This window comes from Pithys albifrons, chromosome 5 (assembly GCF_047495875.1).
Source record: "Pithys albifrons albifrons isolate INPA30051 chromosome 5, PitAlb_v1, whole genome shotgun sequence".
In the NCBI taxonomy this organism is placed as follows: Eukaryota; Metazoa; Chordata; class Aves; order Passeriformes; family Thamnophilidae; genus Pithys; species Pithys albifrons.
Window position 1 is genome coordinate 31,473,105 of NC_092462.1, and position 72,089 is coordinate 31,545,193.

Here is a 72,089-nt window from a genome sequence, read left to right on the forward strand (position 1 = left end):
GAGATATGCAGTATGGAAAATAATGTTTTGCAGCAACCCTCAGCATCCTGCATGAATGAGATTTAGGACTTTCTTCTCAGTACCTGTGGGATTTGCCTATGACTTGTGGGAACTGATAAACATTTTAACCACAGCAGCTATGTCCAGCAGGGATGATACGTGAAGGTGTTCTGCCCCTGATGCTCATAGCCAAGCCGGTCAATAATGCAAGCTGAAATCAATGTGCCCTGGCATGAACAGTGCACATAACGTGCCAGATGCTCAATTGTCTTTGCTGTAGGAGAAATAACCTCTAGCAGAGAGAAAAGATGGGCAGCTGGGGATGATAACCTTTCAAATTGCTCTAACATGCATTTGGAAAGTCCATAAATCTGAGTCCCTAAATACAAATTCTCTGCCATGAAGAATAGCTGCAAGTGCATAACAGAAGGTTTTCACCGTATTGCAGACTGCCAAAGACAGACAGATCACAAGAGAGGCAAGCAAAGCTTTCGATCTGTGGCTCAATGCAGTGTTCTTTAAAAGAAACTGACAGTGGTCACTGTTAGGACTACTGAGTGTGATAATGGTTTAGGGACCGTAATGCTCTCTACAAGCAGCCATTCAGTGTGATGTGTCATGGACTAACAGGCACATACTTCTTTCAAGTCCACCAGCCCACAGCTGTCCTTTATCTCAGCTTCACTCTTTTGGGGAAGAGCAATTGAACTCTGGCTCTGCAGTCAGGTGAATGCCTTTTTGTTGCTCTGGCCAAGACAGAGGCCTGATTTTTGTCTAGATGGGGAATTCTGCTCCATAAAAATTTTCAGAACACGCATTAATTGAGGTTGAAGTAATTTAACCGCATTTTGAACTTCCAAAATCCGAGTTTTCATATCAGTTAGAAATTTTTTGCTCTCTGAATGTGCTCCATATATAGATGCACCTATATTTGTAAAAATGCATTGTGATGCCCTGACCTCATACTACTTAAAGTAGTTTAATATCTCTTACTGGGATGTAATGATCCTCTGAAAGCAGTGATCAGTGACACATCAAGTTGTGGCCTCTACTGATCCAGCCCTGCAATAAAAGGATTAACACTGTGCAGAATCTCTAAGAATTTTAATTTCCTTTGGGATAAGGCCCAAAGAAACAGTTATTTAATGTGCTCCACACAATCTACTACAATATCAAGACTTTAGGGCCAGCTCAATAAATCAGAAATACCAGTATTTCTAAGTTTGCTTCATAGCTATGAAGTGTTAAAACAAAGTGTGGATTTGAATGGTGAGTTGAAAAAACACACCTCTTCATAAAGAATAATCAAGATATTATTCAAGCAACAGTTCTATTACTTTTCAGCTACATCATGTTTTTATATCCAAGTGCACACAGAATAAACGCACAGTGTGATTTTGTATTTAACACACTCTTTTAGTTATATGGTTAGGAAATTTGGGTTCATTTATATTTTTTGCATTTCATTGTATTTATAATTAATTCTACTGTCAGACAAATGTCATTCTTAATTTCCCTTGAAATTTTTTGTTTCTTTTGGAGTTTTATCACAACTCCGTAAAATCTTGTTTTTGAAACGTCACCACTATTTCCTGACTTGTCTTTCCTGGTATATAAAGCATTTTTGTGATAAAAGATATGATAAATGAATTGTATGACAACGTTAAACCAGTGGGAATCCACTCTGGACATATAATACTAGGAAGGCAATTACAATCTTACTCTTACGAGTTATCATTTATTTGATTTTGGTTTCTCTTGTGTAAAAATCAACTGAGCTATTTTCGTGCCTCTGAGAGCAATTTTGATCTTGAGTCGTTCTTCACAGACACCATGAAGTGCAATAAACACTTCTGATATGTTGCCCAGTCTGGGGGAATTGTTTCTGTCTCCATTTTTATAGATGTTGATCACCTCCATATAACAGAGGTATAAAGTACTGCCAAATAATCCTGTTTATGAAGGGGATAAAAATCTCCTTGTTGACTCCGTAAGGGCAAGACTCCAATAAACATAATGTTTCCCAAAGGCTGGGAGGACAAGCACAAATACGAAAGTAAAAAATCATATTCCACATATCTCACTGCTGGTAGCTACAGGCATGGGTGTGAGCGTTTTTCAAATGCCTGTAGGCATTTCCTGAGGAGGGATGAGATGTCAGGGGCAGGTCTGTTACTGTAAATGAAGAGAACATCAGTATTTGTCTCAGTATATGTCTCCTTTAGTAGCCATCATTGCTGAAACAAAATACAATTACTACTGTCTTCAATAGGAAAGACTGCAACTGGGAGGATGACCCTTGTAAGGGAAGGGTTGTAAAACAGGGAATGAGGGGTAATTCAGCATCCAAGAATAAAATAGACTTCACCTTCACTGATAGCCTGAGGAGCAGACAGGAGTCCTTCTGCAAAGGAGGACTAGTGCACTGCATGTAAGTCTGTAGAACACTTATTTCACAGTTGATGCTAAGGGCAACCCGAAAGCAGAATCTGGGAAATAGCCCAACTGAATAGTTAATGCATCTCAAACTGTAGACAGGAGAACTCCTGCCCAGAAGGAGCTTTCCTGACATACTGGATAGGGGCCATTCCATGCTTATTCTTGCAAGGTAAATAACTTCTTTCAAGTTTTGTTCAGGTTGTAAACATAGAAGAGTCTTGAATAAGGATGGTAGCTAAATATAAAAGATTAAAGTAATTCTTAGTGCTTTCCTTTGTCCTAAGTAGTACATCCAACAGGTCTATTTTCTGTAACTGGATTAAGGCTGCGATGCACAGTATTGCCAATCCCATCTCCAAAATTCATGCAATTGGAAAAACATCAGAGTTGTTAAAAAGTCATAAGATTTTAAGTCTTGCATTTTTAATTTACTTGCTGTTTTATTCTTTAGGCTACATTTCTGAAGCAGCTTCAAACCTTTCCATGAGATCAGAAAGGCTCAAAATGTACTCAGAAATGAATATTCCTTTGCAATTTCTTGCTGCTAACATTTGAAACTTGAAGAGAAAGCATTAACAGTTGTGATACTTGCAATAGTATTACAAGAGTTGGCAAAGCTGCCTCTTCCTCTATCTAAATTTTAACTTCTATATTTCAAAATTTGCAGCCCGAAAGCAAAAATAACAAAAAAAAAGACATAATCATTTCACATATGTGGATGTGTGTAACCTATGTCATAGGGTTTTTTTCTGAACATTCTCAGCAACCACAGCTGGCTTGGCTATTGGTCCTTTTTTACCAGAACTATTTATTCCCCTCTACATATACACAAAAGCTATTTTAGATGTATCTTTTCTTTCTTTTTCCAAGATACATAGAGTATCTTACCTTACGAGGGAAGTAGATCAGTTGAAAAGAGGTAAATCATGTTATAGCACATGTGAAAAAAATACACTGTTTGAAAAAGCCTCTGCATTTCTTTGGTGATCTAAAGTTGAATGACAGAACACAGTTGCAGTAGAGGTGAAGACAAAAAGGAATCAAAGGAGAGAATATGAAGTTGACTGTACAATGGATATATATTGACAGACTGAGAAAATTTGGACTCAGGACTCATACAGAATAAAAATAAGGCCTAATAAAACTTATTGTAAGGATATTACAGTTTTACCAATTATTTCTGAAGATTCAAGCTTGGATAGCTGGCCTGGATTGTATCAAGATTAGATAGGGAACAGAGAGATTCGCTGATGTCCTGTTTGACATCAGCAAACAGGGTCTGTGAATAGTTGCATCCCAAGAGCCAGCCATTTCCCTAGTGTAGTGCATAGTGTTGTCAAGGATTTAAAAGTATATGCTCTTGACAGCTTCCTACGGGTCTCTGCCAATACTGCTGGAGATATAAAAGCTGGAGGAAGCTCAGAAAGTATGTGAGGGGGAGATACTCACCAACTGACTTCAGTAAGCTAAGTCAGATCTCTGCAATGATGGTTTAAGGTATGCAGCCAGTGCTATGGATACTGTCAGTCATACCTGAGAATGTGAAGATTAGTGAGCCTTCAAAGGTGATTCAAATCCTGGGATGCTACTGAATTTCTCCTGGAGAATACCAAAATGGGTCTTTTTCAGTGCTAATCCCAAGGGGATTTGTGAACAAAGAATGTGAGGGGTAAACATTTCAGCTTCTACAGCACTAAAGGTGCTGCTATTCTGCCTCTTGATTTGCTCCTGGGCAGCTTAATATGTTTCATGGCAATGCTGTGATTTATTTGGAATGTTGACAGAGGAAGATTTATGATTATATTTATGGAACATCCAGTGCAGAAGAGTAGAGTTGAGCTGTGCATCACAGCAGACTCAGTCAGTCCCTCTTGAAACTGAAAACACGGGGAACATCTGCAGTTGCTTCCGCTGAATTCACTGTGAGATGTAGGGAGTGCAGTGGGAGGGGAGAGAGGTGTTTACCCTGGTTTCAGAGAATACTGGCTTTCAAATTTTGATTCCTTATTTCATGCTGGGCAGTGATCCCTCTGTGCTAGCAGTAGGAAACGTCAAGCAACTGAGATCAATCAGGCATGATTAGAATTATGATTTGATTTTCTAGGGACAATGTCAGAAATATGTTATAAGAAAAATCAAACAAAAAAACAAAAAAAAGCCTATGCTTTAAGGGTCTGTTCCTCAACGTTTTCCAGCTCATGTGATCTCAGATTTCAACACTAACACATCCTAATATACCCTCTAGACACCCACTAAATTTCACAGTATTTGAAATAATGAGTGGGGTTTTAAGCACATTTAAACAGTAACTAATTCCCATCCTTAATTACAGCAAAGGATATGTTTTTTTCTCCTATGTGTGGTTACAATAGACTAAGTTAAGACTAATGCAAGCAACTGAAAATTAAACTTAAAAACAATAAGATAATAACTGATTTTGGTTCTTACTATTTTTTTTATAAACAGGGACATAAAGAATGTAAATTATATGCAGAACAAATTGTTATCCATTAATTCAAATGCCAGATAAACTAGTCTGTGAGATTTCCTCCCCGCCCTGGCCTCTGATTAGCTACTTGTTGTTCTATTCTCCAGGGGAAAAAAACCATATTAAAAAAATTTAAAATAGAGCCCCCCATTTCACCATTTTACTCAAATACAGCACATTTCCAGGGGACATGAATTGCCTTTCTTCTCTCAGCATTGTGACACAGCAAATGGATATTAAAACTGCAACTGATAAGTGTCTCAAGAGGTTGTGATACCTGATGAAAATAAACAGGTATTTATAACCATGCCTTGTGACGGTTAACAATATATAAAATAAATATTTTTTCAGTATTTTCTGCAACACAAAACCACCCTCTGGTGAGGGGGGGGGTGGAGAACTCTTCCACATTTTTAGTGTTTTCTCTGAGCTGGGAGAAGGAATGAAAAGAAATAGAGAAGAATGAAGAAACACTCTACTGTGCGGGATATTTGGAACGAGGTGGACAGGGAAAGACAAAAGGTGCAGCAGAAAAGGTTGAGGAAGGAGAAAGCACAGTGTTTGATACTTACGGAATCTTAAAAGTGAGAGGGGATCTCTGCCTAAAGGGACAATTTGGCAGAGGGGGTTATACAGTCTCCAGGACTTTTGGTCCTTCTTTACTTTTGTAGGCCCAGATTAATACCTTCATTAGAACAAAACCTCATTCCTGAGAAAAATTATTTGTTCACCATGCAAAGTACAACAGTCACACCAGCACAAAACGTGGTAACAATATTCAACTGTATAAATTGGAGTCTGATCCATAAATTTTAATGACTGTAGCAGAGCAAAGCCCTAAAAATATGTTCATTAAAAATAATTCTTTTTGTGCCTGCCTAATTCATTCTCTTCAATCAACATACTTCTTATTTGACTGAATTTAAATAATTTTGAAATTCTATAGATTTATACAAAAGTTCGATAGCTATGTAACAGTTTGTTCACCTCATTTAATTTTTGCAAAACCCTATAATTTCCCTAACCCTACTGAAAAAAACAACACCGTCAAAACTACAAGAAAAATGTCCCTGCCATTGATAATTACCACACAGTTCTTACAGTTGACAAATTCTGCACCATTGACTGCCTACTGAGATGCAATCAAAATTAAATGGGTGGAAATAACTCTGCAGTGGCAGCTTTAAGCTCTAGCAAAGGAGCACAGGGCCTTATTTTCACAACATAGAAAATTTGCCTTCTGGGTCAAACTAATAATCCATTTCATCTCCAACAGTGGCAACAGGAAATGTTTGGGGACAACTCATGACCCTGCATCTCTGCAGTCCATCCCCCTCATATTCTTCCACTACCTGCCACCACACCAAGGACACCAGCAAGTATGTTCCTATCTCTTCATTTTAGTATCTATTTATGGATCTGCTGCTGTGGAATTTGTCTTTTTTCTACTTTTGTTTCAACTTGCTGTTACTGTGGACCCCCACAGCCTCCTTGGACAGCAGATCTCAGAAGGCAGAGCAGGTAGTGGTATTTGTTTTTCAGGTTTTAAACTGCTCTCCAGCACTTTCAGTGAGTGCCCATAGGACATCACAGGACTTGGGAGACAACAGTTCTATATTTTCTTTACATACTGCCTCCATGATTTTATAAATCTTACCCATACCCTTCTCAGCCTGGGGGAGGAATAAGATCATAAAAAGTTCTAGCCCTCTAATTCCCTGTAAAGGCAGCTGCTCCATCCTTTAATCATCTTAGTTGCTTCTCTCCTTATTATCTCTAATTTCCCTATGTCCTTCTTAAAAAACGTAAATAGGATTGTACACAGTATTCAAGATGTGGGTGCACCAAGGTTTTATATTTTCTGGTTTGCTCTCACCATCCTTTATGAGAACAGCCAAAATTTTGTTTGCATTTTTGGCTGCTGTTGCATGTCAAGCAGATGAGTTCAGAGACCTGCAGGTTTCTTTCCTGAGCTTCAGCTGCCAGTTTTCTGTTCAGTACTGTGTAAGCACAGCTTAGATTATCCAAAAATGTATCTTTGATATATAGATAACTTGTAGAACTTCAGCAAGCTAGTGAAGCAGGATTTTCCTTTACAGGATTTTCCTTTACAGGACTTACATAGCGCAGTGAAGGCCACCACTTGTGTACAGAAATGGTATTTAAATCTTGCACTAATCCAAGTGTTGGCTGCCAGAAGCTGTTTCTGAGCAGCAAGAAGATGAGAGGGATGGCTTCTTTTAATATTGACTTGATCCTTTGAAAGTCTACGTAGGGTGGAAAAGCTTAGACCAAAAAAGCCGGAGGGAAGAGGTGCTACAAAATTTGCAATAAATCAAAACAGATCTGCTTTAGATAGACCAAAACAAAGTCTAGTGTCTGCATAAGCCTTCTCAGTGTGGAAGCCTTCTCCCCAACAGGCTCCAGGATAGCTAGCTAGGAAGGAGCTTCTATTTTAAAAAATAATGACAAGATCAATGCCAGAGTTTCCAAAATAGCAGGTAAGTTTGGAGTGGATAACTCCATCCTCTGACCCTGAATATCTAAAAAGCAGAAGGGGTAAAGGTTTTCCCTGGGATTGCAGAAATAGCTACAGAGGGGCCAGCCCAGAAGCTCTGCAGGGAAAGCCTTTAGGTCTTTGATTTGTGGAAGTCTTTATTTGAAGATGTACAGTTTAGTTTGACTATTAAGGAAATCTACAATAATTTTACTGGTCATTTTTTGACTGGTTTTCTGCAGAAGAAGAGGCCATACATGAAAAGCAGACAGCAAGGTAGCTGCAGGCTGTCATCAGGCCCAAAGGTGAGTCTGGATCTTGACACTTTTCCTCCAGACTTTTAAGCTGTGGGGCTTGCAGTGAAGTACTGCTGAACATTAAAATCAAGACCTCCTTCCTTAAAACAAATGTGGGTAGCAGAATCCAAGGCCTGATTTTAAATTGGCCTTTCTTACATCACCATTGCAGTATCTTCTGAACTACAACACATGCATACGGTATAAACTTTTGGGTAAAAAATGGGGATTAGATCTGGAATTGATTAATATTTTGTCAATGTAGCACTGGCAGATTCATTTGTACAGAATCAGAATTTTGTAGGCTAAGCTCACCCAGGATTAATAAAATAGTAATAAAGCAAATTCTGCTGTATAATCATACAAGCCTAATTTTTAAGTTTGCAATTCCTTTTTTCCCCTTCATTGAGCTTGGTATTATTTATTAATTTCATGATACATTAAATTATTACTTAGAGGAAACTTCTTCAGTATAAATAGATATCTTTCACAGAAAGGCAGATTATTTTCTATTTATATCTATAAATTGATAATTACATTTGATGTGGAAATTATTTTAAAATAATGTTTCATATTATAGTACCCTACATACCTGCAATCACATTTATAAATGTGTGATATAGCACTACTGCACCCTTCTACTGAGCTTACCCCAAAAAGTCAGAGAACTGAGTGTGTCATCAATATTATTTTTCTTAACTAGGAATGTTCTTTGTATTAGGGTGTGTAAAAGTTCACAAGGAAGCATAACCAAAGGGTAATACTTTTCGCTAGAAACTATTAGAACTTTATTACAATATTGTAGATTTCCTTAAGAGTGAAACTAAATTATACTCCTCCAAATAAAGATGGTACTGGAGGTGCCTATGGTGCATTTGGTAATGTGAGAGACGATGGTTTGTGGATTCTGGGAGCCACTGCTATAGCAAGAGGTTAACGCCTTAACTTACTTTGCCAAAGACTGTGGTGAAGCCCCTCTATCTTCAAGTTTATGAATTAACTGCCTTTTATTGCAAAACATTTCTGCAAAAAAGTGTTTGATACTCAGGTTTCTTTACAAAAATAACATGTTTCCAATGAGATAAAGGTAAAGGGGAGATATATAAGGGTATGTTTAAGCTCAGTGATTTCGAAGTTCCTACAAGGAACAGGTTCCAGGTTGGTAGCTCCTGAAGGCAGCCTAGACCAACTGGCTTCATCAGCTACAAGTCCTGTTCTGCTCTGTTCAAACCTGGTATCAATTTTACCTCTGATTTCAGTGGGAGCAGAGTAAAAACTTTCACTCACTTGTTCTTCTAAGGAGCTGAGGTTTGTTTATCAGCCTTTGACATTTCAAGGAGTAAATTATAGGGCTTATGCCTTCAGGCAGAAGATACTCATAGGGCTCCAAAAGAGCAAATAAATGGTTTGCCAAAGAGACTCAAGTTCTTTTACAGCAATGATTTTTATATCATTTTAGAGTATATGACCTCAGTCTGGCCTGAAAATATGGCACAGAAGTTCCCAATAGCAGCTCCCACTTATTCTTGCAGAGTTAAGGCAGATTCATGTTTATTTTTAACCTAGAAATATCGTTTTTGGAGGGAATAAGTTCTGCCTACTTCATAGTTTGAATTGTATTTGTAAAAATTGAGGGAATGAGATGAGCTATTGAAGTAAATCTGTTCTGAGGAATAACATCCCCTTGATGTACACAACTGGTTGGGTTTTTTTTTTTAATACAGGGATGCCTGTTCCGTTCAGTTGCTGAATGGTCAAAAATAATACTTACTTGAGAAACTAACAAGTGCAAACATCTGGCAGAGTAAAATGGTGAGGTTAGGATTTTCAGTGGTGGCTGAGGAGACAGATACACAATTCCTGTTAGGTTTAAAGCAAAGGTTTCCAGAAACCTGTTAGCAGGTTAGGGTGTAACACCCATGTTAATACTTAGCTGCATAGTATAAGATAAAATGTTATGGACTGTTTGGAGAAAAATTGTGTTATTTTGTTCATTGTGTCTGCCTTTTGTCTCTGACAAAGCAAATAATTTAAACCATTAACTTTTTCTTAGGTATGATTTTTTAAAATGACATAAGGTAGCAGAAAATCTAACAAAAGTTACACAAGAATTAATCGTAATTCCTGTTAATGATATTCAGTACTTTCCCACTATGTAGGCCAGATATATTTGCACTATGAAGAAGAGAACCATAACAGTAAAAACATGCAAACCTACATGGCAATTAATCTTTGCTGAGGAGAGAAATGAGGTAGTAAAGAAGCAATGTGCTAAATTTTGCTCTCAAATTTCGTAGTGGGGCAAAAGCAAAGACTCAGATAAAGAAGATCTCTCTTCTTCCACAACACAGACATTAACATAATTTTCTTCTTTTTTGATGGTAAACAAAATTTTCTATTAGAAGAGAGAAGAGTGCATCTGATATTCTCAGGAGAGGTTAATAGCAGCAACAGAAGCTTGTTCATGAGAGGATGTTGGGAGGAAGGTGATAGGGATGAAAGAAGACAGAAATGCATGGGAGTGTCCGGTGTCCTGACTTGCAGGAACCAATGCTGGAAGAAAGAGTCATGGGGAAGACTTCCGAATAAAGTGGAAGTGTGAATTGGTGAGAACCACAAGCTAGATCTTTTCTAAATCACAGAAAAGCCAGGGTAAGACACAATGTGTGGAGAACTTGACAAAACTCTGTGGCAGAATCTACAGAGGAATCTGCTTTTTCTGTATCTCCTTGCTGGAATCTGTGGATAGGAAGGTGTCGTATTAATTTTATGTAATGGCAGATTCATCTAAACTTGCCATCATCTACATTGTTAAGTAAAGAATTAGGATGTTATGCGAATGTGTAACATTGCCAATATGACAAAAACTTTCATAGATATTAGTGTGTGTTTACAGATGAGAACAACCTTCCCTCCTCTGCCCCCCCTGCCTCCCCTGCCCCTATTTTTGGTATTTTTGATCTTGTCGTATGGATATTTTGGCCTGGAACACAGTTAATGCTATTTAGGACAAATTCAGGAACTTCTCCAGGAGAGCTATTTTGGCAAGTTCTTACACACAGATCATGTCCCCAAGTCTTTGTGAACAACAAGGCGAATATCACACAGACATTTTATAAGGACAAATTCGATACAATCTGAAAAAGCATTAAGGCCCCAACAGTGTATGATTTGTGTACCTGGGATCAATGGAACTAGGTGTTTAAACGTCACTGAGGGTTTGGGGAACAACTACACACATACTGGATTACCATCCAGATACTGATGTTGAGAAAAGTTACTCACACATCCTCATGACACCGTTAAGGACACATGGAATTGCTTTCATTCAAGTTTAGGTATCCACAGTGTACAGAGAGCTAACTGCTGAGGTTCCTACTACTGTTCAAAAAGGTCTTGTTAACAGTTGATGGTGTTTAGGGTGCAATTCATCCAGCCAAACATAACTATCTGTTTTAGGAGGGGTTGAATCAAGTTTTAAAACCCACTGGTTAGACTAAGTAGCTCTCTCCTGACATCAAAGGAAGTCTGGGATAACTAGCTCAGATACAAACACCTCCACCACAGACAGCCACACACAGCCTTTTGAGATGTTTTCACATTTCTGCGGGGGATCGGATATCTCTTACCATTCCCCAGGCCCCTGGGATGATCATTCTGCAGCTTGCAGAGCAGAGAGGTGACACTGAAGAGCAGATGAATCTTCCCAGCTCCAACCTGCGAAAACAGTGCTGCAGAGAGAGCTTCTTGCTGAAAGAAGGCTGTGGCAGTCAAATGTCCTGGGTAAAGGGAATAGATTTTCAGAGAATGGGTGCAAAATTTCACTGGAGCATGAGGGAGGCTTTCAGATGATCTGGAAAAGTGGGAGCCAACACATTCCTTTGTGCCGAAACTGGGTGGGATGGATAAGCTGCTTGCACAGATGGTGCTCTGGCTGCTGGTCTAGCTGTGTGCAGTCACAGAACAGCTAGCCTTCCAACATGCTAAACCCCTACCCACTTTTTTCCCAAGCCTCTTCCTAATCCCTCTCCTCCATCCTAAAATACCCCTGGCAATTAAAATGCCATAACTCTTTACAAAATGTGGGTGTGAATCGCAGGTAGCTAACAAAGGAAAACCAAGAGTGCATTTAGAACCCTGCTGGTTCAGTTCTGAGTGGGAGGCAGACTCTTTGCAATCAGAGCATTTTTCCAACCCTGTAAAGCTAGGCTGACAAGCTTAACTTGCTCACAACAGTGCCATCAGTCAAAAATGAGACAGTAAAGTTTCACTGTACCAGTAGATGTGACACCTGTAATGGAAAGTATTCTGTCGGTGTATCAGCAAGGAGGAAGATGAAGCAGTTGAAACCTCTCAGCATTTCTGTGTATTAGTGTTTTAGTCATATGATTATATATATGAGAAGGGGGCCATACAGGTTTGTTTCATTTAGCCTAAAATTTAGTCCTTCAGAAGTTCCAAAACTGTGCCAGAGTGCACAAATGAGACAGTAACTATGTCACTTTTTCAAATGAGTGATAACAGGTAAGGAAAGTGCTCTTTTCCAACTTCTTCAAGAATTAAGGTAATTTCTTAAGGACAAAAAAAAATGCATAAAAAGGAAATCCATTTATTTAATGCCATGTATTATTCCCAAATGACATTATTCCATAAAATGCCACACAGAAATACAGAATGGCATTGGATGAAGCCAGTGAGCACATCAGCACAGTTTGCAAATGTGTAAATGTGGAAAAATGAACTGAAAGAATGTGCTGAAAATTTATGAGAATTAATTCTCTTTTAACAACATGTGATACTTGGACCTTAGCAATTTTGTCACTGACCCATGAACTGCAAGTGAGAAAACATTTCTTTATGTCAGATGACACAGTTTCATAAATCCCCAGAAACTGTTTTTAATTGCATCTTATTCTATGCTTACAACAAAGATACTGTGTTTTACTTGGCATTACATGTCAGACAGCTTTGTAACAAGGCTTGTCTTCATTCATCAATGCCATTATTCATCAAAATAATTAAATTTCTGATAGGTTACTCTATCCACATTGATTCTCCCAAGCACCTCTTCAGGACCTATGCGCCAACCATACCAATAAACTTCTGCATCTTAATGTAGGCTGGCTGAGCAAGGGTCAGAAGATGACCCATTTCCTTGAGCTTAAGAGCAACATGAGAAGGTTTTCTCATGAAAAGAATATCATATTGTGACAAAAAACCCCTCAAACCAAAACAAAATATATGGATATTTTTGAAACATAAGTTCATTAAAATATATTTCTGGGTAATTTATAGTCAACTGCTTGCTCTACATGCAGTCAATACACTCTCTACAAAGAAGAAAAGTATGTATATAAACTTTGAGATCAGTTTTCTGTATTCTAAAAAACGTAGTTTGGAACACATATTTTTCATCTTTCCAGCTTAGTTCTGTTTTTCCCAAAGACTATTCATCAAACACTGCACAAATTTCATCAGCAAGTCAAAAACTGAGCTTGAAGAACATCCAATCAGTTTTAAAAACATACATATCACTTAAAAATAGTTACAAGAATAATTTTTAGGCAAAGCAAAGGGTAAGTGGCATTGCTGCTTTTAACAGTCAAGGATTTCTATAATTAGAACTAACTGACATACATGCAAGCATACAGCAAGCAGATATAGTTGACTCACTTTTGGAAAATGTTTAGAGACACATTGCTTTTCCAGCTACCAGAAACTGAGGACTGAAGTGTGTGCAATATTGAAGTTGTAAGCTATATCTGAGAATCTATTATCTATGATGAATGCTTGAGAATAACCAGAGTGTGCTTGCCTTGAGAACATCTAGACATTCTTTAGAAATCGTAACAACTAGTTGTATGCTAAGCTTTCAATACCTTAATGAAGTGTTACCTTCCATGTTAAATTTTGGAGTTTACAGTAGAATTAAGGAAAAATAGGATTTTATGAATCTGAAGGGAAAACTGTCAAAAATGCAAGTAACAAAACAAAAGAGTAAAAATGGTTTATTCCTTTTATTTTTCAATCCAATTAACTATTTTGTCAGGCTCTTTGAATTCAGATGACAGAAAGTAGATCTTAATAAAGGTTAAGTATTTCTGGTTGAAGTCATGAAAATAACATAGAAAACCCTGTGAAGAAATGACAATTTCTATATTCTTTGCAGAGAAAAGATAGCATGTTGGTAAAGAGAAGGAATAAGATGGCAAAATATATACTGAGAACAAAAAGAAATACCAAGAATGTGCTCATGGCATAAGAATTGCCCGTTTGGAATACATAATGAAGCAGTGGACCTTAGAGGAAAAGAATGTGTTGAGTTACTTACAGACTGTATTATAGGTGTGTAACTACAAATAGCTGTGTTGATGTTAAATGGACAACTCTAGCCCTGTCATTTCTTAGATTAACTACTTAGTCTTACAGTGTTAACTTTCCTTGAATGAAACTAGTGTATACAATACAACAGATGTTTTGGGAAGACTGTTTGAAACACAGCCTTCACCTCTGCCTTATGTGGAAACACTGCCTATGTCAGTCACCACCATCTAAGAGCAAGGAGGCAATTGAACTGAGCCTTTGGAGTAATAGTTTTTGAATTAGATGCACTAAACTGATTGTTTAACCATCAGTGGCTGCAAAGCACTGCTGTTAGTGACTCGAAGTTGGTACTTATACACACCTACCAATTTCTCTCATTGCCTGCTGATATGTATTTCATCATTCAAGGCAGACTGATTACACTTTTTTATGTGTACAGCTATTTCTTATTACTGCTTTTGAAAAAGAGACAGAAGAGGAATTGAACCTGTGCGAATGAAACTAAACTGAAGGGGAATGAGAACAAACAACAGTTTATAAATTTATTTCAAAATGTTCATAGGTCTATATAACTAGAAACTTCACTCTTTAGCTACTTAAACACATTTGCTCTGGCCTTTTAAGCCTATTAAGTTTACAGCATATGATCTCCATGTGGGTACCATATAACAGATTCATGACAGATTCTTTCTGAAGGTCATGTTTCCTTTTTTCTTTCCATTTTATTTTTAAGAGTTTGTCCATGCTATGTAGAAAACTTAATTCCCTGAAATCTGACTCACTCCAGGAAAATCTACATGATTAAGGACTGGCAGAATTTGGGTCAAGTGAGTGGCATGCAGCACAGCACTGCTTTTAAAGGTCAGTGCTCAGGGGCCACTGGTTTCTTTTAAATTCAAACCTTATAGTAAATGAAATAAGGAAATTTTGTCTGGGGACAGGGAATAGGAAGAACTGCTGCCTTTTCTGTCTTGTTGATATTCATCAAGCCTTATTTGACACTTCAGCAAATCTGATGTTGGACCACGTAATGGACAAGGACTGGCAACTCTTTCCTAGTTCTAAGACTGAAACAGAAGTCATTACTACTTCAAATCTGGGTACTACATGCAGACCTTTATTTTGCTCCTGAGAACTGGTAAACCTATGAGGAGCTGACAGAAATGCTTACTGCCCCCTCTGAAAAAAACCCTCTATGTTGAACAGAATTTGACAGGAACATTGTCTAACAGTAAAGAGTTGAACAGATACTGCTGGAGGCAAACTATGTATATCGAGTATCTTACACCCTGTCACAAATCCCTACATGTGATTTACAGCAGAAACAACATAAATCTAACAGGCATTTTTTTTCAAGCTGTTAAACTAGATTATCAGATGTCAGCTCAGTACATACACATACTCACAGCCAAAACTCATTTATAGGCTTGCCTTAAATAGAAAGCTGAGATTTAAAGTTCACAAAGCTCATTTATTTAGTGCAAGTCAACTTACACAACCTAATTTGCAGTCTGTAACAATACACATCAAGAATTTAGCCAACAGGTTGAGAAGTAACTATTCTCCTTTATTCATCAGTTGTGAGACTGTATTTGTGGCCACAACAGTTCAGTTTGGGACTCAGTGCTAAAAAGACATTTGCAGACTGAAATAAGTAAGTCCAACAAAGGGCCACCAAGATGACTGAGGCTGGGCCACATAACATTCAAAGTGGGGTTGAAGGAACTTGAGTTTGTTCAACCTTGAGAACATCAAAGCTAAAGAAAAATCTTACTACTGTTCACAACTGGGAAGAGCATAGGACTAGGACAAGAGATATTTGGTACAAGCTGGAACACAGGAAAGTCTGACAACACAAAAAAATTTGTCTTACTGTGAGAGTTGTCATATCCTGGGATGATCTGCCCAGTGAGGGCAGTATCTCTCACTTTAGAGATACTTGAAACTCTCCTAGAGTTGTCTGGGACAACCTGCTGCATCTAGATCTGCTTTGAGCATAAGACTGGACATGAAGCTCTCTGGAAGTTCCACCCTACTCATATGGTTCTGTGATTTGATGACTCATGGCTTGTCATGGTTTATGGGATAGAAATTCAAGTGTGCACAAAGCAAAATATCCACAGTTGCTTTGCAGGTGGTCACTTAGCAGCACATTTCATACTAAGCAGCCCATTTGCTATTTGACTCCTTCTGCCCTTGATGAGTTTTCATGGGCTTTTGGTTCAAGGCAGTGTTTCATGGCGTCATTAAATTCCACTCTTTTATAAGCAGTAAACACTGATGATGTTTATTAGAAATGCACTTCCATTAAGCATTTCAGTTGTGCTTGAATATAGAATTGCCTTGTAACAGGGCATAGCACCTTCTTTCCCTTGCATGGAAAGCCAGTCCTTACTCGCTTAACAGCTTCTAGGAACTTACACTTCCTGACTTCCTCCAGGAATCTGGAAGAGTAAGTAAGAAACAGCCTTCCCTTAGCTATGGGATCCTGAGCTGGATAGATTGTAAAGATTTGTAGCTACTTTCACTACACTCTCCAAGACATTAGGAGCAGTAAAAATTTGTTAAGTTAGAAAGAGTGTGCAGAGTAGGGCATAAAAGCAATACTTCTGAGATTAGTGGAATGCCACTGTTGACTATTTGTAAGAGAAGGAAAGAGAAGAACCGGAGGCTGTTACAGCCATGTATTACACAAGTGCTCTTAATTACTAAAACTCATGGCATGCATTTATATCTGTTGATACATCAAAAAATAATTCCTACAGTTAGATTGACATGGGAAATGCAATAAACAGGGATAGGAGAATTGAAACTCCTGGCTCTTTATTTAGTCATCAAAGAAATCTATTTTGCAATAACCTAGGGGCATTCCATTAACAGTCTCAGAAATGCTGAAGGACTAAGAGCAAGGCCCTTCCTGAAGAGATATCCTGAATTAGTAAAGATCCAAGGGGCTTCTCAAGATGTGTTTTGAATTTCAAAACCAACTCTAAATCACTGAAGTTATTCCTTTATGCCCCATTTACACTCTCTGCTTTTGATAAGGGCATAATATTAAGCTAGAATGAAAGCAAGGAGCATTACCTTTGACCAAGAAAGAGCTTTTGCACAGTTTCCTTTGGAAAAAAAAAAAGGAGGACAGAAAAGGGAAGATTTTGTTGGTGATCCTTGAAACTATCTTAAACATGAATGCAAATTTACCTAAATGACAGGAAATAAAAGAGCATTCCTATCCTGGAGAGAAGCTTGTGTAAGGTTTGGAAAGAGAACTGCTAAAGTGTCAGCAAGGCACAGAGAAAGCAAAGCCTCCCAGTTCCTATTCTTGTGAGCTGAAGCCCTGAACCAGGGCTGAAGCATTATTTGGGGAATTTCTCGAATACCAGAAATTATACCTAGAGAGAGGCATCAGACATGCAGCAAAATACTAAGCAGATCCTATTGATGATTTAACGAAGCTGGTGGACCCTACAGAAGGGCAGCAATGCTGGCTGGAGCTAGTCTCAGTCAATCTGACTGGCAACAGACCTTTGCTGAAAGGTTATTAAAATAGAACTAAATAAAAGCAGCAGCTATTGTCTTTACCTTTCCAGCCTTGTAAATAAATATGAGGTATTTTATTTTGCTCTTGACAGAATATGTATTATTAATCCTTACACCTGCTCTGGCAACAGCCACATCTTCTGAGGAACAGCAAATCTGTGTACGTTGGGGTGCTAGGAACCGAGGATTTATTTGGAGCAAAAGGATCCCCTTTATGCTGCCCCAGAAGGCATCTTGGGGACTGGGAAAACTAGGAAGCGGGCTCGGACGTGTGGTGCCTATACCAGCTCGAATCTGGCACGATCCCCCAATCCCTCCAGATTCCCATTTTCAGGGCGGCAGCGCTGCAGCTGTTGCCTGCCGACTGAGAGGCTGCCCGGACATCCCGGCAGCGCTGTCCCTGGCAGCGCTGTCCGCATCCCCTTTCCCCGCGCCCGGCGCCCGGCGGGCGGAGCCGGCGCCGCGCCCCGCCCGGCCCTGCCCCGCCCGCCCGGCGTGCGGGGGCCGCCGCCGCCGCCGCCGCCTCCAAACTTTCGACGGGTCGAGCCGCGCTGCTGCCCCATCCAGCGCCCGGGAGGAGAGAGCCGCCCCGGTGAGTGTGCGAGGGGAGGGCGGCGGCGGGACCGTGCCGTGGGAGGCGGGAGCAGCCGCCGCTCTGCGGAGTGAGTGGGCTCCGCTCCGCGCCCTGCCCTGCCCTGCCCTGCGGGACCGGCTCCCGTGGCAGCAGCCGGCCGTGGCCACGCTCCTCTCCCCGGGGCAGGAGGAAGGTGAGAACAGGAATGGGGGGACCGAGGAGCGCGGGCGGCGCGGGGCGTCGGCGGGACGCCCGCAATGCCAGGGCACGGGTGTCTCCCGCCGGGCACGGGTGTCTTTCCTCAGGGACGGCGCCGGGGGGAGGACAGCGGCGCCGCACCCCAGAGGCATGTGTGCTCGCACCTTCGCCTCCAGCAGCCCCAGACCCTTTACCAGCGCAGGCACTGCGGTCCTGGTGGGAATGCTGCTTGCTAATGTAATCACGTATTCTGCCCTTTCTGCTTACTTGTTCTGAGAACCGATGTAAATTCTCTCTGGGCCTTCCTCTGCTGAAAGTTAGATGCTATTTGATGCCTGCCCATGAGGATCTGGTTGCCGAGGGGAAAAGAAATTGGACAAAACCCCCAGAGTGGTGCAGTATGCAAGGTGTGCCCATAAATGCACACATGGAGAGTTTATATTAAAACAGAACAGAAAGGGTCCTTTCAAACACTGCATTGAGTCTCAAATGCCACTTGGGTTTTATCCACATTCTTTTAAAGCAGCTGGTACTTTGCCCACATAACTGTCCCACTGACAATGTCAAACTTGTCCAATTTATTTCATCGCTTGCGGCCATGCCAGTTCATCTCTGCTTGAAACCATGGCTGTCCCTTTTCTCTCCCTGAGCGTTCTGTTATTGACAAGACCAAAGCGTCTTTCATCAACCCGAGCAGGGTAGTAACAAATAAAAGTGTCAGAACAAAAGAAGGCTTTGCTGAAAGGAAAGAGTTGGAAGTGGGAATCAACAGAAAGCCAGGGAGTAGAGAAATGTGTGAAAATACTTTTGGGAAAGAAAGGATGCTATGTTACTTGGCTAAGCTGCATCCCTCTGCCTGGATTATGGCAAAGAAGGGAAAAGAAAAGTGAAATCTCCTATCTCTCTCATCCTTCTTCTTCGATGTGTAAATATGACCTGCTCTTACTTTGCACCAAAGAAATTACAAGATTCTGGTGCATCTATCAGTCCTGGGACTTCACCAAATCTCTACTCTAGTAATATCTGCAAGCATAATTCCTGTGTGTACATACACGGGTTGAAGGAAAACTCTCAGCAAAGTTCTGAACCTCTGCATAGCCTGGGCTGTGCAAATTGTGGTGGATCTCTTACATTTTTAACCTGGTGAACTAAAGGTGTATTGATGAGGAATCCCTTCCTGCCACCCGTGCTTAGTCTTGTAGTTGAAAACGGATTATGTTACTGAAATCAGCAGAGTACACTGGTATGAACAGCTGGCACATCTCAGCTATGTATGTTTCACATCTCAGGCTTACACTATTAATTGTCAAGTAAATGTAGACTAAACAGTGTGGCATAATTCTCACCTGTTTAGCTGGGGGAAAAATACCTTTCAGGTCATGTGGTCGATCTGTTGGTTTTGCAAAAAAAGAGCTTGCACCAAGAAATTCTTTGGGATATTTTGTGAGCTGGAAGCAAGCACAGAGGGCTCAGTCACCTGCTGGTAGTCAATCCTACTTTCTCAGTGTGGAAACTGCACCACAGATGTCGCTCATAGTTACTGGAAACAGAGGTGGGTACCTCTGTTCCTCTGAAACATTCCTCTGCAAATGGAGGGAAATTACTTGATCTGATTAAAAAAAAAGTGCAAGAATTTAAACAAAACCTATATGAATCCAAACATATTAATAGTTAGACTGTTTCTTTAGATGCATGAGAATTTAAGATGGGTTAAACTGTGTGTAACACCTAATGTCCAGAAAAGAACAATTCATCTCTACTCTTGCATTCCTTAGGGGGTGTATCAACAGGGAAGTAGAGTGAGTAACTCAGGTTTGGCTTTCTCCTCAGTGGCAAACAGTGGTGTTTTCTTTGTGAGCCTGCTTGGCCCTGGCAATTTCTTCCTATTTTCCCAGGTCAAGGCAAGTAGTCCCCAGGTGCATGGTTCTTGCTTAACTGGTGCTCTTGGCAGTTTCCACGGGGACATGCATGTTTTGCATAGGACTGAAGTCCAAGTCAGCAATGAATTGTAAACCATCCATGTATTGTGCCTACTGAGGTCTTATGGTAACATAGAATTTGTGTCAGCCTGTGTAAAGAAGGAAACAAAGTGTAATTTTGATGCCAGTGGTGAAATTCTTACTGACATCAGCAGGGGAGTTCTTTGCTCTTCTTTAGGACTGCAGTCAGAAATGAATGCCTGATTGGCAGCCTCCAAGGAGCTGTGTTTTCTCAAACATTACACAGAAAAAGAATATTAGGTATAACTGTGTTTTAATTGTTTCTGGAGTTGATTTCAGCATGAATGTTACACAGTAATTTCAGAGAAATTATATTATTTCAGTTCTGTTACAGTGGTATTTTTACTTACCTTGTAGAACAAACTGTTCTAAAAGAAAGTTTCTTAAGGAAAGATCCCAGTAACTAGCTCACTGGTATTAAGGAGGGGCATAAACCTGTAAGTATTTAGTAACTATTTAAAGGAAAACACTTTTCGTTAAGGAAAAACTGGAAGATTATTGTGCTAATAACAGTCTGGATGATGCTGTTCCATGTAGAATTCTCATAGATATTAATGGAAGTTTTGTGCTAGATCAGCAGTAGTTTTAGGTAGTGGATTGTAAAAAATTATATGGTGCCCAGCAGGATCTTAATCCTTCTGCATTTACTTACGCAAACTTTGTCTTTAAAATGCTTTTGAAATCTGTCCCTATTTTCAGCAGGAATCATGCCTGAATAATATTCCGGGATTGGCCTTCAAATGTAAGGGCAGCAGAATTTAAATATATTAAGACAGATCTTCTCTTAATCCTGCGATGTAACACATGGGTTACGAAAGAGCTGTAGGTTCAGCTTGTTGCTTCTTGTCTTAGCCATTTTGGACTGATTTTTCCACTTGTTCTTGTACTTTTTTGTTTTCAGGGGCAGCTCTTTGGCTCAAACCAGGCTGCTGCAAGGATGGGGCCCCTAGAAGCACTAGGTGAAGAAAACCAGACAGGTGAAGTGAAAATGGAGCTGTTCACTAAGCTGCACTTGCCAAGATACACCACTCCACTCAATGAATTGGCTCTGGACCCTAAACCAGAACTGAAGGACAGCACAACACTAGTTGAAGTGCAGATAATTCTCATCTTTGCTTACTGCTCCATCATCCTGCTGGGGGTGATTGGAAACTCCCTCGTGATCCATGTGATCCTCAAGTTCAAAAGCATGCGCACAGTGACTAACTTTTTCATTGCCAACCTGGCTGTGGCTGACTTGCTGGTGAATACACTGTGTCTACCCTTCACTTTGGTTTATACGCTGTTGGGCGAATGGAAACTGGGCCCAGTCTTGTGCCACCTGGTGCCTTATGCCCAGGCACTTGCTGTTCATGTGTCTACTGTTACTTTGACTGTGATCGCTCTAGATCGTCATCGCTGCATCGTCTACCACTTGGAAAGCAAAATCTCTAAGCGGATCAGTTTCCTGATCATTGGAATTGCCTGGGCAGTCAGTGCCCTGTTGGCAAGTCCTCTGGCCATCTTCCGTGAGTACTCGTTGATTGAGATCATTCCTGACTTCAAGATTGTGGTCTGTTCTGAGAAATGGCCAGGGGAGGGGCAGCTCAACTATGGCACCATCTACAGCATCTCCATGCTCCTGATCCAGTATGTGCTGCCTCTGGCAGTGATCTCTTATGCCTACACGCGTATTTGGACCAAACTCAAGAACCATGTTAGTCCTGGGGCAGGGAGTGACCACTACCACCACCGGCGTCGGAAAACCACCAAGATGCTGGTGTGTGTGGTTGTGGTGTTTGCTGTCAGCTGGTTGCCGTTTCATACCTTCCAGCTAGTCAGTGACATTGACAGTCAGGTTTTAGACCTGAAAGAGTACAAACTGATCTACACAGTGTTTCATGTCATTGCCATGTGCTCAACGTTTGCTAACCCCCTTCTCTATGGCTGGATGAATAACAACTACAGGACGGCCTTCCTCACAGCCTTCCAGTGCGAACAGCGGCTGGACTCCATTCACCCTGAAGTATCAGCAGCTTTCAAATCCAGGAAGAAACTAGAAGCAAAAAGGATTCAGTTCCCTGGGGACTCTTTCACACAGCCCACCAATGTCTAAGATGTCTGACTTTAAAGAAGAAATTAATATGTTGTGGACAAAGAGATAAATCCATTTTGATGCATGCATTTTTAATGCATATTTTATTCAAAAATGGTGAAAGAAAAGTAGCAGGAAAGTCAAGACAGGTATTATGATTTGAGGGGAATTGACTGGTATCAAGAGTGTGTAACTATATAACTGCAAGGAAATTAAAGGTAGAGGGCTTGTTTATGGCTGTTGGTAGGAGGGTAAGAGACCCTTCGATCCCTCCCATATCTTTTTGACAAGTCTAAATGACAAGGGCAGAGTGGGCTGGTTTTGCTAGAGGAAGGCAAGTGGCTGATTTGTAGCACAGGAATATTAATGGTGGGAGCAGGTATTTTTTATACTGGATGTGGAGATCAGGGAAAGCAGAAGTCTGGCAGGAGAAAGAAGTATGTCTTGGGGGGAATGGGCCCTCCTGGTTAAAGCTCAAACATTTTGGGTCACTTCTCTTCCACAGGCATCTTTTACAAAGACAAGGGAATTAAGAAGAGGAATGTATAATTTTTTTTTGTTTGTACTAAAGTAGTTCAAACCAGAGCATTTGAAATACATTAGGGGGTAAAAAAAGGAAAAAGAAAAAATGTACCAAACCCACCCAAGCAACAGATTCAGTGTGAGGAAAGGTCAAGTTTCTACATAAGATGAATTGTGGGGTTTGGTCAATCAAAGGGAGTGAAAAGTTATTCCTTAAAAATTGGCTGTTGTTATGCTGGTGAAAAAATCACGAGCCTGTGACTTGATCAGTCATTCCCTGCAGATTCCTTCCTTTCATTCTGCACAGGGAAGAGCTCACAAATGCAGTGCTTTAAAGTGGCATTTGAGGGCAGGGAATGCAGGCTCAGGTCTTTGGTGAGCACTTCATAACCTGCCAATATTTTCATTTTCAGGACCTGCTTAAATGTCTAATGTGTTATTAACTCCACAGGCTTTGAATTGTTGCTGCTTTCTGCCTGGATAATAAAACAGCAGATAATTTTGATCCTCTGGAAAGGCTGCTGGATGGTAAAGTGCTTTTCCTTATTGTGGTTTTATGTCACATACTCATCTCGTCTTGGAGCTTTTTCCATCTTTAGTCTTTGTAAAAGTTAAGAACATTTGAATGACTATAACTTAATAACAGTATGCTATGTTTATGTGATAACAGTTATTCTGCATGCTGTAGTTAATAGTTAAATTCTTTTTTTTGCTCAGGTATAAAATTTTAATCTGTTTACTGTGTTGTACACAGCAATGTTCAACTCTTTTATGTCTTTGTTCAGCCTCTTTGAACTCATTAAAGAGATGAAGAAAATTTCAATCCATGTTTATTCCAAGCTGCTCTGTTGCTTATCTAGAATAAAAACAAGTACAATACTTTCATTTGGAGTCTATTTTGACAGCTACATTTCAGTTGCCTCATTTTTTTCTCTCATTTTTTTGTTGTTCCTAAATTCATTGTGTTCTCTCTTACAAATTTAAAACCGAGACTACTGAAATGTTTGCAATGTAATAAATAGTATGAGATCTTTATCAAGTGGAGAAATTTATCTTTGTGTATTCAGTATTTGGCACCATCCTTTAAATATCCATGAAATCACTTGGACTTGACTTTTCGTGAGCAGAAAAGGGAGGTCTAGAGAATTAGCTAGTGTTTACTCAAGCAGGAAAAAGTATCCATCATTCTTAAACAGTTTTACAAAAATAGATTAATTCTCCATCATGTTCAGAAGATGTTATTGTCCACAAGTTATTTTTGTCTAAATAATACCCAAAATGTAAGCTCAAAACTCTTATGAGTGAGGAAGGATTATAGAAGTGTGCAATTATTATGGACATCAATCATATGTATCAGTTGACTCTGAACCCTTCATCAAAAGTATTATTACTACAAATAGCCTCCTTTATTTAAAAAGCAAATGGTTTAAAAGTCCCGTTTCAACTCCTTTAAGCCTGTTACAGTATGGTATATAGACAGTTTGAAAGTAACCATGACAGTGTGTGCTAAAGCTACAATTGCTGGGCTAATTCTCTGTAATTTTAAATCTGCTTTACATCATCTTGCCTAAAAGTGATTAATTACAAATTATCTTTTAATTTATTTCATGGTATCTTTATTTTACAGTTTCTAAGCTTTCTCTGCAGCCATCATGTTGAGCCAGAGTTGATACACTGATTTATTGCATTGCTTTCCTCTCTTCCTTGTGGACTGTTGCCTGCTTTAGAGTTAACAAACCCCTGCACAGTGTCTTACTGTAGGGTGTGGATTGTCCCTTGGACACTTGGATGGGATGCAGAAGAGCCAGCACAGATGCCTGTGGCATGGCTTAGTCACTCCTGAGGCTTGGCTCCTGTGCAAGCACAGCTAAGCACTTCAGTAGCCTGTTACATTGTAAGAAAATTAGGTGTTTTATCATGAAAAGCAATGCTATACCAACATTGCTTTGGGGTTGCCCCAAATCCCAGATGTGAGAAGGATGTGGAACCTCAGGGTTCATCCCCATTTTCCCCTAGGGGAAAGTAAACCAATAAGCAGTATCTAACCAGTGGAATGAGGAGTCTTCAGGGGACTCTCAGTTTTGCCTGAAATAGGAACTGGGATCCAGGTCTCCCCATTCCCCTATTAGTGCTTTATTAATTTATTTATTTTCAAAGCCATATATTCTTTTCCTGTTGCTTATGTACACATTTTATACAAAGCCAAAGAAAATTACTGGCAACTTCCATTGAAGAATTTTCTAGTAGGTGGCAGGGTACCCAAAATAAAATGTCATCACTGATTCAAGGCAAGGATTTGGACCAATGTACCTCAGTTCTCAGCAGTGTGATCTACCCTGCACACTACAGCCTCTCCTAAGGCAGCAACGTATGTCTTCTTAGAGCTGTTCTATTGTAAATAAAATAATTAAACATTGAATATCATGATTTTATTGGCAGGTGGTTATGACCTTTGCATGGCACTCGGGTTCAGGGACAAGGATATCAAAACAGATAGAGACAGAATTCAAGCTAGGCCTTCTCCTCTATTCTTCATGAGTGCATCTGCTGTAATGATATTGCCATTCAGGCAGGATGAGTGCACTGAGTAGTGACATGCTAATCTCTGGATGGGTCTTGCTTTGGACTCTCATTTGGGGTCAACTTATCAAAATGAAACCTCTCTACCACATAGATGCCATCAGATGTGATCTAGGATCTGAGCTGGTCAGCACTTAGCTCTGGGCCTCCCTGGAAGAACATGTTTAGATGCCTTGCAAATTTTAATGGCAGAAGCACATCTCCAGGCTTAGGCATCAGCACAGTGCTGAGGGGTACATAATTAGTTAGGTACAGCTGCATCTGCATCTGCATGGTCTCCCAGCACGGGCTGGGCACAAGGCACCTCAAGCCTGGAGGCAGAATAGCTGCACTCATGGACTCTCCTGAGGCTGTCACGCTTTTTGCCTCTAGGAGGACATAGCGCCGTGCTGCTTCCAGATGAGTGTTAAAGTCATGTTGCCTGTTAAAGGCTGCAGCCATTGGACTACAAGTGGAGAAGCAATCCTGAGTGAGTTTGCTCAGGTTTTATGGGAGGCCAGTGAAGATGTTTTTTTTGTATGTGGGGACAGTGCTGAACCCTCTCACCTAGCCCTTTGAGTAAGCAGCCTTCACTGGGAATTGAGATCTCCCTGTAGAGCAGCAGATGATGACTGAACGTTGTTAGTCCGAGGAAAAAAACAGATTTGAGGGCATAAGAAATTAAAATAGAAGGACTAAGCCTGGACAACATATGGGTTTAGCATTTATATCTATTTATATATAAATTGTATGTCAGAGCTGTGCAAAAGTTATTTTGTAGAGTTAAGTGTGTTGAAAATAATTGTCTGCTGGTATAACCCTGTCTTGTATAAAAATGTGTAATGGACAAACATACATTGCCAACATATTAATAACTTTAGTTAGAAAACACTGAGTAATAACTGAATGGAATGGAAAATATTATCTGCATTTGATCTGTCAGACCACAAAAGTTTCACTGAATTTACAGATTAGTATAATCCATTTCCTTGCTTCATAATTCCTAAACTCTCTTGGGGATTTTCTTATATTAATCCAGATAATGACCTTAAGGGATGAATTTTGTCTTTGGGTCGCTGAGTTATTTACCTACTACTGTCATTATAAACGTTATTTCACAATAGAGGAGCTACTTTGTGCCAAATTACAGGTTCTTTGCCCTAAAAATGCTATGAGATGTATGTAAATTCATGCAAGATTAGTTTTGCTGAAGAGACATATTTTTAATACTGAAGGACAAATGCTTGTTTATGCAATCAATAGTGATTTTAATTCCTCATATTCATTTAAAAATTGATTTGGTTGTCACTTTAAAAGGATATTAATACAAGTGTAGTGAGGAACTCTGAAGCTGGTAAAACTGGGTAAATAAGAAAGTCACGGGATGAGAGGCTACTTCAAGAAGGGAGAAAGCAACAATGAGGCTAGTGAAGATGTCATTGATTTATAGACTTTCCTTCCTTTAGTCTGAGCAGTGAGAGAAACATGTTGAAATTAAACCAGGCCAAATGAAGACGTATGTATGAAGAACAGTGTTGCCCAGGGAAATTGAGAAACTTTGAGGAGAAATTCCCCTGATCATTTGAGCCTTAAAATTCACATTATATTCTCAAGCAAGTAACCTGTATATGTACATTATTTCACCTTAATGCAGCTCTGTACTGGTAAGGTATCAGAAGAAATGGATGTATTATTAATTCTGTCAAGTATATGGAATGAATAATGTAAACAAGTTCCTAATAAGCTCCTTTCAGATGGGATATATGAAAAAATGGCGCTTGCATTAAAATCTTTTCCCTCTCACACTTCACTGACTTGTGGACGGAAGAGCTTCAAGCTATAAAAATTTAAGACTGTGGAATTACATAACTGGTGATGGAGGCACAATTGAGCTTGAAAACATTATTTTAATTTTTGTTTTGCTGATACTGCCCTAAGAGAAGCAGGCTGTAGTTTCTCTCTTGGACCTAGAGCTGAGTATGTATAACTGCAGTTTATATGAAACAGACTTTTAATTGTACACTTCATAACCCTCATAATGTACTAACTCTGCTATACAGGATATCTTCAGCAGTGGAATCCATGCTTACACATCTGCAGGGCCAAACTGTTTCGAACCCTTCAAGTTTGTGTAGAAAAACAGAAGTTTAGGCCAATTCTCTTATTTACTGAAAACCTCCAAAATTAGGCCTATTGGTATTGGATTTTAAAGTTTGTTGGCAACACTATGACTCACTAATTTGCTTAAGGTAGCCAAGCTGATGAAATAGGTAACTTTGCTCTGGTGCACTCAGGCTTGGTCAAGCCCCTCTCAGCAGAGCATGGCTAGTTACTCAGAATTCCTCCCCAAACCAAAGCTGAAGGTAGAAGCTGACACTCTTCCCCAGGGCATTCTGAGGACTGCTTCCAGCAGCTGGGCTGGGGAAAAGTGTTTTTCAGTGCTTTGAATCTCAGTTTATGCTGCTGTGAGGACAACACATGTTGCATTTGGCTGTGCTTCATCCCTGTTAGGATGACTCTACAGAGCATCAATGTGCAAGTGCTGCATGCCTGCTGGCTCTCAAGTCCAGTATAGTCTAGCTTCTGAAGCTCAAAGACAGCAGACAGCAAGTGCTCACAGACACCCTTGTACTGAGCACATGGAAGCTGCTTACTGTCAGGGAGAGCTGTAGGTCAGTGGGTCTGGGCTGATGACACTGTGGCTGTGGCACTTCCTCTCAGGGTGGGTTAGCCTTAGTCCTAGTTAAGGCTTGATCTGGCACCTCCCACTCTTTCTAGCACTGATGCGGCCTGAGACACCAAAAGCTGATGACCATCTCATATTTATATGTGAAGCCAGTGGTGGTAGACTGTCACTTCAGCAGTGCATTTCTTCACTATGTTTCCATCAGCTGTACTGCTTATACCAGAATCGAACTGACAGGGAGATCGATGGGGAAAAGAATTTCACAGATAAGAAGTGTAATGTTCTTATACTGACAAAAACACTGGCTGACAGGTGATTATGCAAAATATAAATACTTCAAAGACAGAGCTAGGTGCAACCGTGGTGGGATGGGAGCTGCAAATCTCACCTCTTCACTGCAGAATGAGGTGGGTCCTGCTTTAGGCATTGCTGATCAGACAGTTCAGAACAAATGTTCTTTCCCGGGAGAGCTGCTTTGATTTAAAATGGGATATTCCATGGTCCAATTTGTCACATGAGGTAGAAACTCCTTGCCAGAAGGAGGAGATTTAATCTGCTCTCACAGTCACTGGGACATCTAGATCGATTCCTTGTGTTTTCATAAAAATCCCATCCTACTAAAAATATACATAAAATAAGAAATTTTACACTTTTCCACCTAATCATTATTATCTCAAATGGAGGAGATAATGACTTCCATATAGGGGGTTGCCTGAAATGGTGAAGGACTAGGGAAAAATGGAGAAGCATTTCCTGATCATGGACATGTACTTCTGCTTGCACAAAACCACACAGAACTTGTGCTAGTCAGTATGATATGAAGGGATCAAGAAACCCCTGCCAGATAACATTAATTCCTGCTTCTCTAGGTGACTGCTGAAATTTTAGTGATAGGGCGGCACAATTTATGGTCTCTAATATTGAGATTCCTCATGAGTTGTAATAAGTCAGAGAGATGATTGCCAAGGACAAGCAGAACTAGAAATGAGGAAAGAGTTAAGCTATAATAAAGGCAGTCTCACTATGTACAGCAAATTTGTTTCTTTCAAAGTTGAATATCTAGTTCAGATAACTGGAGTTGAAGGTAGGAAAAGGAAAGAAAGAGAAAACTCATTACATTTAGGATCCTTATTTATTTGCTTGCTTTCTTCTAATGGGGCAACAAAAGGGCTCCTATCCAACTCTGTAAAATTGATTACGAGGACATAAATTGAAATGAAAAATCATGCCCTCCATAATAGCTATTCAAAAGCTTAAGCTTGAAATATACCCCAAAAGGATGCTTTCAGGTTTATCAATCCCATGAATCATCCCTTCCCTTTTAGTCCTTGTGCCAATGCTATGAATGCTGATTTTAAACATAAGAGGAAGCTGACTTTCTAACTCTTAAGTTAGATGGAAACCTCAATGGTGTATTTGCTTCTTTTTGATAAACTACTATCTACTGTCTCTCATGATCTCTTCTGCTATCTTGGGCTATGAGATCAGGCAGTAACTTTCTTTAACCTTACTTTGCATTTATTATTTAGCTATTCATGACAAACTCTTAGAACACTTCGTCTTCTCATATGTCTCCGTTGCATATGTATGGTACAGATAATCTCTGGCTTCTCTGATTTTCCTATGGTAGCATATAGCTGTTACAATACATTAAAAAAATAAAATCCAATCCATCATTTTTATATCTTAGTTTACTACTTCTCTGAGACATAATACTGATGATGCCATAAAATGTTTCTGTCTTTGTGAGATTATATACATGGTACTGCTATAAAGGAGATTAGAGTATTTGACTGCATAATGCTTAAATCTTAATTTCTGTAGAATTCTCCAGGTCTACAACTTCAACAACTACTCCCAATCACTATGCAAACCCCAGCAATTTAGCATAAATAAAGCAGCAGAAAGAGCTGTATATGCTTGAGAGGACAAAATGGCAGGATGAGGCAGTCATGTGACTTGAAAAATACTGAACTTTGGCTCAAGAAGGTGTTTTGCTTATTTTGTACTGTTGCATAGAAAGTTTCTTGTCCCTTCTGCTTCAAACAGGTGTTCATATAGTGTGGGCTCTGCTGCTGAAAGGGTACGTTCCTGGGGAACAAAATACACAGGCCTTTGTGTGTGATGCTGGCAGCACTATAGTGTCCTTGAATACTCCTCCCTCCTTTTGTCTTTTGATGCCCACCTTCCCACCCAGTTTGCTACAAGAAGAGATTTTCCTCTTGGGATCTCCAAGTGACAATCCTTCATGGTCTGTTTACAGCCTTATGTCTCTGCAAATCCCAAACGACTGACATTTAAACAGTGGGGAAGAGCCAAGAGTGCAAACAGAACTGTAACTCTATCACAGCAAACCTTCCTGTTTAAAGAAAATGAAATGCTGACTAGTCAAAGAAAAACAGGTAGAATGGGGAAGGTGAGAGCAATGGTGCCTCTTTTTGTTCCTATGTTCATAATTTCAGATTAGAAACTGCTTTAATGTTTTTCTAATAAAGCTACACCTAACCAGTACCACAGTTGCTGAGACAAAAAAACCAGATTAAAGAGGTAAACTATTAGGACTGCTTTTCCCAGCACAGCCTGAATTGGACTTCTAATCTTTGTACCAGTGCATGTGTGGTTCCTGGTGTCTATAGCTGAGCTCCTGCAAGCTGATGTGCTTACTGCTGAACTTTAATGGATGGCTACCAGCTTCTGTTACCAAAAGAGCTAAGAGACAGAGAAAGGTAAATTTTGGTGAAACAATAATTTGAATTTATGCTTCCAAATCTATTTATTCTTTTGGAAATCTCCCCATAAGCAATTCCATGTCATTACATGTGTGTACACCTAAATCACATAACCTGCTCTCTCTCCTTCAGTTGCATGGGAGCAACAACAGCATCTGACCAAATAGTCATCAGACCTACCGTACCACTCCGACTGAAGGTGGCTAAGTAGTGGGCCTTCATATTACCTGGATAATTTGCAGCTCTAATTAACCATACACTCTCTCAGACACAGGATGGAACACTCTCAGGATGGAAAGCTTAGTAGACACTTTACTGGTTTTGGTAAAGTTCTAGTTCACCCATGAGGAAGCAGCAAGTGTGCATGATCAGGCCCTCGAGAGCCCAATCCATCATCAGGTCTCCCTAAGGCTAACACCCAGCAAGGTAAATGGAAAGCACACACTTTACATAGTTTGACACACTTCCTATCTAACAGTGGAGCTTACACCTTAGTATGTCAAAGAAGAGTGCCTTTTAGCAGTATTATTTGAAAAAAAAAAGGGTATTCTTTTCTATATTTCCACTGGTATTTTAGAGGCCATGTCTTTGTAGCACCTATTCAGAATCTCACTGCAATAACCCTCCTGAAAAGAATGACAAGTGGGAAAGTCCTTCTTGTGGCCAGGTTTTTAGCTCTGTCTCATTTCCTGGGGCACTTCACCCATCACTCCTGGATACTTCCCTCCTGGTTGTCAAGAGGTCAGGCTTTAAAATTCAGAAATTTGGTGCCTTGAGTCTGTAATCAAGACTATTCTCCTCCTTTCTCCCTGCCTCCTCCCCTAAAAGGATGCTGCTGACTCTCATTTCCAAACAATCCTTCTTGATATCATGGATAAAAAAGAAGGAACTAGTTTCTTCAAAACACCATAAAATTTCTTTTGCAATTAAAAAAACCCCAAACAAACCAGCCCAGAAAATGTAGCATTTGAAATAGGGCCTTATGAATTATTTTTTTAATGTCTGAAAGTCAGAAGTCATATACAGCCACATTTAAAGTGTGATCTTCTCACAGAATGCTGAGAGTCTTTGTCTGATGCAGATTTCAGTTTCTCACTAGACACATTTCAGGACGAAAAAGCTGAAAGCCAAGCCTAAACCCAAACAAATAGCCTGTTTTTTTCATTCAACCTTAGAGAAGGACAAAATCTACACAGAGAGAATTGCCTATTGAAGTTCCACAATTCATTGGATTTTCATTTTTTATTAACACGCAGAGCTTAATGGATTTTTAATACAGCTCATTTTAAAAATATGATCCCAGGCAGTGTTCCTAGTATGTTTTCTTTATGTGAATGCAGGACTTGTAAAAGGCTATTAAGGCACAGATATGTTCCCATTGTTTATAATCTTGGAAACACTTAATGTAGACCCTGCTAGATCTGAACCCTGTGGCACCTAGCAACTCAGGAGTACTTCAGACTTAATGTACATTGGCAGGTATTTTATTTAGATGAACAGCATGCCACTTGAGGTCATGATTGGTTTGTAAATCCATGCTGAAGAGCTCTACCGAACTCTGTAAAGTTATACCGACCAAAATATTCTTTTTACATGGAAAAAACCTAAAGGCAAGCCAGATTTATTATTTTATTTAACCATCAGTTATTGTATTATGTTTAATACAAAATTATTAGTTGCCTAAGACAGAGGATTTTCTCTGAGAGATGATTGATTTGAGTGGAATGTTATAAGAAAAAGGAGAGAAAGGAGTCAGACATTGGCAAGTTTATCTGGAAATGATGGAGTGAACCACTGAGAAAAAAATAAAAAATGTTTTTCATGTAGAAATTTATGTAATAAACTCTGTTGCTATCAAAAAGCGTAGCTAAGCGCTTCCACTGGTGCTTTCCAAAGCAAACCAAAACCAGAAAACTAGGCATGTAAGCTGATGACCAGATTCTCAGCTTCCAGAAACTAGATCAGTGTCGCTCCACTGCACATAGTAATACTGACTCCATTTATATCCCATTGGGGCACCAGTTTGAAGAACTTTCCCTTTCACATGCTCAATTTCAGGTAGAGGAAATAAAAAGAAATGCACTATAGCACTTTTCATATGCTCTATTTTTCTCTCTTTGGAGCTTTGTTTGGAGGATTATTGGCAAATGCAACTTCTGTCACAGAACATTCTGAGTTGGAACGGACCTGCAAGGATCATCAAATCCAATTTACAGGTAAATGGCTTCTACAGAGTTCAAACCCACTATGCTGGCATTATTGGCACTGTGCTCTAACCAACTGAGCTAATCTCAGCCTCCTTAGACCTCCCAAATTTGAAATCTAGGAAGTCTTACATAATGGACACTATGTTCCACTTTTAATCATCTGTAGAATTTCTAGCCAAATCTCTCCTAAAGTGCTATCAGGCTATTTCAATAAAATCTCAAAGAAAAACTGATTTTGAGAACATTAAATTTTCCAAATGAACTGAAGTTGAATGTACGGAAAAACAAAGAGACCAATTTCCTTTTAGAGCAAAGTTTCAGCCCAGAATTTGAGTGAGGCTGTCTCTCATTATAGCTATATGTCCATCTAAGCCTCTTGTCTGAAATCTCTCATGGGGCAGCAGGAAGAATAGAGGGGAAGGGGGCTCTGTAAGCCAGAGCAGTCAGGGCTGCAGTCACAGCAGTTGCCAGCAGCAATGGCCACAAGGGAAGAAAGGCTGGTGAGTAACTGATGGCTGGGGGCTCTTGGGTAGGAGGTTGAATGGAGATGCCTGAGAATGGGATAATGAGAAGATAAGGAATTTTTTCGCAAGAAAGCTCAAAGGTACACATTATAGGGATAGAATGGAGAAGTAGAGGTCTTAGACCCAGAAGGTTAAACTTTATAAAAGAGCTGTGTGATGTGTTAATAGAGTCAGGAATTTGAGCTATGGTTAGGGGAGGTGGGGATAATAAAAAGAGCTTTTTGCCAGGCCTGTTAACCCCATATCTATTAGGTGCCCTTTTCACTCAACTGAGTGTTTTAGTATATGATGATGGCAATATCTACTGGTCTCTATATTTTGTATTGTGAAAATTGAAAAGAAGTCCTATGGGGCACTCAGTTACCTAAGCAGGGAGGTTACTGTGTTCATCTTAGTAAAAAAAAATATTTGATTTTGTCATGGCAGTCACAAGATTTCAGGAGATCTCAGGGAAAAATGTGTTCATTGCTTTTAAATCTGATGCAGTTCCCTGTTTCTCCTCACTGCAAGATGAAAACATTTCAAATTTAGCAACCCAGTGGACAATCCAAAAGGAGCCTGAAGCTCCTCAACATCAGCCACTTGCCTTGCCTGGAGTTTCAGGAATCCACCTGATGGCTGGCAGTTGCTTCTTCATCTGCTTTTGTTCCCATAGAAACAGATAAAATAGTCAAACTTAAGTAAAGCTTTTTTCTTGTTTTTTTTTTTCTATTCCTTTTCTGACAGAAACAACAACAGCAAAGATGTTCATGAAGTGCTTCTTGTTTCCTGTGACCTCGGGCTCTTTGTCATTGGAATGGGCAGAAAGTAAGCAGCCAGCTACAGAATCATATGATCCTGTGGAAACTACAAGAGGCACAGGCTCAAGAGGAATAGAGAGATTGAGATATTTCCTCAGGAAAGCATACAGACAATGAGTCAACAGCAGTAAAAGATCAGTAGGAGTTTATCAGGTAAAAAAGTAAACAGAAAAAGCATGAAAAAAACCCACTTGTAGGTGTGAGTTCCTGTCTTTGTAATTTAATGGTATTCATTGGCCCTTGTGAGTAAGAAGTAGAATATATTATTTGGGTTTCTTTCATTATTCTAAGTACAGACACGATCAACATATTTGTTGAAATGGAATTCTTCCTTTTGTTAGAACCATTTTCTGTAAAGCTGCTACAGTCTTGTTGATTTTCAAGTGCTTGTGCTTACACATCTTTTGGGCAATATATTGCTTTCACTTATTCCTACTGAATTTATTCTGGTATTCTAATGGTGCAAAGGAGCACCATTAAGGTGTAAAGGAAGACAAATGCACTTGGCATTTAAATGTGGCATAACCAAAAATAAAGTATCTTTCCCAGGATGGGCGCCCTCCTGCCTCAAAATTGGTGTATTTTACGACTACAGTGAGGGCTGTGCAGGCCTTCAGAAAGACCTTGACAGTCTGGAGAGACAGGAAGAGAAGAACCATCTGAAATTCAACTAAGGCAAATGCAGGGATCTGCAGCTGGGGAAGAATAACCCCATACAACACAGTACAGGTTGGGGATTGACCTGCTGGAAAGCAGCTCTGCAGAGAAGGACCTGGGGATCCTGATGGACAAGCTGTGCATGAGCCAGCAGTGTCCATCTGGCCAAGAAGGCCAATGGTGTCCTGGCCTGCATTAGGAAGAGCATTGCTAGCAGGGCAAGAGAGGTGATCCTGCCTCTCAGGATACAGCCTGCATACAGCCCTGTTTAGGCAACATGTGGAGTGCTCTGTCCAGTTCTGGGCTCCTCAGTACAAGACAGACATGGAGTTTCTGGAGCAGGTCCAGCAGATGGCAACAACAATGAGATAGGGACTGGAGCGTCCCTTGTACAAGGAAAGGTTGAGGGAGCTGGGCCTTTTCAGCCTCAAGAAGAGATGACTGAGAGGGGACCTCATCAATGTCAATAGTATCGGCAAGGAGGGTGTCAAAGGGATGGATCCAGACTCTTGGTAGTGTTAAGCAATAGGATGAGAGGTGATAAGCAGAAACTGGTGCACAGGAAGATCCATGTGAATATGAGGAAGAACTTCTTTACTGTGCAGGTAACCACACTCTGGAACAGATTGGCCAAAGAGGTTGTGAAGATATTTAAGAACTCTCTAGACACAATTCTGTGCCATGTGCTCTGGGACGACCCTCCTTGAGCAGGGAGGTTGGACCAGATGACCCACTGTGGTCCCTTCCAAACTGACCCATTCTGTGATTCTGTGGTCTTCCAGACAGATATACCACAAATGAATGACAGTGCTTCATCTGGAGTCAGAGTAATCGCAGAATTGTCACCCCACATCCGTCATCCTGAAAGGATAATACTTATTGGTTCTCTCAATGAGACAGCAGGTGGACGTTCATTTAAAACCAATCTCCAGATAGATTTGTTAACAACCTGGAAAGGCATCCATCCCAAAAGTTACTGTAATGAAAAGCACCATTCTGGAAGCTAGTTTCCGTATCATGACATGATTTCACAAGATTTTTTTGTGAGTTTTCATGATAATTTACAATCTCATATATGGAGACACTAATTCGTGTGGTCTTCAATCCTCAGCAGTCTTGACCACAGATGCTTGTCCACTGCAGCAGATGAGAGAGCTAACTGAGCTGGTGATTGTCAAGAGTAATAAAATGGCTAAGGAAAACCAAAATGTCTTGTCTGTTCATATGAGAAACATTTATTTCCAATAACACTTTCACATTTTAAGGCAGCTAGAAGTGATTTCTTGATGGTTTTCATAAGTAAGGAGCATTTTAGAATTTTACTAGATTTTGCTAACAGTAGCACTTGCTTTCCTTCCATTATTTTCGTGCTTGCAGTAAAAGGAAGTAATTTTACATGTTATGAGAAGTCAAATAATGGTGAATCTTGTCTCTTAAAATCTGGCAGAGAGAAGTCTGCAACTTCGGTTTGGAACAGCTATGAGAGTTTAAAAAATGAGATGGTATAATTTATTTTTAGGAGATAGACAAACCTAGATTCTCTGCTTTACTAGTCTTTACTTCTTGGTGCACCATACATCAATTCATTTTGAAATTTGAATTCTCTACTGAACATGGACTTGATGTAATTTATTTTTATTCTTGAGACTCAAGCAAGACAATACACACTCTAACTTCATCAATTATCTCACTTATATTGAAGACTACACCTTTTATGTACTTTTGAAGAAATGTAAGAGTTCAATTTTTTAGAGCATCACAATGGATAGACAAAGTTGACTCAAAGGTCTGTCTAACCCTAAAAGGCCAGAAGAGATGCATATGTGATGGGGAGAGAATAATGACAGAGCAGGCATATAATAACAACTCCCCCCCATACGTTCAGTTTTCTGGAGAGCTACACATGCTGTGTATAGGTGATCTATAATAAATAAATAAATCCTTGAATGCTACAAAATTGTTAGACTTCAATTCCACAAACTTGTCCAAGCAAATATGCTTTGCTTTTTAGGCTTATTCAAGCACTTAATACTCCCTGGCCAAAGATTTCAAGGTATAAATATGTGTTTCATGGAGGACTAATGCTTCTTTAGTTTCTTTGCATCTGAATCATTGCCATTTTTTGTTGATGTCTCCCCCAACAAATGAAGCCTGGGAGCTTCACCATAAGGTCTGGAATACCATTGCCTTGTGTCTGTTGATAAAAAGATCTGCTAACCATTTGCTTACCTAAAACTGCACTGTAAGAGAAATATGGACTTAAACTTCAGCAAATCCTATTTAAACTAGAGATTGAACTGCCTCCACCAAGAAATGATGATTTGGGTGAAGATAAAACAACTACTGGAAAATCAATATTTCATTATTATCCAAGGATACAGGCTGGTTTTATGTCTTTTCATATGAAATTGCATAGCAATACATTCAGCATTTTGCTGCTTGGCTTTTCATCAACATATAATTTCTTATAAATGCAAGCAGTAGGCCAGCTATCAGCAAAAGGCAGGCATCAAGCATCTCATTATTTGAAACATGAGAATCTAACAGCAAAATACTGCTGCTGCTTCCAAATCTTTCCTCTGCTGTCTGTATTTAATAGTGTTGCTGTGAATATGCTTGTGGTACTTTTGAAGGGTGATGTGGTGGCATCAGCAGATGGCTGAAAATGGGACTTGTCTTCTGCAGTCCCAGGACCAGGAAGAGCATTGGCAGTCTGACACACACCAGTCAGACTGGTGTTATGTGCTACTGATTATATGCCATTTCTCATACTCCAGGTTTCTCTGTGTTCTTCAGTAAGGCTTTTGTTTGCAGAATTGCAGGCTTAGGATGTGTGCATATCTGCTCAAACCTGGGAGACCTATATCTAGGAGTCAGATGGCAGGTTTGAAGTAGGTGGTTGAAGCAGGACAAGATTTATTCTCTTGGATGTCTGGTCTTCTGAATTGTGGATTGTTGATCATTCTGAGCTAAGACCTTTTCTTAATGTGTTTTATGAAAGGTTAGCACTCTCCTTATAAGGATGGAAGAGGCCCTAGTGATCTATACAACATGCATAGGGTTAAGGCACTGTCACCTACTTCATGACATTTAACCATGTTTAACACAAGGGAGTCACATGAAGCTGTGTCAGGGAGGTTTAGGTTGGATATTAGAAAAAGGTGCTTCACCCAGAGGGTGGTTGGGCACTGGATCAGGCTCCCCAGTGAAGTGGTCACAGCACCAACCCTGCCAGAGTTCAAGAAGCATTTGGAAAATGCTCTCCGGTACATGGTGTGATTGTTGGGGCTGTCCTGTGAAAGGTCAGAAGTTGGATTTTCACGAGCCTTGTGGATCCCTTCCAACTCAGAATATTTTTGTGACAAGGCTAAAGGCTTGTCTTTAAAGTTGCTGCCTATCCAAATTCACTGGTGATTGTTCAAAAATATTTTGGACAATTGCACTGCATAAACATAACTATTACAGCATTTGAGGAGTACAGACAAATTCACAGAACCTGTCTTACTATAACTTAGAGAAAACCTCTAAATGTGACTGTTCAGTGTACAGCCAGAGCTGACTCAGAATTTCTCTGCAGCACAGGTAAAATTCAGGTTTCAGATGTGAAATGGTAAAATTCCCTTTTGCCTTGTTCTTACAGGTGTTACCCTTCTTCCCACAAAGCACTGGGGAAGTCTTGTAGAAAACGAATGTGAAACAGTGCTGTGCCCCATCTCCCTGTACTCTCCTACCTGGTGCTGAGTGGGTTCTCTGGGAAGGAATAAAGCAAACACTCCTGGTCAGAGTGGGGGCATAGAGAGCAGGAGTCACCATGCCTCAAGGGCTTCTAAGTGAGCACAGAAGCCCTGCATCTGTCTGTCACTTCTGATTTCTCCCTACAGAGTGCACCAGGGAATTTGCTGTGCAGTGGTGGTGGGAAGATCATGAAGATTAAGGCTCCCTCTTCCTTCCGCAGTGCTGGGGCTTTATACCATGAGATGGTCTCTTTTAGTATTTCACATCTCTTTTGGGAGTGTATTCATTTTCCATGTGCATCAAAACAGCTTAGCTAGCCAGCTCGTTAATGTACTGCTGTGCTGTGGCTGGATCCTGAAGCTCTCATTCAGGCAATGAGTCTACTGCATTGCCTCAGAGCAGCAGCATAAGCAGCAGCTGCTTGGCTCAAACCACGTCATGAAACTTGTAGGCATAAAATGATTAACATAATTTCTAAAATCTTAAAAAAATTTAGCAATGGCTAATTATCCCCAGGCACTCTAGAAATACCTTTGTCTTCTTCAAGATGTATATAGGTCAGTCAAGTTTTATCAGTAACTAGCATTTAATGAGAAAGCTAATACTTTCACTGCTTCAGTCATCAGTTTTTCTAAAGCTGACTCTATTTTCAGAAATCTGGGTTGATTTTCTTATATATATATATATATATATATATATATATATATATATATATATATATATATATAAACACACAAACAAGCAGTATAATCTACGGTACAGATGAGTTACCTCCCTCATATATCATCAGGAGCCTCTCTCACTTCTCCTATAGGTAGCAATTTTTCTCCCATATATTAATTCTTTGAGGACTGACCTGTCATTTTACAGTTTATCATCATTCAAGAGCAGAGCACAGCCAAGCTATTTCAAAAGCACACTTGAAAGCATTTTTATTTTGTACCCCAGGCCCTCTGATCCTACTTTGATAGTGTGTATTGAACCAGACAAGGAAAATGGTTTGAAATATTATCTTCTCGCATATATTCTGAGCAAGAGCAGGGCAGAACATGACAACTGTGTAGGGGGAGAGAGCTACTCTTTCCTAAGCGCTCACTAAAGTGCACTGACACCTTAATCAGTGTGGGGGTGGTCTGGCTTCATGATATGGACATAGTTCATACTGAATGTACAACTTCTCTGCCTAGTGTCTGGAAGATCTGTTACTTGTGATAAAGATCCCAGTACTGATAGCTCGGAAGTTGCACTTGGCCCCCTACCTACCTGCAGTAAGGAGGAAAAAAATCCCATGGATTGCATTAGAGATTTTTTCTTCTGTTAAATGCGTAGCAAAAATCTTCTGTATAAAGATGAAAACAGTGACCACCTTCTGCAGCAGCAGCAGCATCCAAGGCCATAAAAGGAAAAATCAATTCAAGTTACACAGTGAGCAGTGTGGCTGCCCACAGACTTTCTGTTCTCAGCATTTCCTAACCCTTGAAGTGACCAGTCAGCAACAGCAACTAGACAATGAAACAAACACCTCTTGAAAGGACTTAATAAACAGTACTACAGTACTGTCACATCATATGATCATGGTCTCTTCTAATCTACTTTATTATCCTATTGTTCACTATGTGCATATGTTTGATTCAATGTGATGTGGGACTCTTTTTTTTAAGGTTTTGTGGAGTAAATAAGTAAATATCTGACTACAGATAAGGGGAAAAATCAAGACACTGAGCAAGTTCAATGATGAAAAAAAACCAGAGCTGGAATGAATCCCAAGTGATTTTCATTTATTCACTGACTCAAAACAATTTCCTTGTGACAGTACAGACTCAGTACACAATGCTGCTCAAGAATGACACTGGCATGCTATATTTATAGTGAGCTAGGAAGTACTATGAAAGAGAAATTAGACACATTCTCTTCAAAGCTTGACAAAAGCTAAATATAATACGGTCTCTTGACAAATAAATTTAAAAAATGTATGCAACTTATGGGGAAAAAGAAAAACTATTAAGGTAAACATTGCTGTTTATTTCCTGCCACACACTGGCTCCACTTCTCCAAGGTGGTAAGCAACATGTTTTTCTTTGAAAAAAATCTCAAGTGTTGCAGATTTAGAAAAAAAACAGTATTACTTTACATTTATTTTTAATTTGAATTTTCTGCAAAATTTAATTTTAAATTTTATTTAATTTAATATATGAGACCACACAGTTTCAAAATGCTATCCTAGGAGTTTCTAGAATTGTCCAAAGTGATGTCGAAGTAACACATTTTTAACAGCAATAACAGCATTTTTCAGTCTCAGATCATAATAGCAAAATACAATGACAAAAAAAATGGACTGAAATATCAAATTTACCAATACCTATAATTGAAACTAGAGTAAAGGCATATAACCTCTAGGAAGAACTGATTAAAATGGCAAACTGTAAATTGATTGAAAGATGAATTCTGTGCACGGAGGTGTGCCTGTAGTTGCAGAAAGACCAAAGGACACAGACAGGCCCTGTGACATGCACATGTGGATACAGGAACATGCTGCAATCTCCTGTTCCATAGATGTCTGCAAACAGCCAGACTGGCAGTGCCAGGGCTGTGACTGAGCTGAAAGTGGCAATGACCAAAGAAAACCTCTGAGGAAATTGGAAAAACTTTCTTAACAAATACTTATGAAGACTTTCCAAGTTCTCAAAAGCCAATGGTAAAGCTTTCTAAAACATCTAAAATGACTTCGTTAAATTAAAAATTAGTACCTAGCTCTCTGTAGCATTTTGTTTTTTCATTGTTCCAAGAGTATGTAATGGTAGTCTCCTAATCTTATTTCAATATAGGAAAAATATACATCTACCAGAATGTGGAATAACTGGAAAAGTTTATTGGTTTTGCTTTGAAAAGCCATGGGAAGACTTTCCATTTTCCTCAAAAAATCAGATGAGAGCAAAGCAAATGGATGAGAAGAGCTGGCTACAGTAGAAATGCAGAACTAGGTCAAATTGTGTGAAGAGTACATGCTTTATAAGGGAAAGCCCAATAGTAAAGAAAGTGTGGAAAGGGATTCATTGCTTATCAAGCTTGAAGGAAGACAAAATGTGAAAACAATTAAATTTCTGAAAGATTACAGTGTTATCAATATTAAGAATGTGTATGAAAAAGATTAGCATAATTGACAATGATTTCATATTGTGCAAATTTAAAGTGGAAGGAACTGCAAGAAGCTAGAAATGTTCAACTAATATAGCCTATGTTTACTTTTCAAATATGTTACATCATGACTTTTCAAGGAAATACTAAGATTTTTATTAAAACCATTTCTATAGTCTGTGCCTGTTTTCCATTAAAAAAAAATCAAATTTTCACTGAAAACTATCTTAGGCTTTCATATTTACAATGAAAATTGTAGAGGCTTTTCAGAAAAAGAGCCATTTTCTGATGCAGATACCTTTGGATACCCCACAAAGAGGCCTGGAAGGGCATTCATGCTGAAATAGCAGACAGGAATGGAGAGAAATTAAAGCAGCTTTGGAAAGGACGTTTCTGGAAACAAAGACAAATGAGTGTTTTAAAAATTATTTATGCTAGGCTGATTCAAATAATATTGGGAGGCTTGTGAATCATGGAAAGCAAGAAAACATTCGGACCAAGGAAAGAACTGCCCTGGGAGATGGATACTCATACTCTCCACCACTCTCCTCAGAGTGATGACCCTCAGGATACTGGGCAACCAGTTGAGGATGAGTCATCCCCCAGCAAAAGACAAACTGATTAGTCCTACAAAACTGTTGTAAAACAGAACAGGTGATTAATGAAGGGAATCACATGGACACGAGCTTCCGATTTGCTCCCTCTATTCACCATAATAAGCAAGCAGTTAGGTCTCACTGCTCCATGTACCCAACCACATGAGCTGTAAAGACAGTACTGAGCAAAAGAGATTTGCAATTAAACTGCTTGAACAGACCAAACACAGAAGGAACATTTTAAATTAGCTGGATTCAAATGTCAGCTCACTTCAAAAATTAGAATTAATCTGATCTATCAATGTCTTGCACTTCTGCCAGCATCAGAAAATCACTAACTGGCAAGAAAACAAAACTGGTGTCTGTTCTAGATCAGGACAGCAGAGCTATGAGATTTAAGGAAAGTCTTTACTTCTATTATGAAGAAAAAATTAGGGTAGAAAAAGGAACTTAGCTTTAAAAGAGAAAACTCCTCTACCCCAATGGTAAGAAAGAAAACTCAAATAACATATGTTATTAATAAAGATAACAGAAACAATATTGTTAAGTAGAATAGTAATTATTTACATCAAATAATTGCATTCTTTTGACTGCTGCTTGTGAATTAACTTCTGTAAATACATACACAGAATTACTCATTTTTACTCCATGTACTCATTGCTATGTTCATGCTTTGTTTTGGTCCCAATCTAAATTTGCCTCATGAACATGATCCTTTGTAGGCATGGGCCAGGGTAAGAAGAGCCAAGGTGCTGAGCTCCAGTGCGGAATGCAGGAAAAGTGGTTTATTCCCACACTGTGTCAGACTGAGGGCACACATCTCAAGAGCAGCCAGAGGTATGGCATCATGAGAATCATGCTGTTTTTTCCTCCTGTTGCGGTCTAGGATGTGAGCTCTCCTCCTGGCCTGTGAAGTGAGGCCATGTCAAAGATTGCCATATCAGCCCCAGGTAATTTCTTGTCTCTTTCCCAAATCCAGCTGTGAGCCCAACAAGAAGCCTTCAAATGTTCTTCTCCTTTATCTAGCAAAGAGGAATCACACAGAAAATGAGGCTGGTGTGTGCTGGGATGGCAGCAGGCTAGCTGGGGAATGACATGCTGGCAGCAGTCAGTCAGCAGCATGGTCAGTCTGAACACACGCAAGAGATTATTTCTTTCCTTCATTTATCTGAAGCTAACTTGTTGTTTAGCCCTGAATTGCTCAGTGGAGAAAAGGCATGTAAGCTTCTGTTCTACTTTCAACATAAGTAGATCCTGTGAGGTCTAGGCAGATGATAAGGAAACAGGAGTGCCTGCTGGCCTGGATCCTCTTGGTTGTTTTGGTCAGGGTACAGAGAGTGATGCTGAAAGGGAGTAAACATGTCTAGTCCATGTTAAATGGCAAAGAGTCATATTATAGTTGGACTTAATGATCTTAAAGGTCTTTTCCAACCTAAATGACCTATATACCTGCCTTGGAGTAGCAGCAATCCCCTTCCCTTGTCTTTATGTAACATTTTTCTAACACTGCATTCACTCCTCCTCAAGAAGCTAATGCTGAGGTCCCTCTGACCAGAGATGTGAGACTCAGAGGAGCAGGGTCCATCTGACCTGAGAAGTGTGGAACCAGCACAGACTGATCCAGCCCTAGTTTTTGTACAAAAACAACACATTGAATTTATTCTCCTATCCTGCCCATCTGCAGTATGTACTTAGGAGTCAGAGAGAGTAATCAATGAAAGAACAGTGGCTCCAATTACAGCCTGTTTCCTGACTTGCTCCAGGATAATACTAAGACTGAAACAAATGGCAAAGTTGTAGCTTACCCACAGTCTTCAAAGAATCCATGTCATGACATTTAGACTAAATGTAAACTGTGATTTGGGGCAATTTGGTGCTGGCAACTAATTGTCTGGCTTTAAAGTCTACAATGTGACTTTTAGCCACTGTATTGTATTATTATTATTTTGCATCTTGTTGGAGGAGACCAGCAGGAGGAGGAATTTATCAAGTGGCAACAATATTAAAAACGTTGGGTGGATGAAACGTTGGGTGCATAGGGAACCTATGCAGCAGTTGAATCGGGACTATGGGGGTTTTAGAAGCTATATAGATATGTCCCCAGTTTGAATGTTACCTTCCTAATATGGCTGCCTTGATCATTTTCCCTTAGTCATCCCTATGCAAGTTTCTTCATCCCACAAACCCCTAGGGCATATTCCTGCCAACCCATTCCTGATTGGCCCCAGTTTGGTGCAGTGCACCAGTTTCCCTATATGGTTATGTTTGAACCCTGTTCCCCTATTGGTTCTTTCTTCGCTCCTCCCCTTAATTTGCATAACACTTAATGAGGTGCATCGCTCCTCCCTGTCTCCTCCCATTACCCCGCCCAAGTTCTAGAAAGTCCCATGCTACCCTATATAAGTCCGGGCATGCCAATAAAGTTGCTCTGCCCCGTCTCCGCCCTGTCTCCGCCCCTCTTCCCCACCTACATCCGGGGAATTTCCATGCTCTCCTTATAAGCTAGCACGCGGCATTAAACTTGGCTTTCCCTCGTGGACCGCCGGCTGGTGTGGACTTATTCCGTTTGGGGTGGTCGCCGGGCCGGGGGTGAGAAGAGCCTACCTCACTTCTAAGGGGCTTGATCCTAGGGAGCCTCGCTGGCCGCTTTCCTAGCCTTGCTCCTGGAAGCAGAAACCTCTCCACCATATCAGTGGGTTATTTACAATCCGCTGATAATTGACGCCCAACGCGGTGGTGGTATCCACTACGCCGAAGCAGCATAAGCCGAGGGACAGGTGAGTCCCTCGGTCATCAGTGGACCTTGGAGGAAGTGATCGGGCAGAGCACCTTGGCATTTCTTTAGCTCTCGGCTGGCAATCCCTCGTTGTTTTGACGTGGGACCGAAGGACTGACCCTCAGCCTACCTTTACCCTGGGCAGGGAGCCCTCCGAGCAGACCCTGCTCCCTATCACCCTTATTTCATTTATTAAAAACGGGGAAAATTCTCTCTAAGTGAGAAGAGACTTACCGCCGCCTGAAGTCCCTTCTAACTCACGCGAACTGTAAAGTGGACAAGGCAGCAATAAGATCGTTAATGAAATACATGGCTAAAGAGAACTACTCCCTGCCTTTTCATGTTACTACAACGGAGTGGGACCGTTTTGGACGAAAATTAAGGGCGGCGGCTAACAGAAACGGTGAACACACCTTGCATGCATTAGTAGCATGGACACTGATGAACTCAATCCTAGAAGCAGACCAGGCCGCAGGGATCCAGGGGGCCCCAGGACAGAGAAGCGCAGGGAGTTGTGGTCGAAGCGCGGTACCTGTGTCGCGATTTCAGGGGCCCCCCTCCATTGATCCACCTGTGAACCCTGGAATTATTGCTAGCACGGTAATGGCTACCGTTGGGGACTCTCCACGTGCACGTGTTGGTTGCCCACAAGATGGCGACGGAGAGCGTGGTGAAGGGCCACCACAAAATGGAGGCTGGGGGAAGGGGGAGGAGGCAGCTGATGCCCACCCCCTGGGTGTGGAGTCAAAAGGGGAGGGGCCGATCTCTGTGGTATGCAGTCCCTGTGAGCCCTTACGCCACACCCAACTTCCTCTTTCCCACGGTGGCCCCATCCCCTCCCTTTGTCAACATCCGGCCCAAGATGGCTGCACCCATGGACCAGGAGTACCTGGATTACCAGAAATGTTGTTACCAACGTAGATTGTCTCCATCAAAACACCAAAAAAGCCATCATACAAAGGAGAAGGACAATGATCTTGCTTAAATCCTGTTTGGAATGCACAAGTATTCTGTTGAGAATTTTCTTCTGTATATGTTCATATTGTAACTGTCTTTTATTATGTTTTGCAGATCTTTGAACAACGTATACTCATTTGCATGGACCAGAAATGGGTGTACTAGGAATGCATTTAGGTCTGTGAGTGTGATTGCTTGAATGTGGTGGCCACCAGTGTGAATGAGATAGTTAGGGTGAAGTATAGATGTATCCCTACACTTATACTTATCATCCCTGTGTGAATGTTATGGTTTTCCTAGAGGTGCTCTCTGATGGCCACATGCATTTCACTGAACTTTACCCATCTAAATTCAATTAGTAATTCTACATTTTCTTTATTATCAACACTTCTTGAACATAATTTACCCTTGCCTAAATCAAGTATTTATATCTCATTTTAATTGTGCTAACATTTACTTTACATGCATTTGACTTCTTTTTATTGACAGCCTTTTGGTTGGAGTAAAGATTTAATAAAATAAAGTGTTAGCAGGTCAGAAGACAGTCTGTGAAAGGGTAGAAGAAAGTTTGTTTGTGTAGGGTAAGATAAGGATGGCCAGTGCAAGTATAGGTTGGAGAGAGGAGCAGGAGAAAGAATCTGTGAGGTAAAAAGAGAAAGGAGAAAAAAGAAAAAGAAGGGATACAGGTTTGATGAAAATGTTAATGATAAGAAGTGTTAAAAGGTAGTGAAGAGAAGGACACATGTGAAGAGTGATAGCTATCATTCGAATTTCATTTACATGTATTGCCTTTTATTGGGAATCTAAGTCGGAACCTGCAGTGTTTCTTTACATATTGTTAATTTTCTTAATGTATAAGTTAATGCCTCATGTAATTTTATTTTAAACTGATTACTTTTTCATGTCTACAATGATTTGTAAACCCAGTTTCTGCCCCAGTTTATTCCAGTTAAGGACATTGCTTAATCGTTGCTGTATTTTTCCTTGAATGTTTAAGTCTTTTCAAAGTTTTTAAAGCTTTTCAGGCTCCTCATGCCTACCTGACATTAAAAGATAAAAAAGGAGGAGATGTCGGAGTAGACCTGGGGTTTATACAGTGGCAAAAACACTACAAGAGATGGATAGACGAGGATGCCGAAGTCCAGGAACCTGACTCCCCGAATATGGAAGCCCTGCGAGAGATTTATAAGGACTTTAATAAGTTCACACCCTATATCGATGTTTCCCCAGTTTAAATGTTATACCCTTAATGTGGCTACCCTGGTTATTTTTCCCTTAGTCGTTCCTTATCCAAGTTTCCTCTTCCCACAAAACCCTCCGGGTCGCAGCCTCCTGTCCTGGCGTGACCCAGCCATGGGGGCGGTTGCCGGCGGGGCTGCCCACGAGGCGCCGCTGGAGCCCGGGCAGGGGCTGTCCCTGCCTCGGAGTGCCAGAAGCCCTATGGTAGAATTTCCCCGCCCACCTCATTCTCCTATTGGTCCTTTTGCCGCTCCTCCCCTCCCTCCTTCCATTCGTTTGCGTGCACCCAATGAAGTGCGTTACTCCGCCCCGTCTCTGCCCCTCTTCCCCGCCTATGTCCGGGGAATTCCCATGCTCTCCTTATAAGCTAGAGCGCGGCATTAAACTTGGCTTTTCCTCGTGGACCGCCGGCTGGTGTGGACTTACTCCGTTCGGGGTGGTCTCTGGGCCAGGGGCGGGAAGAGCCAACCTCGCTTCTAAGGGGCTTGATCCTAGGGAGCACCGCTTGCCGCTTTCCTAGCCTTGCTCCTGGAAGCAGAAACCTCTCCACCGTATCGGTGGGTTATTTACAATCCGCTGATAATCCTTAGCATTTAGAGAGAGAAGAAGATATGTACAGCAGAAAGCAAGGAAAAATACATCCCTACATTAGGCATGTACATGAAGAAGAGACGAAAGGTCAGCAGCTCCGCAGTGTATATTTAAGATCCAGTGGGGGCTGATGTGAGTTGGCACACCCATAAAACCTCATGCAGTACGATGCGAAAGTCACAGTTTCTGGAAGGACAAAGGTAATTCACCACAGACCCTTACTAGTTGATTGTGTTTTCTTTTCTCCTTTTCATAACCAATTACAGGGTGCTCATCACTTATGCTGCTAGGAAAACACATGCTCTCACTTTCCCTTTCCCTGGTGCCTCAAGCCATAATTCAATACATGAGCAGCACGAGCAGCAGCTCCAACCTGGTGTGCTTGACCCCAGTCCCATATTCTGGGGCTGACAGACAAGAGGAACCCATCTGGAGTGAGGTGTTCCCTCCACCAGAACTGGTATTTTCATTCAATGTTGGTCATTTTCCCAGTCTTGTTCCTGGCAGAGTGGGGCAGAAAGGAGTCACATATATTATTTTTGCTTTCCAGGAAGATCACACTGTGTTCAGTCTATGCCCTGCATCTTTACTGCTGACTTCTAGAAACAGGAAATCTGGTAACATATTCAACAGCTTGTATTATCATGGGATGAGGCTAAGTTACAGCAATATAAACATGTAATGTGGACTAAATTTACTTTTTAGTGGCGGATGAATAACAAAGTTCTGTGACTATGCATTTACATTAAAATTCAAACTAGCCGCTTTTTCTTTCCTGCTTTCAACTAACATGCAAATAATTAAATTATAATTGTACCCGCTTCATGAAAAATGAAATTGCATAGTTTATTTCACTTTCTCCAGAGGTGAACATTTGTAGCTGAAGATTTTGCACTTACAGGACTGATCTGTGCAGTAATAACTAACCCAAGTACTTTAAATTTTGAGAAATGGCAGGGAAGAATTTGCCATCAGTGAATCTGGATGATTAAATCAGTGAGAATCTTGATTGATGTTCCATAATGAGAAAATTGTTTGTGTAATAAGTTCTCCATTATAGATTATTTCTTCAGTTTTGGTATTTTCTGCCTGCACTGCAGTTGGCAGTAATCAGAATATTGTGGTGTGACAGTTCCAAGTAACTTTGTGTGAAGAGAAATACTCACTGCTAGTTGTAATGTGACATAATTTTATAACAGTGAAAAAAATCTCAGATTGGTTAACAATGCATTTTATGGCTGATTTAGACATTAATGTTTCCTATGCCACGGTCTTCAATTGGTGCTTTTCTTAAATTAGCAAGCTACAGTGCAATTATATGAATTACCATATACTAAATCACAAGGAACTTATACAAATTAGAAGCACATTAGTTGAGAGGGGGATTTATTAACCATAAACCTTCAAACTGATAATACTTAACCTCTAATTTTTTGTTTCAATTTCTTTTATTATTATGCTTTTATTATGGTGTTTTTGGCACCTCTGTGTATTTGTTTTTTCTCCAATGCTGATTAATATTTTATGCAAATAATGATACATAAGCCTTGAAAGTTTCACAGCTTTGTATGAGCATGTGAGGAGGTGCATTTAATGCTAATACAATTTATCAGCACATTATTCCCTCACAGGTTACTACTCTCTACCTTTTTTCAGCTATTCATATTTCTAGCAGAATCTCTTCTAGATCAATCCCTTGGTCATACAATCACTCAAAGTTATTAGGATTTTGTCTCTGACTGCAAATGAGAAAACAAGGTCAGTTTTTTAAACTCAAGTGAGATTATTTAATTTTTCTTGATCATAACAAATGTTATCTTGCAAAAACAAAAAAAAAGGTAGTTAAAGATGAACATTTGGTGAAGGACAAACGTCAAATACAGGCAACAGCTCATCCCCAGAGATGATTTACTGTAAGTTGAATGGGAACTAAGAACCTGACTGTTGTGAAAGTTAATGTAGTCATGTAGCCTGGTAAAACCCGCAGACCTTAGTAAAGGCTTTTCATAGGTTAAGGAAACATGAAGAAATTGCCCACCCTTAATTACTGAAGTCCTCAAAAGTGGTTATAGCTTTGGTGTGGCACCTCAGGGAGAAGCTTTACTGACACCATGGTCAATCCTGAGAAATGAAGGTTCTAACCACACTTCAAGAGCAGCAGTGCCTCAGAGAATATGGATCAGTCCAGAAAACTAAAAACCCCCTTCAAAACACACACGTAAAAAATCCGCACCTAAAACTCCCAACCCCTCAAAAAGTCCCCAAACCTGTTGTACATCTTTGGATCAGGTTATTCCAGGAGCAGACCTCTAGAATAAGATGTATGTACAGTTTGATCAGAACACCCTGTGAAGGCAGCATAAGAAACCAATGGCTAAACATACTTAAGAGACTTATTTGAGTATTTATGCTGGAGCACAGTGAAACGAGGACATTATTAAAAAATGTAACTGGTGACAAATGCAGAAGCACTTGGAGGGTTCACAGAAAAAAATTAGTATCACAGATCTCTGGGATATTCAGTGAATATAAAGATTGAAGAATAGAATAATAGTGGTGTTTTTTTTTTTTGTTTTTTTTTTTTTTTTACTTAAAACCCCAAACACTGTTCATAAGATGATTTCTTAGTTGCAATAAACAATGAATTAAAACTGGCATTGAGTCATAGAAGTTAAGGATGCAACTGTACTATACAGACTTGAGAAAGTATGTTTACAAAGCTCATCTCATTGCAAAGAAGGTCTTTCATTTACATAAGTGCAATATGGATCCTCAGCCATTGTCTCTGGACAGATTTGTCAGCTATTAAAGCACTAATCAGTGAATGTTACATTTGGTCTGTTTAGTTCCCTTGAGTATGTGGATTTGCTGACCAGTCAGTTTTGCCTGTGGGTTTCTGTTAAGTCTTAGAAAAAAAAAGAATTATATAAGAAAGCCAGACCACTGAGGGGAATGAAAAACTTCAGTCTCTACTGGTGACAAAGAGTAGAAATGAGCAGATGGTACGCTATATACTGTCGTTCTTGCACAGCATATAAATATATAGAAAAATCTCTATCTCTGAAACAAAATTAAATCAACCACAGGTAACTCAAATATTCTCTCCCCTTAAGAAAGAATATACTCTCTGTTGATCCAGCAGAAACACTGGTAGGTAGAATTGAGAAGCTCTGTTGTCAGAACCAGACTGGATTTTGTTTTCAACTGTACATTATATTTTAAAATCAGTAAGTGGATCACAATTCTCCTTCTAATTCAGTCTAAATTATTTTATGCTAGCTACGAAGTGCAAAGATAAAACAAGTTAGCTTCATCTTTTATCTAAAAGAATTCATCATTACATTAATTTGTATACTTAAATTGATAGAATTTGGTAGTTCTAAGTAATTTTCAAGTGGTTATGAAATCTGTTAAGAAGTTATGATATCTTTTAAGTTCAACTTAGCCTTTTTAAAATCAATTATAGGAACAGAACAGTGAAACTATCTGTGTTAAAACTGAGTAAAAATCGTCCAGCATAGCTACGGTTTCAATAGGACAAATACTGAGTGTGTAAATAAGCAGATAGGCAGTTAAAATAAATTTTAGAGTTATTTGTGTTAGCAATCTGATGGAGATGTGTGTGAGAGAGGGCATGTATCCTTCTCCAAGTCCATTCTAAGGTATTAATGTTTATCCTCCCATGGCCTACCATCAGCCAGAGGGCTCCAGCATGTGGATGGATGTCATCGTCTGCTGGTTACAGGCACTAGGATGAATGGATTGTGAGCCCATCAGGTTAACTTCAGACAAGGGTAATGTTTGCTAGGAAAATAGTTTGCCATACATACTTTTAAAGTACCAAGTCACTCATTGAAGTAAGAATGAGTTAATAAAATCTGACAAACTGCAAAGATGAAGTGAAAGAGATTTTAGTTTATAAGAGCTGATCTCAAATCAGAAATGCAAATCTGAAAACCTGTGCAAACTGGGGCACAACAAAAACTTGAAGCTTGGTTGGTGCTGAATTATGGGAAACTGCTACCTCTTCTTCTTTCCCTTCTGCTAAAGCTACTGCTACTGGTAGCCGACTTTTCAATTTTTTAACCTATAACCAAGGGATTGCTTGGTCTTTCCTGTCTACTGGACAAAACTGAGAAGTATAAATAGCATTTAACTAAGTTAAAAGGACCACAGTTTTCTCATTAGCAACAGTTGTGCAAGAGAAAGTGATGGGACCTAGGCTTGGATTTCTAAGGTCAGAATGAGGCCGAAGTCTTAGAACCACTTTCCAACACAGTCTCAAGAGAAGTATTTCCAACAGAAACAAAGTCACACTGCTCTGTGGGGTCTGATCTCTCAGAGAGCACAAATTCAGGGTTGCTCCTCCCTAGGTTTGACCACAAGTGTTAGACATGAGAGTTTTTTCCCTAAACAGTTCAGACCATATTATACAATATTCCAGAAACTTCTTTCCTTTCAAAGTAAATGGTCATTTAAACTTTTTCCTGTAGGTAGACCTTAAAGACATGGCCCAGATAGAAAAACACAAATCAATGATTTTTAGAATTTGCTTGGCCTTTGAGCAAGGTCCATAACTTTCTATGACTGAGACATGTGGTGCCAGTGCTGTGAAAACCCAAAAGCCTCAGAGCAAGGTGGTGGAGAAGAGCATACACAGAGAGTGGCACTGGAGATGGTAATTTAATCTCCTCATAGTTTCAACCCCTAAAATGTAAGAGTTAGAGACCAAAGACATTGCAGAGGACAGTGCCAATGAAATGCCTAATGAAGCAGAAGAATAAAGGAACATGCAACGGGACATATAAAGGCTATAACATACAGTCTTTCACTTTACATTTGCATCTTGAGGCTTGGTATCTGCTAGCAACTCTATGACTCAAAATTCTAGTAGGAGCATTCATACCAAAAATTGTTATTAGATAAGCACAACACTGTAGCCACATATTAAAAGCAGATTTTCAAAATCTCTGCAATATTTATGATGACCAGAATATACTTAAACATATGATCTCACCTTTTCTTTTGATCTATTACATTACCACAAAAAGGTCATTTTCAAAGGTAAGGTGACAAAGTTGGGCTCTGCTTTTGTCTTTTTTTTTTTTCTTTTTTTTTTTTCCTGCTAATTAGGCTTGTTAAAACTTCAAGCAGTTGTGAAATGCTTTTCTATTGCTGGTTTTCAAAGTACCATCTTTGTGGCAAGATGCATATTTTAGCTGTTTTAGGAGCTAAATTATTTGAACATTCAACAGAATAACAACCATTTTGTTTATAGAAAAGCAATATCCAATATATTTTCCATTATGAAATGAGTACAGAAAGGACAATTGGTAGAGTAAGACCCATCTCTAGATTCAGTACATGTCTTCAAAAGTAAAATGTGTTCAGTGTTCTATTATCTGAATTCTTCTGTGGTCACAGATGTTCTCTCTACTTTCATTTTACTTATTTATGAGAGACAATCATGTATTTAGCTCAGTCACCTCATTGTCTCGTTTTTATCATGAAAAATACGCTCATCTGAAATGACCCTTTGTGAGTCTTGCCAAAAATTGTTCCATGACATTAGAGATAGTATAGAAACCTTAACTGACCTGTCCAGTTTATTTCCAATAAAAAAGATAAAACATAACTAGCTCTATGCTTACTATAAGCATGCCTTAATAAATGATATGCATAGAGGGCAATATTCCATGCCAACTCCAGGTGCTATCTCAGCATGTTTCACATCAGGAACAGCTGAAAACTATACAAAATTTGTGGTGGAAATATTGTAAACATGGAGCTACTCAATACTCAAAGCATTTCAATCTAAAGCTAAAGATTAATTCTTTAATTGCATGTCAGTAACAACAGCATTACATCTTCTCTTCACAGAATCATGGACTGGGTAGTGTTAGATGAGTCATCTGGTCCAACCTCTCTGCTTAATCAGGGGCAGCCCAGAGCACATGGCACAGGATTGTGTCCAGATGGTTCTTGAATTATCTCCAGTGAGGGAGACTCCACACCCTCTCTGGCCAATCTGTTCTAGCGCAGAGTCACACACACACTAAAGAAGATCCTCCTCATATTCAGGTGGAACTTCTGTGGATCAGTTTCTGCTCATCGTCTCTTGCCCTATTGCTTGGCACTACCGAGAACAGCCTGGATCCATCCTCTTCATAATCTCCCTTCAGATACTGATAGGCATTGATGAGGTCCCCTCTCAGTCATCTCTTCTTGAAGCTTAACAGGCCCAGCTCTCTCAACCTTTCCTTGTAAGAGAGATGCTCCAGTCCCTTAATCATCTTCCTTGCCCTATGCTGGACCTGCACCAGGAGCTCCATGTCTCTCCTGTCCTGAGGATCGCTGAACTGGACACAGCATTCCAGATGTGGCCTCACCAGAGCTGAGTAAAAGGACAAGATCACCTCCCTTGAGCTGCTGGCAATGCTCTTCCTAATGCACTTCCTCTGCTTTTCAGAAGGGTTGCAAGATAACAGGGTGATGAGTATCTTCAAGATAGGCAAACTCTAAGCAACAGTTCAAAATCATGTAGACTTTGCTGTATTTATGATGGGGGCTACTGATTTCAGCAGTGCCTTGGTTCTGTAACCTCCTTTAACATCCTTTAATTCCCCTTTCAACTTCACAATGTTGAAATGCAGCCAAATTAAAACCTCATTGTTAATTTTCCTCATTGAAGGGAATATGGTCTAAATAAATAGATTAGCACACATTAAAAGTTGCTGTGAAGCACAGTGGTGATAAAGGTGCAAAACAAATCACTTTTTGCAGTGCTTTTAGCAATAATAAGTAGTAAATTCTCGTTTAGAGACCTTAATAAAGAGTCCAAGAACAGCTGGATCCTGAAGTGCAGACACAATGATTTTCCAGAAATATTAATAGAAATGTAATAATGTATGAAGGAATGATAAAAATCTCAGGTTCTGTGTTCCAGATGGCTTCCAAATGGGGCTGGTTTTGCTCACATTCTGTGATTTTGAAAAGCACTTGAATGTAGTTTAGAAAACATCTGTAAATAGAAGCCCCCAAACACAACATCACATGCATATCTGTATTCACACATGCAAGACAAAGTCAGAAATAAAACATGAAATGAAATCTCAAACTTAACCAAAAATTGCAGGAGTTGACAAAAGGAAGCTGCTACAGCGGTGTTTGATAACAGTCTGTTGATTGTTTCAGCAATGCTAAGGCATCCTTTGAATTTTAGAGTTGAGAAATGCTGTGTGTGAGAGAAATGTTTTATCAGGTAAAACTGTGAACTCTGAATTTGTTGAAAAAAGGATATTCCCAGGCCAAGCCCTAGTATGGCTGAGAAAGAAATGGTCTGCCTGCTCTTGGAGCTCCCAGCTGTGGCTCCCTGTGGAAATGGACAGCCAGATTATTTGTGGGTCAGGTGTCAATGTAAGAGGAACTACCACTGTGGGACCCTTAAACAGATACAGTAAGTTAAAAAAAAAAAAAAGGCAAGGCACTAGAGGCAGCCTTCTCCTGTGTGGGCCTCCCACTGAAGAATTAAACCTATTTTTCATCAGTCCCCCATATCACACTTTAAGAACATTTACCATACATTAGGAACATTACTTACTAGTTTAAAGCAGATGTGAAGAATAAACAGAATTCATCACAAATTGTATGATACATCAAATGAAACTATCATACTCCCTTCACTCCTTAAGATGTATCCAATAGTTATTGAATGGTTCCTATTCTTAAAAAAGAAAAAAAAAATCAATATAAAGACATTCTAAACCCCCAAGTGGTTACTATAAATCACTGAGGTTAATGACTTTTAAACATAGAACTTGAAAATCAGGGGTATAAGAAAGCAATAAAGGCTTGACTTTTTCTCTACAAATTATAGAACTTCATCCAAGACTATTTATCCAGTTTATGGAATTAAATGAATAAATGTTCTGAAATTAACATTTTTTTCACAGTTTATTAATGAAAAAAACCAAAATGTCTTAGTGTCTGGATTAAAGCCAGGTCAATGTCAAAGCATGTTTATGAAAATGTCTGCTTCACTAAAAGAATCTGAAGGCCCAATTTAGTTTGAAGTCCTTCGGAATTTAGACAGTATTTTGTGTACATATGCTAAGCTCTTGGGAGAGGATAATGGATAAGAAGAAAGTTTTACAGATCTTACTAGTGCTTGAAAATATCTATAACTGTACAAAAATGAAGGCATAGTATTCTGTTGCTAATGCTCTCTGAATAAAAATTCAGTAAAGGGAAGAAACTTATATCAATTACATTGGTCTCTAAGTACAGAGAAGAAAAATTTTTTTTTAAAAAATGGACCCTGCCGCTTTTCAAGTACTATTACTTAGAAGATCAAATATAGACTCAACTCTCTTTATACTTGAAAGGAACAGTTGCAAGAGAAAATTTGTTTTCAACAAAAAAGTATTTCATTTTCAAACACATACTCCACAGTTAAAAAGAAGTAGCTCCAAAGAGTCAGTCAAACCACTTAATATCACTTTCTAGTAGTCTTCCCACTACAGTTTAGTTGGTGCTTGGGAGAGGTCAGAGGAACAAAGTTAGAAGCTGTTTTTACCTATGACTGAAATATCCTGAACAGAAGGAAATGAAAAACAGTCTCAGAAGAACCAACAAATGTGACGATAACAACCAGGACCCTGATTTTCCACACAAGCATCAGAGCATTCTAAAGATTACCTCTAATCTTTTCAGCAAATTGATGAAAATAATTTTGTAGACTTTCCCTTCCACAGGGAAGCAAGAACATGACCAAGTTGAGCCTTGATTCAGCAAAGACATTCCCCCACCCCTACCCTCCCCCCCACCAAAATGACAAAGACCTTTGAACAATAATAAAATTTTTCCTGATGCATATATTTAATTTTCTTCTCAGGTAGTGTGCTTGAAGTCCAGTTATCATTCTACTTCCAGCCTCTGATCAAACCAGTCCATCTTTTAAACAAGTTTTGTTTCATCCTACTTCTCAAAAGCTTTGCAGGATTAGTTTCACTTTACAGAGGATGTTACATTAATCTCCTCGGTACTTTCGAAGGACATCTTTAAACTTTAGTTTTCTTGCCTTACTCTCATACTGCTTGATCCTCCAGAAAGAGCATATGCTAAAAGCCAGCAACTGGTCTCCAAATCCTAGCACTGTAGACTCCTGGGCATGCTCTGGTATGCTCGGGTGTAGCTGCACATTTCCACTAAGCGAAAAATGTGGCTAAGTAAATAATTGTAAGTTTTGCTAGTAGTTTCTGTCCAAAGAGGGAATAGGTTTATCTTGGAGCCAATCAAGTATCAAAGCAGGATGACACGGTTGTTTATCTAATCTCTACATGCAACTAACAGTCTAGTAAATCTCCTTCAAGGCAGGGAAATCCTTCCATTGCTGGGTGAAACAAAGTATTTCCTTATTTAAATGAGAAGTGCAAGACAAATGGGATTTCAACCAGCTGTGTTAACAGCTCTGCACACTTGTCAAACCTGCCTGCAGATTCTGAAAGGCAGGAAAGCCAGACTGAAAACTTAAATGCAAATAAATAATGTACCTGCAGGACACTTGTGATGGTCCCAGTTACATTTACACTTCACAAATGTGCACAAAACTTGGGTTCCGCAGGCTATTTACTTATTCTCATGCATGTTTCCTCCTTTCTCAATGCCTATTTCAATAACATGTTACAAGTCAAAGACTACAGAGCAGGTGCTTAAGTAGCCATGAAGTGACTGTCATACGGAATAGTTCCTCCTCACACTTAAGAGTGTCATGCGGGTACAGAAGCAAGTGTTCATTTAAGCACATCTGTGAAACTATTAACCAAGACTCCTTTGCAAGGTTTTCATTCCCCTTTGTTACTAGTCATTTTCACAAAGTGATCTTAAATGAATTACAGTAGTTTTTAATTTCCTCACTGAAAAATCAATGATCTCCTACAAGTAAGGAGAAATTTATTTTTTATGCAAAACAAATAATAAAGACACTGCTCCTCAGAAAAGGCATTCTTTTAAATATCATGGCTCCACAACATATTTCAGTACTTATTGTAATAAATCACATGCTTTAAGTCAAGCACTCCAAGAAATTGGGCTACATTTATCTGTCTTAAAACTCTTGAAGTATAAAGAGCAACTCTCTCAGAAGTACCTTGTTGTCATCTGTTCCACAGTACTATTGAAGTAATCAGTGGCATCAACTTGTTTAGAAACTTTTTGGACTGTTCTAGCTTCCAGGAAAAAGGGAGACACTTTGGGCTAATTTCTTCAATGCAGGCAGGCTGAACAGACGGTATTTGCAAAGCAGCTTTGATAGGAACTTAGTGTCTGATGGAAGAGCACTCGGCACTTCCCCATGACTTTGAAAAACCCATCTGCCTAGAATTAGGCTCTAGGAATGGATTTGTTTTTTTCCCCTTCAGAAAAACAGAACAGTCTAACCCAAAACAACACTGCAGTGCATCTTATATCAAATGTCTTGCAATAAAAGATGTTTTGATGTACAGAAGGTCTACTATATCTTCTCTTTGCAAAACTTCTGTCAATGTCTTACTGGCCAGAAACAGGAGAGAGTTACTAGATTATTTTCTCTGAAAAGTTAAGAAGGTTTTTCCATTCCAATATCTAATTAGCTCTGGAAATATTCACAACGCAGTGAAATATTCAGTAATTAGAGTAAAAGGTAAGAATAACATCCTGTCTATGATGGCAAAATAAGGTTCATAAATTTACTCTCTCAGTACATAATCCTGTCACCAAAAGAGATTGGTGTTGTGTTTACATGACAAACAGATCTTGAGACTGCCAAGGGATCTACATACAGCACTGCTCAGGGAATGATGTTAGAGGAGATCAGACAGCATAGGAAAAAACCCTGTAGTCCATGAGAAATAAAGAAGGTGAGTGAAGGAAGACAACTTTAATCATAATTACTGAAAACAGCAAATTTGTGAAAGGACAAAATGAAGAGTGTGAGCAAAGCAAGGCAGCAAATATACGCATGGGGCAGAGAGAAGTCTGTTTACAAGGCAGCCTTTCCCATGATCCTACAGAGGTGATTCAGGCCTTGAGACTCGCTTTTTTAGGCACAAAACTAATTGCATTCCTCATGCATTTGTCTTGTTTTGGCAGAGGTTAGTTGAGGCACCAGCGTAAACCACCTGGGTATCTCTGAACTACAAAGCCACTTCAGAAGAAAATGCAAATGTCATCGAAAAAAAGGGAATCTCACTGGAAATGTTAGGATGGTGATAAGCAGTAACAAGTATCAGCAGCATGCTCATCAGATGTGCAGGGTCCAGACGGAGAAGAAATCTTTGATCCCAGAACAGGTCATCGTGGCAGCAGCTTCCACAGATCTGGCAGCAAAAACAACGCTGTATGTGATACAACCAGCCAGGGGCAGCAGGCCAGAACTGCCTCCAGGAAAATAGAGCTGGCCCTTGCAGTTCGCGGGAGCCAGCACTAAATGGCATGTTCATTGACACTCATCTTGCTGGATTCCATAGCCACCAGAAAAATGAATGCTTGGGATTAGTGCTCCATTGCATAAAGAGACAGTGTCTGTGATTACAGAAGCTGTAGTGAAAAAATACCAATTTCTTCTCTTTGGCCATGAATATTTCCTCTCCTCCATTTATTTCCTAGGGCATAAGCCATTTTTCTGGTGAACTGCTGGTCTGCTGTCAGTACAAGATGGCACCACTGAGGGCATACGTGATAGTGCTGCTCAGTCTGGTGTTTGCAACAAGCAGCATGCAAACAGATGACTTCGATAACCCCACCAGTGAAAACTTGAACAACATGGAGGCGTTAGGTACTATGCTCACTTACTTTCCATTCTTAGATCTATGACAGAAGACAGCAGAGAGAAACAGGACAAGTAGAGTGCAAGTGTACCCTCTCTGCACACTCTCTTTATGACAGTTTATGGAGACCTCATAAAAATGTACCTGTAAGAGACATAATTAAGGTGACTGCAGCAGAAAATGGGAAAATTCTGGTGATGTTTTTCTGTTTGCTTTATGCATTGGGCAACAGTCTATAAATAGCTGACAAGGACTTGTGTTCATGACATTATGGATCAGTGTCAATCAATGTCAATCAGTTACTAATCAAAGCAGACTTAGTTTGTCCATATATGTTTTGTCTCTGCTTAAACTATCACTTGTAGTGACTGGAAATTAACAGATATGCAACTTTTACCTTATAACTATTTTGCATTAAAGCCTTATCTTAAGTTTGCATGTTTCCAGCTCTCAAGGGAAACACATTCCTTGAGCTCTGCCTTCATACAGTTAAATACATTTGCTTGTGATGAACAGAAACGCCTCTGAAGTCTGCTGGCATTGTAATTCATATGTGATTTGACTGTCTTCTGAAGTTACTCTCTCAAGAATTTTTTCTCTCCTACTGATTACCTTCACACTGAAAAACCAACTGTACCTGAATTACAGGACCCATAACACACATCTGACACTTCTTGAAGAATCTAAGATTAAATTTGTTTCATATGGATATATTTATAGTACTCATTCTGTAGAGCTGCAGACAATTAATAGCATTGCACTTCAGTGCTCAAATCACTGGCACTTGTCAGTGCTGCTAAACTGTCAGTTGCCTTCCTGGACTCCACCGAAACAGGAAATTGAACAAGAGATTAATCAGTAAGTTAATGCAGGCAAACAAATATAAGTGTCCCCTCAAAGGCTAAAGACCTGCCCTCATGCTTTCATCTCTGTCTCAGAGTTCAAATATAAACAGCTTCCCTACTAGTTAATTTAGAGGGATTAATAACTGGGTGAGTATAATTCACTTCAGTAAGACTGGGAAAACAAATCAATAAACTGTGTCTTTCATCTGCCTGCTCAGGCTTCTTCTGCAGGCTGTTCTGCATCTATGCATGATTAGCAGTAGGTGTAAAATAGGTGCCTGAAAGTTGCTACTGGCAAGTCCCATTCATTCCTGGATTCTCCTAACAACAGTTCATTAATTCCCCAAGATTTGAAACCTAAGTCCTGACATCCAAGTTAAGGATACATCACATCTGTTTTCACTAAAAGACTTTAAAGGTCCTTAGCCAGTAATTCAAATCCTCAGTAGCTTTATCTGATACATGTTTGGGGTTTTTTTCATAAAAGATCACTAAAGACCATCGGGTGCCAGTGGTTTTTTTTTTCCTTTAGAAAGGCAACTTGTATATCTCTTTAAATAAAAGTCTTCCTGGAAAGGACAACTGCAAGAATAGCAATTTCTCCTATACATACAGATACTAGCATGAGGACCACTTTTATGAGCCAATTTCTTTGTTAGTGAAGTGTAGACCATTTTCTCATCCAATATTCCAGTATCAGTTAGGTAGTTGCAACTATTTTATGCTCTTAATTTCTTTTTAAATTTTGAACAAGGACAAAAATAGTTGCACAGACTGTTTTACCAACATTTACTAGTGATAATGAGGTAAAATGCATCCAAAACTTGCCAAGATATGAAGCAGCTTGAGAACGTGATGAAGCATTATGTGAAGCTACTACTACAGCTCTATTGATCAAGAACAAAAACCCTTTTATGGATCTCACAACAGAGGTCAACAAATACCTTTTGTTAAAATTTGCCAAGGGAAACAGGCCTCTGTTGTATTAAACCTAAAGCAAAGTTGTTTCTCTCCATAAGAACTCCACGGGAGACTGCTAAAGTTTCAATATCCACTCATTACTGTAGACATGTTTACTTATGCTGATCCAGAACAGATAAAGAGAAGGCAGACAACAGCACACAGAAGAGCAAGCAAACACTTTAACAGAAAGACTATAATTTTCAACTGCTATCTGGTTTCATGCTCAAAGCCTCTGATTGCTTCATGCAGTTGTTCACAGTCTGATTAACTATCATAACTAGCTGAAAAATTACTCATCTGGAAAATTCGCAAAAGAACATTACCATTTCAGTCCTTACTAGGATTGATCCCACCTTTAATCTGACTCAAACATTAAGTCCAGAAAAAACTATTCGATTATCCACTTTAACAGAATATAGACCACACACAAAACTCATCCTGGAATATCTCTGATAAATACACAACTGAATATGAAGATAGAAAGACACAGAAAACTTCTAGCATCAGTAATACACTAAGTTGCTGATAAAGAGTGGAGTTCAACTTTCTTCATCTTTTAAGAGAGATGTTGCTTGAGCTGTGCAGCATGTTATTTGAGTCTACTTGTGGTGACAAGTAAATAGCTTTTCATATACATAACAGTCTGCATACAATATTCTTTTTATTGTTTTCAGTGTGGGTAAACCAAAAGTATGGAACAGGAATCTGATACATCAGATATGTCCTGATATGTTCAGCTTCTAAGAGTACAGTAGGATATATTCTGTAAATAAACAAACCACTTTGGGCTTGAGTCCCACAGCAATAGTAAGAAGTTTGAATCATTTGGCATCCCAAACAAAGTGCCAGTTGAAAACTGGAAAGAAAGAAGAAATGATTTCTTAAGATGGGAAGTAAATTCTTCCTCTTACTTCAGCCATAAAACCACACTAAGACAAACCTACAGTATCCAAATAAATTGACTAATATTGAGAACATGGACTTAGTCTCTAAGCATAGAAACTGAATTTTCTCTTCTACATAGTTGTCCATACCTCCATTTTTTTGTTTTATTCCTATTCATTAGTATTTGCCATAACAGCTGCTTTTAATAAGAAAACAGTTAATTTTCTAATTATAGAATATTTTTTTGGAAAAAGAGTACTTCTCATGCTCTGAGCTCATGTGTCAAACTGGATCAGAAACTTTCAAGAACATACTTTAACTTGTGTGAAGAAATTGAACAAGGAATTTGAAAACCCTTACACGTGGTATGTACTGAGAGGTATTAATACAATATAAATACTTACATGACAATTGTTATTTGTGTCCCCTTTTTCCTCTTTACGGGCTGTAAAAGCAGTTTGAAAAAAAAGGAATCTGGTGAACCTGGAGTTGAATTAAACTTATAGTTGAGAAAAATGAAGGATTACTAAATGGAATGCAGAATATTCCTTGGAGGAACAGTTTTAGCATGAAAACAAAACTGTTGTTTTAAGTTTCACATTATAAATACTATCAGCAAACCTTGCTTCAAACAGTTCAGAAATATTCTTTTATTTCCTGAGGCACAGTCAGAAAGTAAGAAGGTCTACTTCCAAAACTCTATGACTGTACACAATGGGGACTTATAATATAACTTAGCATTCAGCTACACCAAAATAAAAGTCAATTGATCTTCACTCCCTAATCAGAAAATAGTTTCAGAACAAAATGACCAAGTAAGAGAACATGAAACAGAAAAACAACCTTTAATTACTTAGGAAGACATTTGTAATTCCACACACCATTCTCATCTTTAACTTGGAAGGATCTGGCAAAGAACAGGCTATTAAAAATAAGTGTATATGGTTAGGTTTTAATACTGAATTAAAAATCCTGAAAAAGGAGACTTAAGCATGCTTATGTCCATTGAAATGCTACAAACAGGTAGGATTTCCAAACATGAGCAACTAACTGATTTTTATAAGTTATAATTTTTTTTTATATTTCTATCGCCTCTATTCAAATGAATTTCGATGAAGGTCAGTATTAGGAACACCTCAGAAATAATGCTAATTTAGGAGAGGATCCTTATTGCCAGGTACATTCTTCAGCATTAGGTTAAGCCGATATGCTGAGAGCATTGGAGTGTTTCCATGCTCTGAAAAAGCACAGACTTCATAGACTAAGGGCTATTCAGTAAACTTAGACACTTCTGAAGTGTCTATAGAGAAACTAAAATTTCCAGTTTCATATTCTATTTCAAAAATCAGAATAGATTTTATAAGCCATGCCTAGAGATGCAGGGAAACTTTTCAAGAAAAAAAGAACGAATTCATAAAACCAAATATCAGCTGGAGGCAACCAACTGGATCAACTTCTTCTCACTAGCTACTATGTCAAGCCACAGAAGAGACCAGAATATCTTTGTATCACAAAAAACTGGTCTCCTTGTGTTAATATGCGGCTCCCGTTAAGCCCCATTTAAAGGCACTTGCAGTCTGGCTGACTCTAAGCATTGAGTTGATTATATCTTCAGTACTTGTGCAGAACTATTTTGTGCAGAAGTTTATTTTTCAGTTACAAAGGAATATATGAAAAACAGATCACTGACATGCAGAGTGCCCACGTGCTCTGGGAATAAATGCACACAATGGCACATTCCCATCTCTCTGCTCCCTACTGTCACTAGAGCTGTGCAATGATCATTCCACATGTGACCATGATGCACAGGATCCATCCCTGAGAGTGTCAAGAACCTCATCCTTTCCACACCAGTGTGTGAGGGAGGGATTACTTTATACTCACAGGACCACAGATTATTTCAGATTCCTACCTGCGTCCCCTTCAAATCCATAGGCACAAATGAGCCATCACATACCACATCTGTACTTTAAAGAGTTGAAATGGAGAAATGTGGGGTTTTTTCACTGCAATTTATTGCCAAGAGCCTGAAATGTTAGTTTCCTTTACACTTTAGGACTGGAAATCTATGTGAGAGAAAGCAGTGTAAAAACTATGGCTCTGACTGAAGCTTGGACACAATGATTTAAATTGTAGGTGTTATTATGTAGCAGGACCTTTATATTTATGTGTTCTTGAAAGGTATTTGTAGCACATTTCTGCCACAGCACACACAAGATCTGTAAACACTCCAGTGAGTCTGTTAGTACTCTGAAGTATCTATGAGTAGCAGAAACACTGTATTTAATTTTGACTTTCCAGAATCACTTCAATGATCTCAACTTCCTTGACTTCAACATTTTTGGAACTATTTCTTTACTTGCCTTGCTAGAGGCCAAAGTAAAATTCAATATGATCCACAGCCAGCCTTTGGCAGAACAAGATATCAGACAGCCGTTAACACTTAGAAGAAGTTCACATTCCTCAAAAGATGTGCATGGGTGTACATGAGTTACTAAAACTTAGCAAGCATATTCTCAAGCAGTCACTATTGGGTTAGGTCACAATAAATATCTTGTCATCTAGTTACAAATTTGTGCTTGAGACCATTGGGCCACTGACTTTACCTTAAAGTACAAAATAGATAATATGTCAGAGTGCTCCAGCTGTAGCAGTGAACCTATTTGTTGCCTGTCTAGACAGAAGTAGAGCACATAGCAGTTCAGCTATGCACATGTACTGATCTGAAAACACTGTCTCAGCATTGCTACAACATCTGATTTTAGTGTTGTTGTAGTTTGGGATTATTATGTAAATTCTCTCCCCTGCCACTTAACTGTCCAGGCCAGCAGTTAACAAAAGAAGCAGTTAACTGTTGATCACTTGGGTGGGGGCAGGTTTGTCTCTTTTGTTTTTTTTGGATATTCTTTCCAGTCTTGGCTTAGCGGAACGCAGGAGTGGGGGCTCCAAGGAGGCAGGCTGCCCTGCTGGTTACTGCTGGGGCTTTCCTGGCTGTCTCGCTGCTGCTGTGCCCGGACAGTTTTCTGGCCACGCGGCTGCTGCTGCCTGCCCCTGACTGCTTTCTGGCCGCATTGCTGCTGCTGCCTGCCCTGGAAATGCTTCTGGCTGCTCGTGCTTTTCTGCTTCTTGGATGGGGAAGACAGGGGGAAGAGACGGAGTCCACCTAAAAAGCTCACTGCTTGTCTGTCTTGCTGGAAAAAGGACTGAAACTCACTCTGCAGCCAGCCGGGCTGTGACATTGACACTTAAGTATAACTTTTCCTCCCGAAGGAAAACCTGCTGGGTTTTGTTGTTGTTTGGTTTTTTTTTTCTTTCTCTTGTGGTGTTGGGGAAGTGGGTTGCACTAGTCTGTTTACATATATATATATATAGCAGTTATCCTTGTATTAAAATTCTTTTTTCCTAAATTTGATAAAGAGTGGTGTGATTATAGTGGAGGAGGCCCTTCCCCTGCTTGTGGGTAAATATTTTGGTTTTTTCCCCTCAAACCAAGACATTTCTTGGCGCCCAACGTGGGGCGGCTTGTAAACAAAGAAGGATAACTGCTATTTTGTGGCACCTTGTGGGTCTTGAGTTTAGGGTTCATCAGGACCATCCTGTATAATATATTGGCTTTTTGTTGGTACAAATTCATGCCAAAAGGAGCGGCAGGTTTAAGTCTTATCAACAAATCAATGAGTAAAACTCAAATAGCCGCAATTATTATTGAGTTCTTACTCTGGATTTATGGTGCCATGAATTCGATGCCTTTGGATGTCATGTGGGTGGTGTTCTCCAGGCTGTTTTCCTGCCGTAACCTAAGCTGCTACCTCTGGGGATTCAGTGATAATAGTATGGACCCTTGGGAAGGAACAAAGGGGAATTTTTTCTCCCAAACCTTTGCCCATTCCCCATTCAAGTCTGCTACAACAGCTTTTGAGATGTTAAAATTCTCCCTGGATGCCAGAGATATCTTGCTCTTTATGGTTTTTCTGCAAGGTTGTATCCCTGCGGCCTACAGTATGTTTGAAGGTAGGGCCAGGGTTTTTCGAGAACGCATTCAGAAGCCTAGCCCAGTGAAGGGGGAAAAGCAAGAGAATAAAACCCCTGATGCCACAGTGAAGGGGGAAAAGGAAGAGAATAAAACCCCTGACGTTACAGTGAAGAGGGAGAAGGAAGAGGGTAAAACCCCTGACGTTACAGTGATGCAGGATGGGGCTAAAAAAGGGGAAGAGGGTAAAACCTCTGATGTTACAGTGATGCAGGACGGGGCTAAACCAGGAGGACAGGCCAAGCCAGAAAAGGAAATATAAGACCAAATCAGACTGTCCAGCGGACGATGAGGGGGCTGCTGCACCTGCACAACAAGCAGACCCAGAGCCTGAGATCATCAATGAGTCATTGTCATTTGATAATCTCCGTAGTTTGCGGAAAGACATTGCTCGACACCCGGGCGAGCCCATCCTGACTTGGTTGATCCAAGTTTGGGACCTTATGGGTGAAACCTTACAACTGGATGGTGCTGAAGCCAGGTTTTTGGGGGCTCTGGCCCAGGATGTGGCTATTGAACAGGTGTTCGTGAAGGAATCAAAGCCCCTTTCACTCTGGGCACGACTTCTAATGAGTGTAAGAGAGAAGTTTGTTTATAGAGAAATCCTGCAGGAACATCATATTAGGAAGACTTGGAAGACGATGGAAGAAGGAATTTTACGTCTGAGGGAGATGGCAATGATGGACGTGCTTTTTGGAAGGGGTGGGCAAACCAATAATGACCCTGACAAGGTCAGATGCACACCACATATGTGGTGGAACCTTTCACACTCGGGGCCACCTGAATACACCGATTTCCTGGCACCCATGTATAGGGAAGAGAACCAAGAAACAGTGGGCGCTGTAGCAAATAAGCTCTGGATATATGAAGGCATGACCCACAGCCCAATGCAGGCCCATATTTCTGCTGTAGAGACATTGGTTGAGAGTCTCAAGACGCTGCCTGCAGAGGTAAAAGCGATCAGAGAGGAAATTAGGGAAAGTCTCCAAGTGGCACCAGTGCGAATGAGAACCTCTGAAGTCAGAGCCAGACGCCCCCCAACCAGAGGAAGTGGACAGACCTCACAAACTGAGATGTGGTACTTCCTGGCCAAACATGGAGAAGACATGGGACGGTGGGATGGGAAACCCACCCGTGCCCTTGCAGTCCAAGTACAAGAACTGAAGGAGAATGGAAGAAGGTCAGTGAGAGTAAGTGCAGTCCCAGTTTCCCACGGGCAAGAATCTGACCCACAGGAGGGCACCTCCCAGGTGTACTCATCGAGAAAAGGTTCTGACTGCTACGACCAGGATCAGTGTTAGAGGGGCCCTGCCTCTAGCCAGGTAGAGGCACGGGACTACCGTGTCTATTGGACTGTGTGGATTCGATGGCCTGGCACATCAGACCCACAAAAGTATAAGGCTTTGGTTGATACCGGCGCTCAATGCACATTAATGCCATCAGGACATGTGGGCTCAGAAACTATTTCTATTTCTGGGGTGACAGGGGGATCTCAAGAGTTGACTGTGCTAGAAGCTGAAGTGAGCTTGACAGGGAGAGATTGGCAGAAACACCCCATTGTGACTGGTCCAGCTGCCCCACGTATGCTGGGCATTGACTACCTCAGGAATGGTTATTTTAAGGACCCAAAGGGCCATAGATGGGCTTTTGGAATAGCCACTGTACAGACAGAAGGGATTGAACAATTGAACTCATTGCCAGGTCTCTCAGAAAGTCCTTCTGCTGTTGGACTGTTGAAAGTTGAGGAACAGCAGGTGCCAACCGCCACCACGACAGTGCACCGTCGGCAATACCGAACGAACCGTGATGCTGTGATCCCCATCCATAAGATGATCCGTGAACTGGAGAGCCAAGGGGTGGTCAGCAAAACCCACTCACCCTTCAACAGCCCCATCTAGCCTGTGCATAAGTCTGATGGAGAATGGAGATTGACTGTGGACTATCGTGGCTTGAATGAAGTTACCCCACCGCTGAGTGCTGCTGTGCCGGACATGCTGGAGCTCCAGTATGAGCTGGAGTCCAAAGCAGCAAAGTGGAATGCCACTATTGACATTGCTAATGCATTCTTCTCCATTCCTCTGGAACCAGAGTGCAGGCCACAGTTTGCTTTTACGTGGCGGGGTGTGTAGTACACCTGGAACCGACTACCCCAGGGGTGGAAACACAGTCCCACCATCTGTCATGGACTGATCCAGACTGCACTGGAGAAGGGTGAGGCTCCAGAACACCTGCAATACATTGATGACATCATTGTGTGGGGGGACACAGCAGAAGAGGTTTTCCAGAAAGGAGAGAAAATCATCCAGATCCTTTTGGGAGCTGGCTTTGCCATCAAATGGAATAAGGTTAAGGGACCAGCCCAAGAGATCCAGTTCCTGGGAGTGAAGTGGCAGGATGGACGCCATCAGATTCCAACAGAAGTCATCAATAAGATCACAGCAATGTCTCCACCTACCAGCAAAAAGGAAACACAAGCCTTCCTGGGTGCCATAGGGTTCTGGAGGATGCATATCCCAGCATACAGTCAGATCATAAGCCCTCTCTACTTGGTAACCCATAAGAAGAATGATTTCCACTGGGGCCCTGAGCAGCAACAAGCCTTTGACCAGATCAAGCATGAGATTGCTCAGGCTGTACCCCTTGGACCAGTCAGGACAGGACCAGACATACAGAACATGCCCTACTCCGCCGCCGGGAATAATGGCCTGTCTTGAAGCCTTTGGCAGAAGGTGCCTGGTGAGACTCGAGACCGACCACTTGGATTCTGGAGCCGAGGCTACAGAGGATCTGAAGCCAACTACACCCCAACAGAGAAAGAGATCCTAGCCGCCTATGAAGGAGTCCAAGCCGCCTCAGAGGTGATTGGCACAGAAGCACAGCTCTTTCTGGCACCTCCACTACCAGTGCTGAAGTGGATGTTGTCAGGACAGGCTGCCTCTACACATCATGCCACTGATGCCACCTGGAGCAAGTGGATTGCCCTGACTACGCAGCGCGTCCGTATAGGAAAATCAAATCGCCCTGGGATCCTGGAAATCATCACGAACTGGCCTGAAGGTGAAAATTTTGGTCTAGCAGATGAAGAGGAAGAGCAGGTGACACATGCGGAAGAAGCTCCACCATACAATCAATTGCCAGAAGAAGAAATACGCTACGCCCTCTTCACCGATGGCTCCTCTCGCATTGTAGGGACTAATCGCAAATGGAAAGCAACTGTATGGAGTCCCACCCGACAAGTTGCAGAAGCTACTGAAGGAGAAGGTGGGTCGAGTCAGTTTGCAGAGCTTAAAGCCGTGCAGTTGGCCCTGGACATTGCTGAATGAGAGAAATGGCCAAAGCTTTACCTCTACACCGACTCACGGATGGTGGCCAATGCTCTTTGGGGATGGTTAGACCAATGGAAGAAAACCAATTGGAAATGCAGAGGGAAACCCATTTGGGCTGCCGATATATGGCAAGACATCGCCACCTGAGTAGAGAAGCTGATTGTGAGAGTCCGCCACGTAGACACACACGTGCCCAAAAATCGAGCCAATGAGGAACATCTCAACAACCAACAGGCAGACCGAGCTGCGCAAGTGAAAGTATCACAGACAGATCTGGACTGGCAGCACAAGGGAGAGCTGTTCTTGGCTCAATGGACTCATGATGCCTCGGGCCATCAGGGCAGAGATGCCACTTATAAATGGGCACGAGACCGAGGGGTGGATCTAACCATGGACATTATCTCTCAGGTTATCCATGACTGTGAGACATGTGCTGCCATTAGGCAGACTAAGAGAGTGAAGCCCCTGTGGTATGGTGGACGCTGGGATAAGTATAAGTACGGGGAGGCCTGGCAGGTTGACTACATCACACTGCCACAGACCCGCCAAGGCAAGCGCTATGTGCTCACCATGGTGGAAGCAACCACAGGGTGGCTGGAGACACACCCAGTGCCTCACGCCACTGCCCAGAACACCATCCTAGGCCTGGAAAAACAAGTCCTGTGGCAACATGGCACCCCAGAGTGAATTGAGTCAGATAATGGAACTCATTTCAAAAACAGCTTAGTTGCTACCTGGGCGAGAGAGCACGGCATTGAGTGGGTGCATCATATCCCCTACCATGCACCAGCTGCCAGGAAAGTTGAACGGTGTAATGGACTGTTGAAAACCACTTTGAAGGCATTGGGTGGAGGGACTTTCAAACACTGGGATCAACACTTAGCAAAGGCTACATGGCTAGTCAACACTAGAGGCTCTGTCAATCGAGCCGGTCCTGCCCAATCAGAACCCCTTCACACTGTAGATGGAGATAAAGTCCCTGTAATACACCTGAGAGGTATGCTAGGGAAAACAGTCTGGATTAACCCTGCCTCAGGCAAAGGCAAACCCATTCGTGGGGTTGTCTTTGCTCAAGGATCTGGTTCCACCTTGTGGGTGATGCAGGAAGATGGAGAGACACAATGTGTACCTCAAGGGGAACTTATCTCTGGGTAAACGACTCATACTACTGTATTTGTAAACACTTAAATATTTGAAAGAAAATTTAAGTTTAATGTAGAGTATTGGCATGGAAGAGAATTTAGGGGTGGATAATGTTGTAGTTTGGGATTATTATGTAAATTCTCTCTCCTGCCACTTAACTGCCCAGGCCAGCAGTTAACAAAAGAAGTAGTTAACTGTTGATCACTTGGGTGGGGGCAGGTTTGTCTCTTTTGTGTTTTTTTGGATATTCTTTCCAGTCTTGGCTTAGTGGAACGCAGGAGAGGGGGCTCCGAGGAGGCAGGCTGCCCTGCTGGCTACTGCTGGGGCTTTCCTGGCTGTCTCGCTGCCGCTGTACCCGGACTGCTTTTCTGGCCACGCGGCTGCTGCTGCTTACCCCTGACTGCTTTTCTGGCCACGCGGCTGCTGCTGCCTGCCCCTGACTGCTTTCTGGTCGCGTTGCTGCTGCTGCCTGCCCTGGAATTGCTTCTGGCTGCTCGTGCTTTTCTGCTTCTTGGACGGGGAAGACAGGGGGAAGAGACGGAGTCCACCTAAAAAGCTCACTGCTTGTCTGTCTCGCTGGAAAAAGGACTGAAACTCACTCTGCAGCCAGCTGGGCTATGACATTGACACTTAAGTATAACTTTTCCTCCCATAGGAAAACCTGCTGGGTTTTGTTGTTGTTTGGTTATTTTTTCTTTCTCTTGTGGTGTTGGGGAAGTGGGTTGCACTAGTCTGTTTACATATATATATATATAGCAGTTATCCTTGTATTAAAATTCTTTTTTCTTAAATTTGATAAAGAGTGGTGTGATTATCATGGAGGAGGCCCCTCCCCCACTTGTGGGTAAATATTTTGGTTTTCTCCCCTCAAACCAAGACAAGTGTCAACATAAGACATTTTGGGGAAAGATTAAAAGCAAACAGCATCTGACTAAAGATGAAGAACTACC

At 40.4% G+C, this 72,089-nt stretch overlaps 1 protein-coding gene and 1 non-coding gene across 3 annotated transcripts; both read left to right on the forward strand.

Moving 5' to 3' along the window:
- The first annotated feature begins 18,096 nt into the window (after positions 1-18,096).
- NPY2R (neuropeptide Y receptor Y2) lies at positions 18,097-34,450 on the forward strand. Of its 2 annotated transcripts, XR_011697799.1 has the most exons (4): positions 18,097-18,176; positions 21,258-23,327; positions 33,050-33,142; positions 34,384-34,450. XR_011697799.1 is itself a non-coding variant. In XM_071555157.1 (2 exons), the coding sequence occupies exon 2, from the start codon at positions 21,294-21,296 to the stop codon at positions 22,449-22,451; it is 1,158 nt and encodes a 385-aa protein (XP_071411258.1). In that variant the 5' UTR covers positions 18,246-18,351; positions 21,258-21,293; the 3' UTR covers positions 22,452-23,735. The 2 variants fall into 2 exon arrangements, 1 of the variants encoding a protein (XP_071411258.1); XM_071555157.1 differs by lacking the exons at positions 18,097-18,176; positions 33,050-33,142; positions 34,384-34,450 and adding an exon at positions 18,246-18,351 and having other exon boundaries at positions 21,258-23,735.
- A 3,651-nt stretch (positions 34,451-38,101) lies between these two features.
- LOC139672682 (U6atac minor spliceosomal RNA) lies at positions 38,102-38,218 on the forward strand. The gene has a single exon (XR_011697968.1). It is a non-coding gene; the product is annotated as a U6atac minor spliceosomal RNA (small nuclear RNA).
- The last annotated feature ends 33,871 nt before the right edge of the window (positions 38,219-72,089 follow it).

Excerpts from the sequence above, each read along its gene's own strand:
- NPY2R (XM_071555157.1), top strand. The coding sequence starts at position 21,294 with ATGGGGCCCCTAGAAGCACTAGGTGAAGAAAACCAGACAGGTGAAGTG.